General features: G+C 33.1%; 1 protein-coding gene across 1 annotated transcript; it reads left to right on the top strand.

Moving 5' to 3' along the window:
- Positions 1-352: 352 nt before the first annotated feature.
- Positions 353-45770, top strand: LOC127726237 (ankyrin repeat and KH domain-containing protein mask-like). The gene is made up of 8 exons (XM_052233544.1): positions 353-391; positions 9587-9770; positions 11735-12037; positions 31710-31773; positions 33726-33763; positions 34705-34782; positions 40275-40328; positions 42921-45770. Exons 1-8 carry the CDS (start codon positions 362-364, stop codon positions 45674-45676), a joined length of 3507 nt encoding a protein of 1168 aa, XP_052089504.1. The 5' UTR covers positions 353-361; the 3' UTR covers positions 45677-45770.
- The last annotated feature ends 26319 nt before the right edge of the window (positions 45771-72089 follow it).

Here is a 72089-nt window from a genome sequence, read left to right on the forward strand (position 1 = left end):
ATGTTATACTATTGTTTCAGAAAAGGGAGAAGGTTTGGTACCATTTAAACGTTTAATCCCGCTGCAAAAGTTTATGTAGTTCATACGTGTTTCTCATTTCTCGTTTTTATATAGATTAGACCGTTGGTTTTTCGTTTGAATAGTTTTACACTAGTAATTTTTGGGGGCCCTTTATAGCTTGCTGTTCGGTGTGAGCCAATGCTCCGTGTTGAAGGCCGTACCTTGACCTATAATGGTTTACTTTTATATATTGTAACTTGGATGGAGAGTTGTATCAGTGGCACTCATACCACATCTTCCTATATCTATCTATAGAATATATATATCATGTTTTTAATTTCAGGTAAAAGTACTCTAGATAATGACAATGTTTGAGTTTCATAGTTTTATGGTGAGTATTTTATAAATTTTAAGTAGAAAACGTGGAACACATTAAATGAGTAAGCAGAACTTGTTTAGATGCGCAAGGTTGTAAAGAGATTTGGCGCACGTATAACGCGTGTTCATTTTTTGTTTTAAATGTAAAAGAGCACCATGGGCATTCTGGGACATTTCTAATTGATTTTTAAGAATTTCCAAATTATTGAAATGAACAGCGCGTCTCTCCTTTACGTAACAAACGCAGACTACTATGTTCACCCTCGCTTGAATCATGTTGATCGATCACTTATTACCGTACGTGACCTGTTACCGTCTCTTGGCATTTACGCATGACCCCTTGCTGCGTATATACTACATGCTACTGTAGTGTTTATTTATTTTTTAGTTTAAGACTCGTTTCCCTTATTTACGCTGTATGTTTTAGAATAACACTATGTGTCATTCACATTCGGATTGGCTATTTGGATAATTAGTTAGTTGATATTATCACAACGGTGGTAACTGGTCCCACAACTATCAGGTCAAAATTAGTATACTAGGGAACCGCTTTTGCTAGTAATTGGTGCAAAGTTTAGGTTTATATATTGCTGTTCATCCAATATGGTAACAGAAAACACCCTATCGATATTTTGGATAAGAATATAAGAGCAAGTCTTTGAAGTTCTCAAATGAACTGGTATTCGACCAGTACAAATGTTTTTACTTTTCCTGTGGATCAATCCGTCAATATTCAGTTTGAAAATGACTCGATGTTCCTCCAACAAAACTGACCATAAACGGTTTATCTTCTTTCTTTGCATGCCCTTTTTAATATGTTGCACTCTCAAACATTTAATTTCTACTTCAGGAAACACTTGATATGCTCAATATAATATGCATCATATGTGCTTCACCCAATGAAGTATCAACTCGGGATTTTCGTAAGCGTGTCTAATATTTCATACAAATTCGTGAATTGAATTAAATAAAATATCAAAAATCGTAAAATCATATGCGAAAACACCCTTGATGCAGTATTCCCCGTGCTTCAGGTTTATGCTCCAATAATATACAGTGTGTGTCCGAGCGAGAACTTCTCTATGTTCATTACTCTAGGAATATTTATCTTAAACTCATATTTCACTGTTCATCCCCATTCTTCTATTTAGTCCGACGTCAGGCGCTACCCTGATATACCCTGTCTTTTGTTTTTGTGCTCTGTTTTTGGTGTTAACGTATTTGGTCGGGTACTTGATGACGGATAGCGTTTGACGTCTTTAGCCGAACAGTTTTATCTTTTTACTTGATTCAATTCGTGTGTATTGGTTCATATTCTGGACGCCAATCTTTGCTCCTTTCCATTGGAAATACGGATAATAAAAAAATGAAACTTAGAAATGGAAAAATACTTAATACCAAGCTCGTTTAAAGGGTATCTACACATCTCAATCTTCAAAATCGCTTATCTAAAAGTACTACAATCGCAAACATTTTTAATAATAAAAATCGTTACCCCTCTATCGATAAGTGTCATGCCAAAAAATGACTTACATGTCCTCGTCTTTCCACCAATAATACGGTAAGATACACGTTTAATGGTCGCACAATTTCCTTAAATTTTGAAACTGATATAAATTGAAAAACTAACAGTATTATCTATGTACTTACATGAACAAACCGGGATGCGGTATTCAGAACGTAGGTGAAACCGGACGCTATTTATCTAAACGCTCTTTTATCGTTTTAGAAGACCACATAAATTTAAAAGTATCATTTATCAACACCATAAGAAGCACATTCATCCTATTCAATATTTAACAGTTCAACCTTTAGAAATAGTAAATAAGCAGCCTGGGGAATCTCATTCAAAATTTGTACGATCACGGAAAATAATTGAATTGAATTGGATTAAAAAATTACAGACAGTGTATCCTCTCGGTCTTAATGATAATATCATGGGAATTGGTAATGTATCAAGAACCGATTCTGGTAACACTTTGGATATAGTTTCTAAAACTGTTTGTAAAAACCGTTCCACGGGCGTAGAATAAATCGCAATCAGAGAAAATTTCGTACCAACAATACAAATATTTCGGACCTAATTACTATTTCAAAAAACAACGGCAGACATCATCTGTTAACCAAGCTCTGTTCTTTACCTGTTAATAAATTACATCAAATTTAAGAGAATTGCAACATAATTCAATATTGCAGTCCTAAGTATGAAATCGTCCAAATTATAATTAAGTCTCCCAAACGAAGTTTGGGAAGACTTATTGGTATTGCTCAGTTCTTCTTCTTCTTCTTCTTCTTCTTCTTCTTCTTCTTCTTCTTCTTCCGCCGCTTTTAAATTTGAACTTGTCCGCACCCGTTCTCCAAAACCGCTTGTCAGATTAACTTAGGGTTTCACAATATGCTAGACTAACATGTCTAGTGGTGCAATCGGGGTTTTGTTTGTGCATTGGGGTTTATAAAGGGGTACTTTGAGGGGCAAAAAGAAAGGAGGGTTTTACTATAGAACCCTATGGGATTTTATTTTTTTAAATTTTCAAATGATTATAAATTGAAAACCGTTTGTGATAGACACAATCTTTTTAATTGAAAATGTTCTAAATATAAAGCACATTAAATGAAATACAGGGTTAGTCCCCAGGGGTCACCCTACCCCCTGCCATTTAAGAAAGTTCTAATATCTTTTAAATGGTCGAGATCCCCACCCCTAAACCATATATATTCTGGTTTGTCACGCTAAGATGGTTTGAATGATATACAGGGTTAGTCCCGAGGGGTCATCCCGACCCCCTGCCATTTGAAAAAGTTCTAATATCTTGTAAATGGTCAAGATCCCCACCCCTAAACCATATATATTCTGGTTTGTCATGGAAGATGGTTTGAATGATATACAGGGTTAGTCCCCAGGGGTCACCCCCACCCCCTGCTATTTAAGAAAGTTCTTATATCTTGTAAGTGGTCAAGATCCCCACCCCTTAACCATATATATTCTGGTTTGTCATTCCAAGATGGTATGAATGATATACAGGGTTAGTCCCCAGGGGTCACCCCCACCCCCTGCCATTTGAGAAAGTTCTAATATCTTGTAAATGGTTGAGATCCCCACCCCTAAACCATATATATTCCTGTTCATCATGTCTCGAACATTTGAATGACGTATATGGTCAGTCCCCAGGGGTTCCCCACCCCCAATGTTCTAATGTCTTGTAAATGGTTGAGATCCCCACCCCTTAACCATATATATTCCTGCTCGTCGTGTCTCGAACATTTGAATGATGTATAGGGTCAGTCCCCAAGGGTTCCCCCCACCCCCAATGTTCTAGTATCTTGTAAATGGTCGAGATCCCCACCCCTAAACCATATATATTCTGGTTTGTCATGCCAAGATGATTTGAATGATCTACAGGGTTAGTCCCCAGGCATCACTAATGCATATACTTTACTGGACCAAACCAATTTCCACTGGACTTTGTCCAATGTCAGGCGACACTGGGAATTACGAATTATGGGAGCTTCGTTTGGGAGACTTCGTAACAGCATCCTGTTACAATCATTTCTTGTTGCATATTGTTATTCTAAACTTTTTCTCAAAATTGATCACCCTGAAGATCATGAAAACGTTTCATTGAAATCAAATATGTCAATAAAGGTTTTGATTTTGTAAATATTGCGGGTATTTTTAATGATCATTCCGTCAAAGAACAAATTCCTGGCTATTTTGATAGTACTGAGCTCCCTCTAATTTGTTATGTTTACAAAAAATCTACCCAGACATATGTGTTTAATTATAGCGAAGTGTGTAAAGATGTTAATATCAGTGACAATACACCTACGTCATGAAATTGCCGTAATTCCAAATACATTTATAGCCCCAGTTCCCATGTTATAACAGAAGACCATAATATCGTCCATGACCAAGAGTTGAAATCATTCCTCCGTAAAGGACCTAAATATCGTCCCTCGTCAATTATTAATTGTAATGAGTGTCGTAACATCATCAACGACTCACTCCGTACTTACTGTACGAAATGGATATAACGAGAAAAAGCTGACAAAATTTTTTTTCTAATCCTTAGATTCTTTTTTTAATTCAGTAATGAACATAGTGGATATTCGTATTAAACATTTTAAAGAACATTTTAATCCTAACAACCATACTAACCCTATTTCTCGTACCAAACTTTCCAACTGACTCCATTTTCGGAAAATGACACCTGTAACAAACATAAACTTTTAGCTACCTCTTTACAAGCAGAACCGAATAACATGAAAGTTCCAACTATGTACTGGCTTCCGAAGCTGCACAAAACACCTTACAAATATAGATTTATTTCGTCTGCAAAACATTATTCCACTACTAAACTGTCTATTCTACTTACTAGTACACTTGGTACAATAAAAAACCTGGTTATTAGATGTTCAAATATCAAATGTTGAAAATAGTGGAATTAATTTCTTTTGGAGTGTTAAATATTCGTTGGAAGTACTTGATAAATTACATGCTCATATTGGTGATTTCGAATCTGTTCAAAGTTTTGATTTTTCTACCCTATATACCACTTTGCCTCATAATCTCAATAGGAAAAAATTCACACACCTAAGTAAATAGGCATTTAAAAAGTCAGAATGCGAATATTTATGATCAAACTCTTTTAGGTCATATTTTAGTAACAACAAACATAAGAACTATGTCAATTGGACCTGCTTTGATACGATAACTGCACTTGAATTTTTACTAGACATTTTTGTTCACTATGGCGATTTCGTCAAGTTATCGGAATTCCAATGGGGACTTACTGTGCACCACATAACACTTTTAGATATTTGGATGATATATGGGCTCTCAATAATGACGACTTCAGTATGTACACTAAAGAGATTTATCCTGCTGAACTGACTTTAAATAAAGATAATACTAACAATGAACACTGCCCTACATCATTAACGGGAAGCTTAATACCAAAATTTACGATAATAGAAATGATTTTTCATTTCCTATTGCTTATTATCCATTTTTAGATGGTGACGTTCCCTTGTCACCATCTTATGGTGTTTATATATCTCAACTTGTTATATGTAACAACATATTTGATTTTAAAGAAAAAAATCTCTGCATTACTGAAAAATTATTACACCAGGGTTTTCGATATCACAAACTTGTCAAAACATTTACTAAATTTTATCATCGGTACAAGGACATCATTCGTAAATATAAATCAACGTGCAGACATCTTATACGTTGAGGTATTTCACATCCAATCTTTTATGGTATTTCTATACAAAGCACACAAATGTCGTCATTCACCTCAAAAGCTAACCAAACCTTTAAACAGACTCATTCAGAAGGGATATAGTTACGATACTGTTGTCAGGTCGTTAAATATTGCATTTTTTAGAATTAATATTGATTCACTCATAGGGTCTTTGCATCGGAAATAAACACATTTATTCTAAAACAAGTTGTTGGCATGATACGGGTTATGTTCTTCTCGTATATTTTATGTCGGTATGATACTTAACTCCTAACGGGAGGAATTGTGCTTGATTTTCATATGATGAAGACACAATCTTTCAATCAGTTTAATTGAGGTCTGGATCTGGCATGTCAGTAACTGTTAGTAGTCCTTTGTTAATTGATGTATCATTGTCATTTTGCTTAGTTTTTTCTGTTACCTATTCTAATATCGGACTCGGACTTCTTTTAAACTGAGTTTTCCTGTTCGTATTGCTATGTGTTTGTTTCATCTACATTGGCTAGAGGTATAGGGGAGGGTTGAGATCTCACAAGACACGTTTTTGGGGAAATTAAAAAAGTTCAAATGTGACGTCACTTTTTTTGCCTTTATCTCTTTGGCTAACTCGGCTGTGAATTTTTATGTGCTGGTTTATGTTGTTTTATATATCCGTTTTTATTCTGTAGTTAGTCACCACTTCGGTGTTATCATGTATATATATTATATTACATAGTTCTCCTCTTATATTTGATGTGTTTCCATCAGTTTTAGTTTGTAACCCGGATTTGTTTTTTTTTCCAATCGATTAATGAATTTCGAACAGCGGTATACTACTGTTGCCTTTATATAGTCATTTTTATAAATGTACTGTTTGCAAAATTATGAATTATTCTGAATACTAAGGATTTTCTAATCCCAGACATATAACCTTAGCCGTATTTGGCACAATTTTATGGAACTTTCGGTCCTCAATGCTCTTCAACTTTGTACTTGTTTTGGCTTTCGTACTTATTTGATCTGAGCGTTACTGGTTAGTCTTGTCCGGACGAAACGCGCGTCTTGCGTATTAAATTTTAAACCTGTTACCTTTTGTTAGCTATTATTCGTATGTTTCTTTGTCCTATATGTTCTCCCATTTATTTGTATTGTAGTCCTGTCATGTAATGTTGTCATTTTAATGTTATATTTAACATTGTCATAAAAGCGGGAAGTTTGGCTAGCCACAAAACCAGGTGCAACCCACCATTTTTTTCTTAAAATGTCCTGTACCAAGTCAGAAAAATGGCCATTGTTATATTATAGTTCGTTTCTGTGTGTGTTACATTTTAATGTTGTGTTTCTGTTGTGTCGTAATTCTCCTCTTATATTTGATGTGTTTCCCTGAGTTTAAGTTTGTAACCCGGATTTGTTTTTTTCTCAATCGATTTATGAATTTCGAACAGCGGTATACTACTGTTGCCTTTATTTAACTCCGCCGCATTTATGCGCCTGTCCCGAGTCAGGAGCCTCTGTCCTTTGTTAGTTTTGTAGTATTTTTTTTAAATTTTGGTCCATTTATATGTTTCGGAGTTAAGTGTGACGTCCATTTTCGCTGAACTAGTACACATTTTGTTTAGCGGCCAGCTGAAGCCCGCCTCTGGTTGTGGGATTTTCTCGCTATGTTTAAGACCCTTTGGTGGCAATGGGCTTTTGTTTGTCCTTTGGTCGGTTGTCTCTTTGACACATTCTCATTTTATTATCCACTTTGTCACTGCTTTTGGTTCAGATAAATTCCGAAAAAAACATATGGACTATAAGGCCTAAGATGGGCCTAAAAATGTTTACAGATAAACATACCTTTGTAACGATCAAAACAAATAATAAACCCGAGAACTGTATAGCAAAATGTTTCTGTAATTCGTTAAAAACTTGTAGAACTTTTACATCACATCAGTATGATTTAAAATTGTTTCTTGTAATGAAATTTCAAAAACACGCTTTCAGAAACATTTAATCTTCAAAGACAAAATACAGGTTAAGCAGGTAACAAGCATATCATTACCAAATCTGATTTAACAGATACCAGGTTTATAAATGTGTACGCCATACGTGCGTTTCTTCTACAAAAGACTCAACAGTGACACTCGAATCAAAAACGTTAACAGGCCAAAATCAAGTAAGTAGAGCACTAAAAATAGTACTTACATTACATGTAGAACATACCAAACTTAAATTGGTAAAGGAGAACCAATCGGAAAACGACTAGATGCCAATACACACGAGAGTACCAAAAGCAATAATAATGGAATATAGAAAACAAGACGTTTAACAGAAGAGGGAAATAAGCAAACGCACTACCTCTTGAATAATGATATAAATATTAAAAACGACAATAAAGCAATAAAAAGTGATATAATTTTATCTGAAATTGTTTGTGTATCCTAGTTCCATAAGTTGCATTAAGTGTGAAATGACTGTTGCCGATAGTTAGATTAATTCAGCTAGGTCATAATTGGTAAACGATTGTTAAGTGGATTCTCTGTTGATTAAATACAAAAATATTAAGAACCTAAGGTGCTAACTACCTCAGGAAAATTTACATAGATAGATTGGCTCCTGTTAAACGTTTAAACTCGCTGCATTTGTTTACACCTGTCCTAAGTCAGAAACCTGTTGTTCAGTGTATGTTGTTTATTGATGTAGTTCATAAGTGTTTCTTGTTTCTCATGTTTTATATAGATTAGACCGTTGGTTTTCCTGTTTGAATTGTTTTACACTAGTCATTTTGGGGCCTTTAATAACTTGCGGTTCGGTGTGAGCCAAGGCTCCGTGATGAAGGTCGTACTTTGACTATAATTGTTTACTTTTTACACATTGTAACTTGGATGGAGAGTTGTCTCATTGGCACTCATACCATATCTTTTTATTTCTATTGGCTATTCGTTCTGGTCATAGTGCTCCTCAATTTTTCAAGTATGTATAAACCCTTGGCTTTCACTTTGTAGATCTGAACGTTTGAGATGAAGGTCTATCCAGAAAAGCGCTTTAGACGCACCGAATTAAAAAAAGTGACAGCATTTTCAATAACTGATAGAATTGACCAATTCAAAATATCGTTCGAGAAAGTCAGGGTATGAATCAAAATCTATTTAACTGTTTGCAGTTTCCGTTATTTTCTTTATTGATATTTTATTTGAATAGATAAAAAGTGGGAAATACAATTTTTATACTGAATGCAACGCATCAAATTCGAACCTTATTTTATTACCACTTCCTCCTTTTTCAGTCTCGAAATTAAAATTAGTCGCATAGGCATCAGAAAGCAAAGCACACACATCCAAATGTAATCAAACTGTACATGACAGAAATACAAAAGGAATTGCACAACTGCATCAATTTCGATAATTTACGTTAGAGGGTTAGTTATGGTTGAACTTTGCCATTAAAAGTGAAATTGTCAATTGCCTTAAAAACAAATATAGAATTTATGAACGTTAGGATCTCAAAAGAAAAGTTCGTAAAATTGCCAGTAGTATCTTATTTGTATTTTATAAGAAATCGTCAATAGTTTAACAACGTTTGGTCCGACTACTAGAACAAAAAAGATCTGGTTTTATCAATAGTTAATAAATAGAAAATATGGTCTGCCAAGTGTTGTGCGTCTTCTTGCACATATTATATTGTAGTAAAGTACATCATTTGTACAAGAGAGGCGGAAATTAATGGACAGAATAAATAATCTATGATAATCATATTGTGGTTAAACGAAAAATATTCGAATGGGATCAAATTTAGACTTTGATCTACCAAAATTCACACTAACTCATAAACTTGATAGAGAAAAAAAAACATTCTTTTAAATTTTTCACAATATCATAGGTATCATTAATGCTGCAATCAACCTACTTCCCGATACTTCGCTTTTAATATAATTCGCATAAAATTATCTTGTTTATACAAAGTCATTAAGTTGATAATTTATTTACTCTTTTATATTGTAGATTTGTCTATACGTATCTACGACTCATTCCTATCGTATACAATGTCCAGATATATCACAGAGATCATTAAGGGCATCAGGATATTGCACGAGCAGTTTTAAATCGAACTACACTTGTCTTTATGATACAAATAATTTTTCGTTTTTAGAACAGTGTATCGAGGATCCAGATTATGTTAAACCTGGTAAGACTTCCTTGAATTTAAGAATTTTGCAGATCCCTTTTATACTTTTATAGGGGCATTAGCTGTCAAAATCATGTTCACCGATTTGAGTCAAATTCTCAAATTCGACTTATAACATACTAAAACGAATATCCAAATTATAAAAAAGTCTGAAATAAACAATTGGTTCGATAACATGTATCAGCATTTCGTGTTTATTTTATTTTACAAGCCATCTAATTAAGCTTTGAGGTGACCCCAGAAACTGCCGACGGTCATATATACCCGATATAAAATTAATAAAGATATAATTAGATAGCGAACTTGTGCAATTGGATTTTTCTTAGTCTGTTTGAATTCACATTATTGGTCAAAAAAATATGTTAATCATCATTTTCACCTGTATAAGAATGAGTTTTAGTGGATCAACCACATGGTTTACCCTTGTTTCACTTTCAATGTTGACATTCTTTTCCTTTCGATAGCTCGATACGGCTTATTCATGCGTAACCCATCGCTAGCTAACGGATTAAATTGAAGGTCACATGAATACGGTTTCCATGAGGTCGAATTTTTCACTTGCAAGTGAATAATTCATCAACGATGTTTCGTATCTTATTTTGACAAAATTGAACCAAACTGGCTGCTAAAAGCGAATAATTAATTCAATATTTTACCTCATTATTGAACAAAAAAAAAAAAATATTTTATTATTGTTTATATCTCGTAGCTAATGCCCTTTTAATACGGAAATAATATAGGGTCCCTACATACAGGTATTGAAAAACTCATAATCGCTTACTGGAATTTTAAAATCATTTATCCTGATTGATGATTTAAGAAAAAAAATAAACATTCTGTTGTATAATCCATATAATATTATAAAGGGATATATGTCGCTGGTTATGACAGTTTTTATAAATGTAAATTGCAATTTTACATACAGTAACCCCTTTCACCGAAGACATCAATGGCGAGATATAAACTAATTATAATCTGAAAGACAAATACTAGCTTCACGTCTGATAGAATTTTCGTTTTTAAATAAAATGTTCCTTTTACTCAACTGAATAAATAATCAAAATGTGCAAAGTATTGTAAAATTGTAGTTTGTGCTATCTTATATGCATTTACAATTCAAATGCTAGTTAGTTATGGTGCATTATGATGTTACAGCCTCAAATTACAAACATGAAGCTGTTTTACTGTACTTTATGAAAGATTGAAAGACATCTAAAATGACAATTATGTGAAAAGACAAAAAAGTTGTTGCAAAGTTGGCGTATAATCTGACTCAATAGATGACATGAATGATGAATGAAAAGAGATATGAGAAAAACGATATTGAGGCCAACGACAAATAACTTCGAAGAGGCAAGATGCAAATTTCAACAAAACACAAATGTCGATGCACTATCTAAATACTTTAATTATCCCATGTCTACGAAAGTTGCCAAGAAATAAACAGAAACATAAAACATCAACATTAAAAAAGAGGCGAAAGATACGAAATGGACATTTAAACTCATAAGTCAAAAACAAACTGACAACGCCATGGCAAAAACGAAAAACGACCAAAATACAAACACCAGTATAATAAGGACAAACACAACACAGAAAACTAAATACTGAGCAACACGAACCCAACAAAACAGGACCCCAAATAATGATATGAACAAAAAAATCAAATTAAAAAAAAACAGTGCTACGAAGCGGAGTTAAACAAGTTTCGTAGCGCGAAACCTCTCCCTAACCCGGAAACAGCAACATTTAAACAACAGCAGAACAGAAGAACACACTGTAATATCTGTTGGAAAGATCTTCACTCAAAAAGTACAAATATAAGAGTACTATCAGCTCCTGCAACTAGTTCAAAATGTTTTCTAATCATATTTCCACATGAAATTCATAATATCAGCAAACATTGAGTAGATGTCGAACATACCCGAAATAAACAAGCAAATTAATTCTCAATTATTTTTTAGGTGAAAAATATGTAATAACTGGAAGTCTCCGAAATTTTGATTGTTCGAAAAAACGATATCAGCCTTTCTCGTTATGGTCTAATGTTAGTGGAGAGTGTTTATATCAAAAGTCGCTATGTAAAGAAGACGGTCAAGTGGTCTTTGATAATGGTTCGTCGACTATAGATCGAAAATGTCGTTGCGATTTTACTAAAGGATATAAATTTGTCAAGCGACCAGAACATATTTGTTTTTGTATACCATCAGAAGAAGATTGTTCTTGTAACATCATTAAATGTGATGTTGATAGAATTTTATCATCAGGTATGTTATACAGATATTTGTTACTGATGAATTAGTTTTCATTTCACAATAGAATTTACGTCACATTGTATGAGAAAATATCTCTCTTTTCCTGCAGAATATTGCTATTTTGTAATGTGGCTTGGAAAGTTGAACATGGAATAGTTATCACTCGTCATTTTCATTGTAGGCCTTAATATAAATGACAGAAAAAGTTTAAACTGTTTGATGTACTCTTAACTATTACTAGATTCTAGGTACTGACGTTGTTTATCATCTTAATTATGTGTTGTAGTGTTCTTTTATTTGTCTTTGTAAGTTATTAGTCTGTACTGTTTAGTCCAGTTTTGGTAATATCCTTTCGGCGTGGCTTGGTACTTATACATCCCGCCATTGTGTTATTGTGCTATTGTCAATTTTTGTATTCTTGTCTTTCATTTTTGCTTATGTGCTTTGTCTATATGCCATGTTGTTTTTCTTTGTTGACATATTTGTTTGTTTTCATAGTGATTATGATAATATCACAATATTAACTGCTGAATCCCTATTTTTGAATTTTGTACCTATCATTATATCGGTTTGTTTTGTTCACACAATATTGTCAATATAATGGAATTTTATGCGACTGCCATACAGGTGAAAGGTTTAAGTAGCTCTAAAACCAGGTTTAATCCACTAATTTCTACATACGGAAATGCCTGTACCAAGTCAGGAATATGACAGTTGTTTTCCATTCGTTTGATGAGCTCGAGCTTTTGATTTTTGACAGTTGCTAAGGGAATTTCCGTTTTGAATTTTCATTGAAGTTCTGTATTTTTGTTATTTTACTTTTTTCTTCAGCAAGGCAATGAGGAATATCGATTTCAATTATACATTCCTACTCCTATGTACAATTGCTGTCGTTCGTTGGTTGTTTAAAAGTCCCCATCACTCAGTTAACTGTTTACAGGCATCTGACTCGGGACAGGCACATAAAAAATATGACAGGATCAAACATGTTTGTGTGTTCTCAACCCTCCCCTAAACTGGGTAAGTATCTTATTTGTGGTGAGTTTTGATTTTAATGATTTTGGATGAATAAATAAGATAACAGAGTCATCTTATTTCATGAAATCTTGTTACAATTAGTTTATTGAAAATACAAGCCTCTCAAGGCAGTCGAGGAACGCCGTTGTAATTTTTCGTTGTTGGCATGGAAGATTGTTAGCAGACGATATCTTATTCTTCACATGTTTCTTTGCAGTCTTAGGTTAAGTGGAGGGTTGAGCGCTCACAAACATGTTTAACTCCGCCACATTCTTTATGTACCTGTTCCAAGTCAGGGGCCTGTAGTTCAGTGGTTGTCGTTGGGTCATGTCTGTCATATTTGTTTTCGTAAATTGTTTTGTTATAAACTAGACCGTTAGTTTTCTCAATTGAATTGTCTCATTTTTTTCATGTCGGGGCCTTTTGTAGCCGACTATACGGTTTCGATTTTTCTCATTGTTGAAGGCCTTACGATTGCCTATAATTGCATTAGTAGCAAGATTTCAGTTTGAAACGGTCATTTTTGGTCTGATCAAGTCTTAATCGACTGAATTTACCACAAAAGAAAAACGTTAAGACTTTTTCAGACGTTCAGACGTTGTTCGTATCTATAGTAGTCAGTCAGTTCAGTCATGTCAAGGCAAACACGATATATTGTTCTAGCGTTCGAAGTCCAATAAAACCAAATTATCTCAGAATAGAACCATTTAATTGTAAGGATACTCATTATTCAAATATAGAAAAAGAGGCCTGGGGCATTCAACATTGCAACCCAAATTCAATGAAGAGCCAAGATCTTCATCGACAACAAAAAAAAATATGTAAAGCTTTTCATTTTATGGATCACTTTAAAAAAAATGTGAGATACCGTTGGAAATAAATTTTTTGTGTTCTGATATGTTTAAATTTTACTACAGTTCACTCCCTGCACCTTTCGATGCCTATTATGAAGGGAAACATTCATAATGTATATACAAGGCAATTCTGAATGAATGAAACTACAAAGCGAAAACATTTTCTACTTTCATCAGCTATGAGACGGCTAGCGTTTTAGAAAAGCTTTCTGTATTATTAAGACATGAAAACATATTTGACGATTAAGCAATAACACACCATTAAAGACAACGACCCATCCTAGATCCTAGATTCATAATATAGTTTCACACAGTTGTATGACAATCATGATTAGGTCCAAGATTCACTTGTAATTGTCGCGATGGTCAGATACAGCTTTAGATTTCTAATATGTCGATATAAAAAAGAAGATGTGGTATGATTGCCAATGAGACAACTCTTCACAATAGTCCAAATGACACAGAAAATTAACTTCTATAGGTCACCGTACGGCCTTCAACAATGAGCAAATCCCATACCGCATAGTCAGCTATTAAATGTCAAATGTAAAACAATTCAAACGAGAAAAATGACGGCCTAATTTATGTACAAAAAAATGAACGAAAAACCAAATATGTAACACAGCAACAAACGACAACCACTGAATTACAGGCTCCTGACTTGGGACAGGCACATACATACAGAATGTGGCGGGGTTAAATATGTTAGCGGTGGCCCAACCCTCCCCCTAACCTGGGACAGTGGTGTAACAGTACAACATAAGAACGAACTATAAAAGTCAGTTGAAAAAAGGCTTAACTCATCAGATGGATACAAATAAAATTATTTCTAACAAACACACAGAGTGGACGTGGCGGGGTACTTGTACATCCCAACAACAAAAGTACACTAAGTACAGATATGAGAGTACTCGCAGTTACTGACAGCTAGTTCAAAGCCAATAACAACTAATAATAAAAAATCATGCATCTAAGACTAAGTATATACAAAATTAATAAAATGACTACTGAAAGAGTATAAAGCAATGTTCACCTTTCAAGACAATTTTGTTTATAATATGATATTTTGTTGTAAGTCTATAGTCATGAAGTCATGAAGTGTGTTAATTGTATATTGTAAGTCAGCACCTATTTTTCTCCTTATTTAAAAAATAATCTCCAATATTATATGTAACTTAACTTAACTTTACTTTCAATTTCAATTAAGACAACTGTAATACATGCTTATGTCAAGTTAAGAAAAAACTTTATTTCCTAACACCCTCCCTTCTTTGTTTTTGTTACATTCTTACCCTGGGTAACCAACCATACAATATTATAATTGTATGTTCAGTGAATATTCTTTCGTATAGGACTCATTCTGTTAACAGTTTTGATTAACGCATCTTTTACAGAAACTTGTGCCATTTATTTGACTTTGCCAACAAAAAAATAAAATTCACAAATCCGTTATTTTTGGATGTTTCGGGGGGGAGGGGGGGGGGGGGGGGGGGGGATAAATCCTACTTTGTAAAAAATCACTCTGATTCAAACAAAAAATTCACTGAAACTGACATTATCAAGATGCTTGATTTCTTGATTGACAACACATTTGTTACGTTTGGAGGACGTGTTTTTCAACAAACTATCGGCATTCCTATGGGAAACAACTGTGCCCCTCTTCTTGCTGATTTGTTCCTTTATTCTTATGAGGCTGACTTCATACAGGAACTTATTAGGAAGACAGAAAAGAAGTTAGCAATATCCTTTAACTTTACTTTCCGCTATACAGATGATGTTCTCTCACTAAATAATTCAAAATTTGGTGACTATGTTGAACGCATCTATCCCATCGAACTAGAGATAAAGGATACAAACGATACAGTTAAGTCTGTCTCATATTTTGACTTACATCTAGAAAGTGACAATAAGGGTCGGTTGAAAACAAAACTTTACGACAAAAGAGATGATTTCAGATTCCCAATTGTGAACTTTCCATTTCTATGTAGCAACATTCCAGCAGCGCCTGCATAAGGAGTATATATCTCCCAATTGATAAGATATTCCCTGGCTTGTATTTCCTATCATAGAGGGTTGCTGCTCACAAGGAAGCTATTAAACCAAAAGTTCCAAATGTTGAAGTTGAAATCATCCCTTCGTTAATTTTACGGACGCCATCACGAGTTGGTTGACCGTTATGGAATATCCGTTTCACAGATGATATCGGATATGTTCCTAATGTCGTAACTACAATCCCGTTCCCTTTTCACGAATGTGACCTACCGAATAAGACTATTTGCCGGGTTTGTAATAACATGAGCAACACGACCGGTGCCACATGTGGAGCAGGATCTGCTTACCCTTCCGGAGCACCTGAGATCACCCCCAGTTTTTGGTGGGGTTCGTGTTGCTTAGTCTTTAGTTTTCTATGTTATGTCTTGTGTACTATTGTTTGTCTGTTTGTCTTTTTCTATTTTAGCCATGACGTTGTCAGTTTATTTTCGATCTATGAGTTTGAATGTCCCTCTGGTATCTTTCGCCCCTCTTTTTTAAAGGGTTAAAGAACAAATATCGATTTGCATGGTTGTTAAGTTTCATGTTGTTGGTAAACAAATTTTATCCAGGCGGTACAGACACCCGCTGTTACTCTTTTTCTGTGTGTAAATATTTACGTTATATTTTGTTAATAAAGATAGGTACCGATACAATTGTGTGGTTCCGAAATTAGTTTTTTGAATACATATAGCATGTGTCTTGACATTATGTTGGTGAAACGGGGAAATTGCAGAAAGCTTATTTGTGGTAATGCTCGATTATTTTTATTTTCTTTTCGATATATGACAATAGCGTAAAAAAGTAACAAACAATTTGTTGTTGACGCTGTTGACTTTTCTGGGTTATGTTCAAACGTCCAGTTTTTCACCTACTAGTATACAACTGAAATACAATTAATCGACATATGTATCAAATTGGTACCCTCCCTCCCTCCCTCCGTCCGTCCGTCCGTCCCGTCCCGTCCCGTCCCGTCCCGTCCCGTCCCATCCATCCATCCATCAATTACCATTCCATCCCATCCCATCCCATCCCATCCCATCCCTCCAGACAGACAGACAGACAGGTCTTAGAGTTTATATTCCCTTAGCCGGGGATGTCACATTTTATACTCTTTCTGAAACCTGAATTGCACATATATTACGGATTACCCCTGCCTTAATGTTTTTCCAATACCAGATATTTGTTTAACATTCACCATGTAGTATAAATATTTTCCGAACACGCAAAGGATTGTGTAATTTGCTGTAAAAATAATTCTATCGTGTATGCAATAAATGTAATAACACTTTCAGACATTAACTAAGTATTTGATGTGCAAATCGCGTGATTTTAAATTAAAAACGTATTATTGACGGATACACGTCTTTATTTCCATCTGTGAGCCTCTGACGTTCTTTGAGTGTTCTGTATAGCTTAAGACTACGTCACATACGTTGTTGAGATTCAAATTGCGTTAAAAAAAACATCGTAAATACCTCGCCAGTTTCTTGAATATATACTGACATCTCTGTGTTGTTATCCAATCATAAAAATCCGTAACATACATACAAACATAATTGATAAAAAATAGTCGACTATATTTAATCAGTCAATGTTTCAATTTTCATTGGGTGGATGAATGGATGTTTTTTAACGCCCCGTTGCAAATAAAACGCATATTCGGAACGAGAATATGTTGATGTATTATGAATATGAAACTGTCTTGTACTAGAACGACACGTTTAGCCGGATTTTCAACGTGCTACTTTACAAGGTAACAGTCCGCATGAAGACATGTGATGCTACCCAGACGCATTTTAATGACTCCGGACCGGAGTGTGGAATTTGTGAAATGAAATGAATTATAACGACTGTAAACATATTAATTTCTGTCCTGTCAATTTTAATTATTTTCTAATCTTAAACTGGAATATGGTCTGTATAAAACAAGTATTCCGCTGTGTTAAAAGTACTAGACTATGTGTACATGGAAATATATGCTACTTCCTACAGAATATTTGTTTTTAGTCAAACATGTCATTATCGTATATTGAGTAAACTACTCAAATTGCTCCAAATTGCGATATCTTCGTGTAGTTTTACTTCTGTCGTCTGTAGTGTTTGAAAAAATATTATAAAATGTGTTCGAACCTTAAACTACACATACGGAGTTATGATACTTTGGCAGGTGTAATTGTAAAATAGCCATGTAATTGCCACGTTTCTTTGAATATTTTATGAATAATTCATTTTATTACCTGTTGAATACTGGCACGTGAAATCGAATCGTTAAAGACAAACATATCAAACAACGCCAAAATTACTGTAGGAAGAAAATGAAAGAAGAAATTTTAAGTTATTTTTTTCTAAGCTTACAAAACGTTTTTTGTCATATTTGGATACAATAAAAGAGAGGTATGGTTAAAAGTATATAAAGTATGTTAATAAAAAATGTAGATCAAATATGACCATGCCAGCACAAGTGACTGCTTTAAAGAATTTGAAACATCCCCTAGTTTTTGTATCATGTCAGTTTGTGAACTAAGTCTCATTCCTGTTACTATTTCTGGCTGCCGAATTCTGAAAGGAACAACATTTTGAATTTATCAAAGAAATCCCCCCCCCCCCCCAAAAAAAAAAAAACCAAAAAAAAACAACTGGAATTTCATAAAATATTTTAATTCTTGATAATTTCGTAAATTCTTATTTCTAGATAAACAGAAAACAGATTGAAATGAGATTGGCAATACATTTTAAGTAAGACTAATATAGATATATTTCATTTAAAATAAAATATCTTTTACAGTAATTAAGATATCTCATATATTAAATAAGATATCTCATTCATTAAATAAGATATCTTAATTATTAAATAAGGTATCTCATTTATTAAATAAGATATCTTAATTATTAAATAAGATATCATAATTATTAAATGAGATATCTTATATATATATTAAATAAGATATCTTATATATTAAATAAGATATCTAATTTATCAAATAAGATATCTTAATCATTAAATAAGATATCTTATATATATATTAAATAAGATATCTGATATATTAAATAAGATATCTAATATATATCTCATATATTAAATAAGAATCTACAAAACAATAAACAATTATGATTAACTCTTTTTGATATTAAAATGTTCTTTGCTGGTAGTAAACTGTTTTTTTCATATCATTGCCATTTTTCCTGCTTGAAGCACTTAAACCAATTTCATTCATATTGATAGGGAGCAAGGAATTGCTTTGTTTTTTTTTCGTTTATTGTGAAATGATCATTTACAACCTCCGTGGAAATGCACATACCCCCCCCCCCCCCCCCCATTTTTAGTAATTTGTATGTCAACAACAAGCACTTCCATTTAATACAGCCGTGAATAAATGTTTGCCAATAAAATTTAAGGCTTAATTGGATATATTATTGTCTAGTGAGTGGTGAAGGACACTTAATTTGTTATTCTACTCGGAGGTGTGCCTACACTGCCAGAATCTATAATACAGATACAGATACAAATTAACAATCTGATTTGCTGTTGATTTTATGATTGGTCAATCTTTTTTCCAACATAAAGGGATACTTTATTTCAAGTCTTAAAAGGATAGGAAGATATCTTATTTAGTTATTAAGATATCTTATTTAGTTTAAAAGATATCGTATTAAGTTTATAAGATATTTTTATAAGAAATTAAATAAAAGATATCTTATATAGTTTATAAGATATCTTATAAACTTAATAAGATATCTTTTAAACTAAATAAGATATCTTATATGTTAAATAAGATATTTTTTTAACCAGTTTAATAAGATATCTTATTTAATTATCAAGATATCTCAATTCATTTATAAGATATCTTATTTAATTATAAAGACATCTGATTTAACTTAATAAGATATCTTGAAAGTGAATAAATATAAAAACGGCTTGCCATATATAAGATATATAGGTACTGACCTTAGAATTATGTTATATTGTTTTAATGAAAAGCTCTATCCGATGGTATGTTATTAATAGTTTCAACACTGTCTTGTCACGGTCTAAGTGCAGTTTCAGAAGCTTAGCACAATCAGAGACATGTCTCTGGTGCACTGATGTGGTCTTGGTGTTCAGACACACAACTCTTTAAAGTAAATTATAGGGTTTGATTATATTTCAAAAGCTAAGAAAATAGACACTTTTTAAAAAAAAAATAACTCGCACGGCAATGATTATTTATTGCCCAGAAGTATTATTTCGTTTTTTGGAGAAAGTATCGAAAGATATCGAAATTAACGAAATGAATAATCTGGCATAACAGATACTTATATTCGGCGTTGATCGTTCCTGATGAAGGTAAATAAAGAAAAGTGCTTCGGATGCATGAAAGTTATAACGTGTTGTTATCCTTTTTAGCTCACCTGTCCTGAAAGGCCAAGTGAGATTTTCTCATCACTTGGCGTTCGTCGTCCGTCGTCGTCGTCGTCGTCCGTCGTCCGTTAACTTTTACAAAAATCTTCTTCTCTGAAACTACTGGGCCAAATTTAACCACACTTGGCCACAATCATTATTGGGGCATCTAGTTTAAGAAATGTGTCCGGCGACCCCACCTGCCAACCAACATGACCGCCATGGCTAAAAATAGAACATAGGGGTAAAATGCAGTTTTTAACTGGATTTTCGAAAATTTCAAGGAGAAATCGGTTATTGATTTGGGGATGTACGGCGGGCGGGCGGGCGGCTGCCAAACCGTTCATTGACATGAAACCGCTTTGAAGAATTTTTTTAAAAATTTAGATATGTTGTTTCCTGTGACTAAATGAAGGTCAAGTTCAATTTTCATGATTTTAGCTTTTCTCGTTGTTGAGTAATTTCCCTTTCCAATAGTCAAAAGTGGTACTTATTATGTGATTGAGTTATTTCCCTTTGAACAGAAATGGTTAATTATATATATAAAGTTTGATTACACTTACAGATAAGTTTTATAGATTTTTAAAAGACATTGTATGAATGATAAATGACATTTTTGATTTTTTTTTTCTTTTCTTTGGTAAATTGTTTGAAGAATTTTGTGGTAGGTTTGTTTGTTAATCTGTATAAACTAATTTTCTGAATGCTATATATATATTTTTTTTTATGAAGTGAACTCCTTTAAAAACTAAGCTTATATTGTCTATTAATAAACATATATTTAGATTCTGATTTTGGTTTAATTTCATCAAAAGTTGAATTCTTGGGGTTCTTTGATATGCTGATTCTAACAATGTTTTAGTGGTTGAATCATATCTAATTTTATTGATTATAATTTGAAAATAGATATCTAATTTTAGAGAACTATGTGTTTATAATTTATTCAGTTTGTCATTTTGAGTTATTTCCCTTTGAACAGAAAATTATATGGATAAAATTAAACTGTGTTTCATTTCAACATAAATCAAATATATATAGGGTTCTTTCAAATGCTGAATCTAAACCTGTATTCAAATATGAGATTTTTGGGCCCAGTTTTCAAGTTGGTCTAAATCAGGGTCCAATATTAAACTTTGTTTGATTCAACAAAAATTTATGGGGTTCTTTGAAATGCTGAAACTTGCCATGTATTTAGAGATTTTGGATTGTGGGCTCCTTTATCAAATTGGTCCACATTGAGGTCCAAAGGGTCCTAAATTAAACTTTTGTTTGATTTCATCAAAAATTGAATTCTTGGGGTTCTTTGATATGCTGATTCTAACAATGCACTTACATTTTGGATATTGGACAATAATAGGTAAATGTCCAATTTCAAATTTTTCAGTTCTTTGACCACATTCATTTTGTGTCACAAACCTATGCTGTGTCAAATATCCAATCACAATCCAAATTCAGAGCTGTTTTAAGCTTAAATGTAGTGTCCATACTTGCTCAACTGTTCAGGGTTCGACCTCTGCAGGAAATCCGGTTTGCTGTCACTCTGACAGCCTCTTGTTGGTTTATATCTCTGCAACTAAAGCTTTTACAGCAAGAACGACGGGTAAAAATGTTCATTAGGTTTAGATTTATCTGCCCTGAAATTTTCAGACAAATCAGACAACCCGTTGTTGGGTTGCTGCCCCTGAATTAATAATTTTAAGGAAATTTTGCAGTTTTTGGTTATTATCTTGAATATTATTATAGATGGAGATAAACTGTAAACAGCAATAATGTTCAGCAAAGTAAAATCTACAAATAAGACAACATGACCAAAATTGTCAACTGACCCCTTAAGGAGTTATTGCCCTTGATAGTCAGTATTTAACAATTTTCGTAAATTTTTGTAAAAAACTTGGTCACAGTCATAATTAGGGTTTCTAGTTAAAAAGATGTGTCATATGACCCCGCTTGCCAACCAACATGGCCGCCATAGCTAAAAATAGAACATAGGGGTAAAATGCAAGTTGTGTCTATTATCTTGAAAACTGCTATGAATAGAGAAAATCTAACAGGGGCAAAAATGTTTAGAATGTTGAGATCTACCTAAAGTCTCTTTAAGTCAAAACAGTCATTTGACTTCTTATATATATAGGAGTTATTGCCCTTTTTTTAATTTTTGCATATCATTTTGAAAACAATTACAGATATTTAGAAACTTAAATAAGCAAAAATTATCAGTTCAACAAGATCTCCAAAAAAGTCATATTATTGAGTTATTGCCCTTTTATGACGATTTCTACCAAATTCTGCTGTTTTAAGCTGATATCTTAAAAAGTATGATAGATAGAAAGAAACTGTAATAGGAATAAATGATCAGCAAGACAAGATCTACAAATTAATTAGTATTGAAATGTCAACAGAGTATTTTTGAAGTTTCACTTGAAATGTGTGTTTTAACCTTGAAAACTTTAAATGATAAATGGGTTGAAAGCAGTTAAAATAAACGAAAGATTAGAATTTGATCCACACAGATTCCTTTTAAAAAAAGTGTTATTGTTGCATTGTTTCATGCATCAATTGTAAACAAAAATATCAGGTGAGCGACACAGGCTCCTTGGAGCCATTAGCTTGTTGTTGTTACGTTTAGAAATTGCAATAACTTCTTTTCAATGACGAAACACAGTTTCCATACACATTTGATTCAGGAAAAGGACTGCATTTTTTAAGAGGTTAACTGCGCCATTTTGTCTTTAAGTGTAGAACAAACATGTTTTGTGATAATCGATTGCACAGTAAAGCGAGTCCTCCAAACTACACAATATCCAATTATTGTAAATCTGTTATAATACGGTAACTGTTACAACCCTTATTTAGAATACATGTATAAATTCTTTATCATAAAATACAGGCGTCATAAACTAAACGTGAAAATGAAAAAAAAAATGTAATATACAGCTAATAAGGAGATAAATACATAAATTAACACAGATAAGAAAAATAAAACCAGAAACAGATGTAGAAGAATAATTTATGTCCTCAACAAAACAAAGTAACAAAACTTTTACATATATTAATTCCCTAATATCTTAAAAAAACTAACAGAAATAAAAATTCCAACAAATGATTTTACGTTAAATTAATCAAAAGTTACGTTTTTAATACATGATTCAATCAGGTAGCTTTATTGACTTTTCACCACAAAAATTCTATGACAGCAGTGAAACTCTGGACCATTATGATGTTTTGAAGATATATATATCTACAGATATGATCAAAGTATATGTATCAAATTTGAAGATTTTTACCAGGTCTCATCATATGTTGACTAGTCACTCAAACAAAGTTTTGTTCAGGTGGCTAACAGGAATTATTACAAAATTGCCAGTGGTTACAACACATAAATATTAATGATCACAAAGTCTTCCTATTGGTCCAGCTATTTTATAGACTGTCTAATGAAACTTTCAGAACTATGATATGTCTGTGTAACTGTTACTACAAAGAGAGAGTTACATATACATTGTATTGTTGCACACTAAGAAGAACACCCAGTCATCAGAACCTTTTTGCAACAAGTTATATAAAGATAGTTCAAATTCATAATGATGATACGTTGTGCAGAAAAAAGAAATATGTTAGTATGTATACTTGACAATCCAAGAGCAAAGTTAAATTGTACTAAAGAGAATTATTAATCTAAAGGCAGCAGTTTTTTTTTTATTATGGATTTAAATTTTCTTATTTACTTAATATATTTTTGTCAGTGTTTTTTACATCTTAGAAGTGGAGAATATAAAATATTATAAGAATACAGATAAAATATTTGCATAAAATGTATTGTACCCCGTAAAATTATTGTAAAATTTGTTGGTTTATCTATATTAGTGCATAATACTGGAGTCTGCTCATTTGAGATTGCATTAAGAGACATTTTAAAGCAACTGAACATGAATTATAGTTTAGTAGGACTAAAGAATTCCTGCATCTCTTTATTTCAAATAAACCATGCATGAAAAGAGAAATATAAAAAATGGACAACATCTATCCAGAAGCATTGTTTTAAAACTATGTAAAATGGTTTTATTTAAATTTTCACAATTTTTTTTTATAAATGAATGAGAATCTCTCAGTCTGATGTTGCATTTCTCAAATTGGGGTTTGTCTGTTCCACCAAGCATCATGGGTTTGGTCTATTGTTGGCGACTGCTAGTCTTTTTCTAGATATTTTGTATGTGCTGTTATGTTTGGAATGTTGTCTCCTGGACATTTATTCCATATTACAGTATTATTCATCTTGCAGTTCATGTGTAGTATTGACTCTTTATGTTCATGTGCATATCTAGTTCGAGCCATACAATATTTTTGGTAGATACATTTGTTTTTTCATTTTTTGTATTTCTTCTATACATTTTTTTCAATAGGAAAATGTTGGGCAAGATGATATAATCTCCTGTTTAACAAGGTCATATTTGTCCTGCAAAAAATTGGCCATTTTTTCCGTCAAAATTTACAACGCCACCCACGCAAACATAAATATTTTTTTAGAACCGCATAGTTTGGATGTCATCCACACATATTTTGGTAGGAAGAAGGCATACAAGGGAGAGAGGGTACTTGGAGGTGTTATAAGTTTTATACAATAACATATTATTTTGGACAAAAATTGCAAAGAATTGGCCAGTCCACCTTATAAAGGACATATTTTTTGCAAGGAACGAGATTCGAGTTAAGCAATATCTTCAGGTGGTGCAACCGGTTGCCACCAACCAGTTCATGTTTCAGTGTTGGGTGGAGATTTGGTCTGGGATCTTAGTTCAGGCCATAAATTATTATTGGTCATGTTGGTAACTTTATATTTCGTAAACAATTCTTTTTTCAACAGGCAACGGTTTGGCAAGCTGATATACTTTCCTGTGTACCAAGGTCAGATTTTTCAGCAAAATAAGGCTTATTTTTGTTATAGAAATATGTCTGCATCCATATAAACAGAGAGATAATTTCGTGATGGGGTGTTTCGTGGTCTTAACCTTCCGCTAGTTTACAGACACATTTAACCTTTATTTCCGTGATTACTTCCATTATTTATTTCAAAACCACACTGGCTTTCTAATAAAGTCAATTCTTTACCTTTAAATGTATCAATGAGATCTTTCAGACCGTTGTTCTCCATAGAATAGCAGGATCGGGAAGATAACTCTGACTTCCAAGAAAAAACTCTTCCTGCTTCCGGCTCATCGCGTTTGACAAGAACACAAACGGACGCTTAAAAGTAGTGGTCTGCCAACTTTATTTACAAGGACGACATTTGCAGAAGAATCTCCCTTCATAATAAGGGGTACACTATGTATTACCTATCATTCAAATCCCTCCCTCCCCACCAACAAAAATGAATTTTAATCGGGACCACCACCTCCAGAATACAATTATGTTGATATCCCCCCACCTATGAAAAAAAAAAAAAAAATATCGTCGGCGTTCCACCCCTACTAAGTAAATTTTACTGGAATAGCCCTAAGAAAACTAAAAAGATATATATATATTGCATCAATACTAGGCCAACTACATAAGCATTTTTTGTAATATAATAAACAATAAAATTACACCACCCTAGATTGTTTCTAGTATTAATAAATCAGTTTTTGTGCAGAGTGACACCTGCTGATCCAACTAAAAAAGCTATTGTGGCATATGACAACCTAATACATAGTGGCTTTAAACCATACACCACTGTATGACACCATTATTCTGATGAAAATGTACCTGCATAAGTTGAAACCATTCATCAATGTATGGAGAAGTTTACAGACGTTAACTACTATAGATCACTGTACATCATGCGACAATGAGCAAACCCCATACCGCATAGTAAGCATTAAAAGGCCCGGAAATGACAAATGTAAAAAAAAATCCAACAAATAAACTAGCTGCCTGTTCTATGTGCAAAACAATAATGAAAACAAATATGATATACACCAATAAACCATTGAATTAATGGCTCTTGGAAATCACTTACAGAATGTGGCGGAGTAAAACATGTTTGCTGGCGCAAAAGTCCTTCCCTAACCCAGAGCAGTGTAAAAGCATTTACTCGGACATTGCATTTTTAAAAGTAAATACAAATGTAGTTAATAACTTTTGAAAACAAATGTACAATGTGTACTGGTTGAGAAAAGTGTGTAAAGGAAAACAGTACAATACAAAAAAAGTTTGATACTTGAGATATAACAATCTGTGATAAACAATTAAACCAACTCTTCCACAATTTTCATTTTTACTTTTGCTTTTATTTTTGATTAACTGCCTATAGCGTTCACAGTTTATATCGATTTTGTAAGAATTATATTCTGCATTTTATGGATCGTTTATATTCATTTTTATTCTGGCTTGTTTGATATTAAGTACTCCCAGTTCTTTTCTGGCCAGGATTAAAAGAGTAAAAGATTAATGACATTTTTTGTTTTTGAACCTGACTTTATACACATGAAATATATCAAACGAGCCGGATTTGGCGAGCTGATATTCGAGCAGGAGAAGTCAGTATCAACACATAAAATGGCATAATTATTTTAATCGGCAGTTTGTTTTAAAAAATGTTCCTATTGACAGAATATGGAAACATGAATCGGCAACAAAAAAAATCTTGTTCACGTACAAATGCGACTGTATTAATAAGGTCGCGTGCACTAAAAAGAGATATTGACCAGTGTATGTAATGTGGAAATCCTATAATGTCATTTTTACTGTATCCGTGATGAATTTCTGATGTAGAATGATAAATAAACAGACGACAAATTCAAGATTTTTGAATAATATAAGCAATAATGTATAATGTGTACTGTTTTTATAAATTCATGTTATAGGTATGAGATGCGGACGGGTTTTCATCGCGCCTAAATATTAAGAATAGTTCACGAACAGAGCGTGCAAGAGATTTAAAAGTAGCAGTTAAGTTTCATTTGCAGAAAAATGTACCTTTTAACATAATTATTAATGTTGTTTAACTTAAAACAGGTTTTGTTATTCAGCTTGTTGATATTGAATCAAACTCCACTATGCGGTTTTCGTTATGCGATTCATGTTTACTGTCGAATAATGATACTAAACTTTCATTTTCACTATAGGGCGATTCATTTCTATTATATATGCGATGCATTTTCACAGAAGGAAATTAATTCATTTTCATTATATAAAGTCTTAATTCAGCCGACTCTCTAACAAAATTTATGAGGTCAGAAGGATTAATTATATATGCATACTTAGTGAGTGAAAGTCTGAGGTAATATATCAATAAATTCCTTAAACATGGTATTTATTGCTAATATAGTCAATTCTGTTTTCTCAAATAATTTGTCCTGATCTATATGTAGGATAAAATTTATTCTTTCCTATGACACGTCATCATTAAATACATATATCTTGGACAGTTAAGCCAATCCACGTCACCGGAAAAGCAAAGTTTCTGTTTCGGTCTAAATCTACATCGCATACTAATAAATTAAACGTAATGAGAGCTAATTTCCTAATGCTTGTAGTTAAAAGGTGTGGTTGGCCTTGATTGTGTAAATGTTGCCTAAGCATTGTAATTAAGATTGAGCAAACGTTTATACAAACAAAGCAAGCAAGCCAACCAAACCTTCAAACTACAAGCGTTAGGAAAATAGCTCTAATGGATGCATTTGAGATAACAAAGAGCATTCACAAAACGATCTTCATTTCACGATTGAATGAGTGGAAACGTTTTCAACTTGCACAAACAATTGACGCTTGGATGACTGGATAATTGATATTTATCATGCCATTGTGTATAAATCTTATACAGTAAAGAAAGTTCGAGCAGTCGAGTCACCTTAAATATGCTTGAATTTCATATAAGTCGGTGTTACAAATAAGCCAATACGCAATTGTTAGAATACAAAGAAATATTGAAAACAGTTTATTTTTACATGTTTAAATGGTTCTATACCACGGGGTATAAGCGCCGTACAGTTGATATTCCGGACGTTAATAGCTACATCGCGAAGCAATGTTGGTAGATATACCGTTCTTATATTTACACCAAATACTAATTGACTAACTGTTCAGTTAAGTATTCAATGTTTATGAAAACAAAGTTTACTGCTCCTGGCAGCATTGTATATCATTTATATTACATGAACACCATGTGACTATTTTAAATAGACAGGTCTGTGAATTACTTTTAAACATCGCGAAACAAACACTATGTGTAACTCAAACTTGATTAAACTACAAATAGAGCATAGTTGGTTGGCTCTTTCACTAAATGCGACCGTGTATTTTGTGCTTTATTGTTGTTAAAATACATAATATGAATGAGAAAACCCGTTGTTTTCATTTTATTTGAAGACATTTACTTGAAAAACTGACCTCAGAATTTTGACACTGTACGATTCATTCTCTTTGTAGTTTGTTTTCTTTCTTTAGTACCGTTCGTTGTACATTCTTGCACTGTTCGTTGTGCAAAAGCCTATCAATACGGTAGAAATATGTATGACACGGCGTGACAAATGTGCAAAGCTTTTTTAAGCGAGTTATAAAACTTTTCAAAGAAAATTCGTCGTAGAAAAACGTTATATTCATGGATGTTCTGCCCCAGTTAATTTTCGGATCCATGACAAGCTAATAGCAAACTCACCAACAATATTTGAATATTCATGATATGAACGTGGTTATACCCGTGTATATTCAAGTAAGCATCTACGACTAGCTTGCATTTCAAATTGTAAATATCATCAATATTAAAGTCTTTTAAAAACTATTTTCAGTTGTTGTATGTCGAATAATCATAAAAAACGACAATGAAAATTCATCGCGCTTCCAAAAATTCCACATCAGAAATGATTGCACTTACAGTGATAATTCATCGCATCTATAGTTAAAATGAATCGCATTCAGTAATCAATATTATGGATTCTGCTGCTTAAATAACACTTTTTTGGACTTTAATCCTGTTATTATACATTAAAAAAGTTATATTCTAATGAAATTCTGTTAAAACATACATTCAAATCTATTATTTTGTATTTTCAAAAAGTAAACAAACGCAGTTTTTCCCATCATCCTTTATTCTACAATAGACATACTCGCATACAACAGTGAAAATGAACTAACTGGATTCGCACTTTATATACACGGTTGACGGAGATGGAATACATTACGTCATCGTCTGCTAATTCCGAGCATCACGTTCCTTCTGCGATCTTACAGAATATTAGGCAGTAGAATCAAAGGTGAAATGTACAAATTGAGAGTAATTTCTTTACCCGCCCCTCGAAAAAATCAATCTGTCGTCCCCGTCCCATAACATTCTTGTTTGAAGCCCTGTGATAAGAAGTCAAGGTAATTTAGAGTTGACTTCTTTTCGACTGCAGCTCAACAACATAAAAAAAAAATATATATCCGTAGGTCTGATTACGTTCTATACAAAATTTCAGGTTCTTAAAACATAATAAATACTACTAAGAGCTGCCAGCGATGCCAAATTCATTAAATGACGCAAACCATAAAGATTAAACCAAAAAAGCAAAAATTTACGTGCCGTCATCATTTCCGCTTTGTCTGCAAGTATTATGGTCTGCTCAGTAAAAAGTATACCCTAAAGGGTGGGGGATTACTTCAGTTTTCCGTTAAAAATTGGTACAGAAGTGCGGCTTGAATGTGACCCCCCCCCCCCCCCCCATTCATATATTAATGCATAAAATCTTGAGCCTACTCATATATGGGGGTGGTTCTGAGCACGAAAACACCTGAAATCAGATGCGGATTGACCTTACACTGAAACACTTTGTGATACACATTCCCTTGACGCAATTTAACAACAGATTTTTACACGTCAAGAGCTTTTCCTTCCGGGAACCGCAGCAATTCAACATGAAAAGGCTGGAAAGTGACCCCCCCCCCCCCCCCATTCATATTAATGCATACAATTTTCAGCCCACTCATATATAGGGGTTGTTCTGAGCACGGAAACACTTGAAATCAGGTGCGGATCCAGGATTTGAGGGGGGCGCAAAAAATATTGTTCCACCTAGAGGAGCGTGGTGCGAAATCCATTTGGGTAAAAATGCCAAAATTAAACCAGGGTTCTAATAGAATGGTGCAAACAAGATATTTCATCAACAAAAAAACATGTGATCAAGACTGGTAAATTAGCAACAAATGATCAAGTTAAGATATCCTATGATTAGATCACAAACGCCAATAGTTTCTGTCGGGAAGACTATTCTTTTGGGTGTCATATTGAGTGGTGGTATTTCGTCTGTGACACGCTTCAAAAAGATTTAAGATCTTAATATCGCCTTACACCAAAACTATATATCTTCAAATTATGAACCAAAGTATATTTCGCGGGTCTTTTCTAGTATTCATTATTTAAGAGACACGCTGTTATTCGTATGTTTTTTTTTTATTAGATATCATGATTATGATATGAAAATAAATACATTAATTAATTCATTCTAAATGTCTTTAAATAATATAGGGTATCTAAAAAAAAAGGCGGCAAATGATAATTGTTACGTTGCATGAAATATTTTATATGTTATGATAGAAAATACATGTTTTCTGAAAAAAGATTTATACATATAAGTAAAGCTTAGATATTACAAAATCTCGGTCAAAAAGGATAACAAAACATGAAACTCACAATTTGAATATTCATCCACACCAAGATGTTTACTAATGTTTAAAAGGAGAGTCGAAAGATACCAAAAGGGATATTCATACTTACCAGTCGAAATCAAACTGTTAATGCCATAACAAAAAACGACGAAACCACAAACAGCAGTCCACAAAAAACACAACATAGAAAACTAAACACCGAGCAACACGAACCCCGCCGAAAATGGTGGAAGGGGACATTCAAATTATAACACCAGCCGAAGGACACACATGAACTTCAATCCTTTCCACATGAAAATTATTTCCTTTTATTGATACAACTTTTTCTAAATACATTTACAATTTTAAGGATGTTCGCTCCTCTTGTTTTTGAAAATTTGCCAGATATTCGGAATCCTCTGGTTTTATGGTTTTATCGATGTAGTGCCATTAAAAAATTTCCCCACTAGCCCCTAATTTTCTTTTCATAATATTATTACACATAGTTTAAAAAGCCGTATTTGGAAATGCTATAAAATCATTGTTATTTTTTCATAATTTTTAAAAGAAGAAGGGTACCAATGCTAAATGTATGAAAAGTCTAGAGAGAATTATTTCCCGCCAAATTTTCAAAGGCGAATATATCGAAAATAACCACACGAACCCTTAATTTTTTTCTGCTTTTTTAGTTCCTTTATTTATATACTATCAATTTACAACAGTCTTTTAAAAAGCTTGTTATTTTGAAACAGAGTAGCGAACATCCTTAATTACATGTCATTTACCATTTCATGTTATTTCTTAGATTATGAATGTGTCGAGGAATCACAACATGGAAATTCGACATGTCCTCCAATAGAAAATAAAAGGTATATCTATTACAAAAATGTCTGTACAAAGTCAGGAATATGACAATTGTTATCCATTCGTTTGATGTGTTTGAGCTTTTGTTTTTGCCATTTGATTAGGGAGTTTCCGTTTTGATTGTTCCTCGGAATTCGGTATTTGTTTTTTTTTACTTTTAACCAGGTCAGCCTAACTAAGTTTTATGGCTTAATCGACCATGTCATAATATCTTAATCCCCTTTCAATCCAAAAGGTATTTGATATGAAACTTACATGTCAAAAGAATAAAATCATACCATTTGAACAATAAATACCCGATGATTTTTTTTCCTGTGTGATATGATAATAATATTGTTGCACAGGAGCATCATATCTAGCAATAAGTGAACAAAATATTAGATGGAAGAACTCATACGCTTTAGAACGGATATGTAGTTCCTGTTCCATTGTTGCATCCGTCATTAATCTTTCGTTCTTATAAAACCCATCAAATATACCAGTCGTAAAATTTGGTACGCGAGATTCGAGTATTGTCTACAAAATACTCATCAGTGGCGCTCTAATCAAATCAGTTGGAAGTCAAAATCAAATTCGTATTTGAAAAGCATTAAAACCAAACAAATCCGTATAGATGTGCCAAATATGGTTAAGATACTGTAAGGCAACCTTTATTTAGTGTATATGAACAAGTTCGCCACATGATTCATTTAATGTTCACTTAATGTTCATCATTTAATAACCAAAGTTCTTTTTAGTTGATAGGGTGTGTTTAAACTGCACCAAATATACCAGGTCTATAATTGCAAACGCCAGACGTTTCATCTACACAAAACACGTTAGTGTCACTCAAAAGAAAACAGTTGAATGGCATTGAAAACCAAAATTTCTTCAAAGTTATGCGAGAATATATTTAAATTTGTTTTAAGCTATAAGCCACTAGGAGTTATACACTATTGATTTTACCCTATAGTCTTTGTTAAATTTGCCACAAAATTGTGCAGAATTTGTCTTTGTTTCACACTGACAAATGATAGGAATAAGTGAAAAACAACAGCCATATTAAGGACTCGGTACAAGCTTATATCTTTGTTTCAAATAATGAAATACTTGGCATGAGTAACGTTCTGTCCTTTCCAGTACCACAGGGAGAATTTCACATAACATTTCATTGCATATAAGATAATAAATAGGAGTAATATCACCCCATTGTTTTTCCCTTCTTAGTCTTTGTTAAATTGGCATTTTACAAAATTGTGCATAATTCATTTTTGTTTCAAATAAAGAAATAATTGGCATGTTTACATTTTTATCCTGTCTAGCACTACAATTAAATTTCACAAACCATGTCATTGCATACAGTATAATAAGCATCACTGGAAGTAAACCTAACACATATTCACCCCTTTTTTCCTGTGTACAACCATGTCACTTCTAATTTCCATTTTTTTTAATAGAAATTCCAAATGAAAAAAATAATGATGTTCTGTAACACCAAAGATATATAATAAAGACAGAGAAATTTTGTTCTGCAATGAAATACAGGGTTATTTTGCTACTGTCAAATTCAAGGCAATAATTTTTTCGATCCTTTTTGTACGAAACCGGATGTAACGTACTATGATTTTGTGGTATTACACACTATGATATTTGCTAATCTTTAAATCTCCCTGTGTTAAAACAGGTCGTGCATTTATATCATAGAGTATCAGAGATCTTCCCCAACCATCATATTAATGCTGTCATTTGATCATAAAAGCAGTCGGGTTAAAGTTAAGATCACTTATATCATTAGTAAAACTATATCTACCTTGCCTTTCATTCATAAACGGGTTTGTTTTTAGCGTTTTTATTTAATTTTTGTGTCGTTACGTTTACATGAATTCCGCGTGTGCTCTTATTCTTAATAAACAATTGCTGTTGAAACCATAATTATAATTATTTCATTTTTGTTTATACTTGACTTGTTTATTTATAGCAACAGTTCGCAGTCTCAAAAAATTAAGAGATATAGAGGTAAATATACATACACGTCTCTCTCTCTCTCTCTCTCTCTCTCTCTCTCTCTCTCTCTCTCTTTGTGTGTGCGTGTGTGTGTACTGGTGTTCACTAATTGGTATGGTTTATTTCCTTATCCTCAACCATACACATACATATTTCATAGGCATGCTAGGCACAATGAGAACCAGCTTAATCAGAGTGTTGCAAACAACTAATTAACAATTAAATTTTATGATTTTATAGATATAAGAAGATGTAGTATGAGTGCCAATGAGACAACTCTCCATCCAAGTCACAATTTATAAAAGTAAACCATTATAGGTCAAAGTACGGTCTTCAACACGGAGCCTTAGCTCACACCGCTCAGCAAGCTATAAAGGGCCTCAAAATATACTAGTGTAAAACCATTCAAACGGGAAACCAACGGTCTAATCTATATAAAAAATGAGAAACGAGAAACACTTATGAACTACATCAACAAACGACAACTACTGAACGTCAGATTCCTGACTTAGTACAGGTGCAAACAATTGCAGCGGGTTTAAACGTTTTAATGGTACCAAACCTTCACCCTTATCTGAAACAATAGTGTAACATCACAACATAGAAAGACACACTTTAAAATATCGATTGAAATGGCTTAACTCAATCAAAAGACATACAATGTATTAACACAAGTGAACATACACTGAACGAATAAATTTGATCTATGATACAATGTAAATACAAAATCAATAAAAATAAGGGATGAATAATATAAGTAACAGTATGGCTGTATTTTAACAAAACAAAAATATCATCGTTATAATACCCATACCGGCGCACTGGCTTCTAATAGAATAGTCCCCTTAGACCGATAGTACATCGGCATTAAACGTGTTTTAAACCTGCAATCAGTTTTGAATCGATGTGTTGAGAGCAAATTATTTTTTGTTTTATTTTTTTATTTTTTTCAGAGCAACAGAGAAGGGAACAACTGAGTAACGGTGTGATTGTTAGTATTGGCGTGATTGTTCTGATTATGTTATATGCAGGTAATTCAGATAACCATATTATCGAAAATAATGCCAAAGGTCTAGTTGCTACGCTTAACTATTTTTTTTCAATCTTGATTCAATGTTTCTTTCAATCATAAAGAAAACTATACACAAATAATAGATAAAAACAATAAGGTGACCTCTTCTAACCATTTTTAAAACTTTCAGGAGCTGCTTCGTCAATTTTCTGTTTCTAATATGAAAAAAAGTCAAAGCAAAACAGGCATTCTCCCTCTCTCCAAATAAAAAATGGAAGACAAATCAACCCCAAATTTCGACACAGCAAATAACATATTAGATAGGTAAGATAAAACCTATCATGATATTACTTTTGAAAATTCATATGTTGTGTTTCAAGCAAAAACAAATATCCATTTGATGAAACTGCGTAGCCGGCAACCAATCCAGCCCATAATTTGAAGGTAGAGAAATGCAAGCTGAATGTTGAAGAAAAAAAATCAGCATAAAAAACTACCTTAGAGGTAGTTGTGAAGGCTCGGAATACGTAAATATATCAAATAAAAACAATGTTGATGCCATCATGATGCGTTATTTCAAATTTCAAGTTATAATAGCCTGCAGTACAAAATATTAAAAAAACTTACCTATAACTCGCTCCATTAGTAATTCATACTTTTGACTCAGTTTTTGGTTGTTTACTTGATTTGTCTCTTTTAAATCGATTGACGAGATTTGAACACCAATAAACTACTGTCACCCTAATAATAAAATAAAATGTTGCTATACATGGACATTTAAATAAGATATCTAATGTCTTTACCAAATTCATTTAATTAAGTTATTTTAAGTTTGTTTTATATTTCATCTTTCAATTCGTACACATCACATTTACACACCATTCAAGCAATATGTATAAACCAAAAACACCTCTGATCATAAGCTGATTAATACCAGAACTTCATCAACATAGTGTCCATCATGAAAAAGTGTCCATCTAAATATAAAATTCCCGTCAAAAAATGAAAACTAATCAATACCACCAAATCCTAATTGAAACACCTGATTAAATCAAATCTACGCGAATTTAAAATTAATACCATGCAATAATCTTCAGGTAATATATATAATACTGCCGTAGTTATAACTATAGCTAAGTGGGTAAATCGGGCTACTATAAGCTAACAATAACAAAGGTGCCTAGCATGAGTGGATCTCTATTCAAACTCAATAATCAATACGTCACACGTAAGTGACGTTACATTGACTGCTTTAGTACGAACCTTTGCATTGATATGAAATGCTGCAGTAGCGGTTTGATTTTCCGTAAGATCAGCGGAATTGCCATCCTCCATAATATTGAGTTCATGAAAAATTTCTTGTTGTAATTTAGTTAATTGCCAACTAGTTGAACCATGTTGTCTTGTTAGAATTATGCGTATGTCTACCGGTAACTTTTTCAATATGATACGGACAAATAATGAGCCATAGGTACCCTCTGTCTTACCAATGGGTTCTAACCCACGTACATATGTTTCAATTTTGTTGTAATAATTGCGTAAGCTCTGTATAGTATTCTTGGGTGACGGTATTTCAAGTAATGCATTCATGTACTTTTGCGTGTTTTTTGTGAACTTGTCCATACCTTTATTGTAGCAACGAAACTGCTCTTTCGTAGTTTGAGTTTGTAAGTGCAAAGCCATTTTCGGTTTGGAAAGCTTCATCGTGTAACAATGACTTCAAGTAATTGAATCTCTGGACGTTACTCAATGCTGGGTTTGTATGTACTGCTGTTTCATACGAGTCCCAAAAGGACTGCCATTGTAGAATGTCACCATCGAAAGTTGGTAAATCGAGTTTAGGGAGCTTATTGTACATTCTAGCAATTGAAGACTATGAGCGAAAATCTGAACGGAAATGTGTGATGTGCTGATTTTCTGTGATCTGTGGACTACTAGTACTAGGATATGATGACGGAACGTCGCTTCTAGAGTTTATAAAGCTTGTGGCATTTATATTTAGCGTTGATGTTTGTACAGTGATACATTTGGCTATTTGACTTTTTTTTGTTTCTAAATTAAATGAATACTCATCTAAATCAACAATTTCTGTTTCAATGTCCTCTTGATTCAAATACTGTATAATGTCTTCATCTAATTTCCTCTACAATTCTTGTTTCCTTTTCAAAAGGTCTAAAATGTTTAAAAGTTCATCGGAATCCACCAGTTCTGTCCCGCTCTCCCGAATTTCGTCGAATTTCTTGAATATTCTTAAAACGGCACATCTTTGTCCTGCACGTATAGATGTCAGCTTCAAAAACATCCTAGTAACCTGGCACCAATATCTTTTAATAGGTAAATCGGGCTAACAATAACAAAGGCGTCTCTATTCAAAATCTATAATTAATACGTCACACTTAAGTGACGTTACAATGAATAGCGGCAGCAAGAAAGTTTCGTTTGTGCGTTACTTCCAACAATAACTATATCTTCTAAAATAATGAGGTTAAATTAAAAATATAGAAATATTCATTATGTACATAAAATACGTATATCGTAATATAACTTATTGTGTATCACAAGAACTTAATTTAACCAATGTTTACTGACTGAATTGGTTCATTGTCAAAACATTTCCATTAATTTCAAATTTCTGTATTCACGTCTGAAAATTTACCACAAAAGTCTTGAGGCCTTTTAGGTAGTCTTTCCATCTTAACAAAGTTCGTCAAATTCATAAGAGAAATAAATCAGATAAAGAAAGGTTTATGAATCCAGTTTTTGAGTCGGACGTTACATCAGATGCACCAATATGGCAAAGCCTTTAATCCAAAATGACATGATAGCTGTTGATTTGCAACATTGAGATGTTAGAACAACATACGAGCTGATTGAATAACGCAAAATGCAATTTAAAACAACGGGTAATGACAGTCTTATGAACACACAGGAGTTATACCACATAAGTAGTTTTGCCATTTTTAGCTCACCTGGCCCAAAGAGCCAAGTGAGCTCTTCTCATCACTTGGCGTCCGTCGTCTGTTAACTTTTACAAAAATCTTCTGCTCTGAAACTCCTGGGCCAAATTTAACCAAACTTCCCTACATCATCATTGGGGTATCTAGTTAAAAAAATGTGTCCGATGACCCCGCTTGCCAACCAAAATGGCCGACATGGCTAGAAATAGATCATTGGGGTAAAATACAGGTTTTGTCTATAATTTTGAAACCGATATGAATAGGGAAAATCTGTCAGACGACTTCTTATGAGAGTTATTGACCTATATCTTAGAAATTAAAATAGATAGATAGAAACTTAAATAAGCAAAAATGATCAGCAAGACAAGATTTATAATTATGACAATCGGACGAAATCGTCCAACAACTCCTTATGAAGTTATTGCACTTTAATGACGATTTTTACCATTTTTTGGCGTTTTGCCTTATATAATCAAAAAATTTATAGGCATGATCTACTAACAAGGCATTTTTTTCCGATAGCAAGTTAGTAGCATGTCACTCTTAGGAATGATTGTCCTTAAATGAAGATTTTTTTTACACTCTTTAGTGTTTTGAGCAAAAACTAAAGAAGATAGATAAACACTAATCTGATTAAATGTTCAGCAATACAAGATCAACAAAACAGAGATTTTTGTCATGAATTCTATTCTCGTCTACATTGTTTGAGAGTGTTCTTTGTTGAATATGCACATAGACCAAGGTGAGCGACACATGCTCTTTAGAGCCTCTAGTTTGGTATACAAATAGTGTTTTCTTACAATGTCGTCACACGGAAAAAGCAGTTTTTGTTCAGTCAAGAGCACACATGTCTGTCGACGGACTCAACGGAATTCATTGCGAAGGGCAACATATGACAAAGGAATTTTTACAGCGATCCTTAAGCACTGCTTTTTATCTATGTGCTAAACTAATCGTAAATGTACATATCAAGAACAGTCGGAACAGAGGTGTTAGAATGTATACACGATAATCGATGATCCGAAAAACCGATTACTTAGGTTGTCTGAAAATCACTATTTAATTCTGAAGAAAGACGGGGATTTTTACATGTTCAATAGGTTCTGATAGATCTCTTTGAAGAAAGGGTTTCATTTTTAAATGCATATTTAATGATGTTGAATCGATCTGCAAAGGCTAGTGGAATGCAATTGATAAGCAAAAATCCTTAAGACATTGCTACACAAGAAGTACCCATCCTTTATTGAAATATGAATCGAAGAGAATGTGCCGCCATCTTTAATATTTGTGTAATTCATATACCGGTATATTATTGCAAAGATCAAAACAAAACAAGCTATTTATTAAAATACAATGAAAATGCATTAGCTGAAAATATCGGATAGATAGCGAGAGCAACGTATTTGGTACAAACGTACAGCGTTTTCGGTTTTGATTGTTCTTGAACTTTGTATTCGATTTGTTTCGAGTACCACTGATTAGTCTTATACAGACGAAACGTGCGCCTGGCGTACCAAATTATAAGCCTTGGTTTCGTTGATGAGTTTAACTGTCACCGGGAAGGCTCAAATAAAACAACATTAGGAGATTTTGAAATACTTGAGGACCTATATGTCCAAACAAGATTTTAACAGAAAAGCCAATACCATTTTAAATCAACTTTGCCAGAATGAGCTGGAATACCAGTTTTGCAATAGTTCTTTAATTTATCAATTGAAAAATAGCCATGAGCAGCGGTGTCTATCCTTTTAATATTGGAATATCGGCCTCTGTTTATTGTAATTTTTCTGAACACAATACTCTCAAACTTAGTATATTGTGTGAAACGTCTTCTATTTCAATATTGTCATGATGGAAACTCAGTTAAATCTTTTTTCAGCACAAGTTCGCAACCAGATCACATCCACTTAAAGCTTTTGAAATAAACTAAATGATTCCTTCAAAATAAGTGTATGAATAGGGCTTTAATAAGACTGAAATTTCTTAATAAATTCATTCATGTGGAACAGGATTTGCTAACCGTTTCGGAGCACCTGAGATCACCCACGTTTTTTGGTGGGGTTCGTGTTGCTCAGTCTTTAGTTTTGTATGTTGTGTTTTGTGAATATAAGTTGTCTTTGATCTTTTCGTTTATTACCATGGCGTTGTCAGTTTATTTTCGACTTATTAGTTTGAATGTCCCTTTGGTATCTTTCGGCTTTCTTGTACAGTCTTTTCAGATTGGATCAGACAAAAATGTTCATTTTGGAATAAAATTTAATGACTAGTTTGACTTGAAATCTCTACGGATTTGACACCAGTTGTTTGCTGTTTATGTCGTTTCGTCCAATCTTTTTGCAAAATGAGAAGTTGTTTGTGTTTTCTTTTTTGGCCGAACAAACGATATTGAATGGCCTGAAAACGTTTGAACATTTTTTTACGATCAAAGGATAAAACTTTACGAAAATTTCACAAAAAGGGAAGGCATCTCTTTAAAAGTAAACGATTATTCATTTTTCCCCTTTAGAAACCAGCTTCAATTACGGTCTACATATATTATACTTTTTGTTTTCAGTGATGGTTTTCATCGTTCTCTGGACAAAACGAAAACAAAGTGAACGTGAGAAAGGTAAACTGATATGTAATAAATATTTAAGTTTTAGTTGCAGATCTTTGATAGTCTCTGTTTAATTTATTCATATTCTTTTAGGCTCAGGAAATATGGAGCGTGACATATTATAAAGACAACTGATTGTTGTTAAAGACCGTATGTTGACCTTGAGATTTCGTTTGCTTTTTTGTGTATTTAGGTTGTCGTCTTATTTAGATGTACTCCACATTTATATTTCTCACTGATAATGTAGCGCGTCTGTTAAATCATATGAAAACTACCAACTCTCAATTATTATTAATATTGTTGACATTGCCCAAATCCACGTCTCTCTGTATTTTTTGTGATGTTAATGTTGAACTCTATTTTAAATTACAGTCATCGATATTGGAGAATGAAACGACAGAATGTGTTTTCGGTTTACCAATATTAATTCGATCAATGCGATCAATAATTGCTTAGTTATTTATTAAACACTTATTTAAGAGTAAAGGGGTTTCTCTTACTGATTTTAAATGTACGTTCTATTATGTATAATGTATCTTTTATTATTCCATTGATTTCAAGGTTAAGACTAAAATTGGTAGTAAAATCTTAAATAAAATTAGTAATCTCCCATGTAGCCGTTTGTCTACTCCAAATTAGGAACCTAGCTATTAAACCAAGAGTTCCAAATGGTAAAGTTGAAATCATCCCTTCGTAAATATTACGGACGCCATCACGAGTTGGTTGACCGCTATGGAATATCCGTTTCCAAATGATAGCTGATATGTTCCTAATGTCGTAACTACAATCCCGTACCCTTTCCAAGAATGTGATCTACCGAATTAGACTTGTTATCGGGTTTGTACTAACATGAGCAACACGACGGGTGCCACATGTGGAGCAGGATCTGCTTACCCGTCCGGAGTACCTGAGATCACCCCCAGATTTGTTGGGCTTCGTATTGCTTAGTCTTTAGTTTTCTATGTTGTGTTTTGTGTACTATTGTTTGTCTGTTTGTCTTTTTCTTTATTAGCCATGGTGTTGTCAGTTTATGAATCGAAGCAATGAATGGGAGAGATGCATAACTGTTATTTATGAAAACTTTATATAAAAGATATATAGATAAGATGTGTATATGTTTGTATAACAGTTAGTTATAAATACGTTACAACACTTCTTTCACAGTCTCCCCTTAGACAATAATAATTATTAGCAAACAAGTTCCTGTGGCACGAGATATACAAGATTAAAAATTATACAGAGCTGAACTTCAAGTAAGCAAATTCTGCAAATTCCTTACTACAGATATAGAGTGAATAGTTTTATTCATTATACAAATAGATATTAAACAAGTACTCAAGTACCATTTAAACTGAGATTATCAGTTACAACATGACAATCTAGAGTATTTATACTATAACAACTGTATCGTTTGAAAATAGTGATTAGTTATATGTGTTGTATAAAGTAGGTGTGTTAGATTAATCTTCGGAGGTCATCTCAATAGTTAATTAGATGGCGTCTTGACTAAAATACACACAGAATTCTGATATATATATTACCGAGTCCATGCATTGTTAATAGTTTAATTAAGACTTATTGTAATTTGAATATACGTTTTAGTATGTTATAAATCAAATGTGAGAATTTGAGTCAAATCGGTGAACACGAATTTGACAGCTAATATCCCTTTTAATCAAAAGTAATTTTTTAAAATTTTATAACAGCAAATTTGTATTAAACAATGTCCGTATGTTCATGCCAAAACCGAACTTCTAGTTAAGGATAACAATAATAAAAACCGCAATCATATTAATTTGATTTTATTTACAGTATATTTATTTTATATTTTTTATACTTAAAACGTTTTATATAACGTTTATTCAGGGGATGCATGCATAGTAGGAGACGCTTACCCTGTCGACAAATTTGGTTGCACTCCTTTTTGATTGCGATTCCCTCAGTTTTTATTTGTTACCTTGAACGGTCTCTTCTTATTCGATTTGCGAGATTGTAATATCGGTAAACTACTGTCACCTACATTTATCTATTGTAAAATTGTATGTTTCATCTGTTATTTTGTTCTTTGAATTTTCTATTCTGAACCTACGACAAATATGTAACGTTATTTTCATGAGCAAATAAGAAACAAAAAATACAGAACTCCGAGGAAAATTCAAAACGGAAAGTCCCTTTTCAAATGGCAAATCAAAAGCTCAAACATAATCAAACGAATGGATAACAACTGTAATATTCCGAACTTGGTACAGGCCTTTTTTTATGTAGAAAATGGTGGATTAAACCTAGCTAAACCTCTCACTTGAATGACATTAAATTCTAAAATAAAATTTTATTATATTGACAACAATGTGTAAACAATACAAACAGACATAATAGGTAAAAATATCAAAAAAGGGGTATATGAGTCAACATTGTGTTATAATCTTAATCACTATAAAAACAAACAAATATGTCAAAAAAGAAAAAACAAAAAGGCATATAGACAAAGCACATAACCAAAAAACAAAAATTAGCCATAACACAATAAACTCCCATTTATCGGTATAACTTATTACACATGTAAGTAAAAATAAGTACAAGTTATGTTTCATTTTTTTTTTGTAGATAACCGGTTGAAAAAATACATCGTGTTCAGTGCTGAATGGAATGAACTTACAAAAGCAACCTACAAAAACAACCTGTCGAAAGTAAAAAAAGAACTTCTCAAAGACGTTAATAATAGCGATATGGCGATATCAATGAAAATAGCATGTATAGCAGGATATACTTCAATTGTAAAAGTAGTCTTACCTCAATTTATACTCAAAAACCTTACCACTTTAGACGACGAAGGTAATACACCTCTATTGTATGCAAGTATAGCTGGTAAGCTCAGCATTGTCAAATTATTTTTGAAAAATGTTAATGATAGTAGTAATAAAGGCCAGACGCCTTTGATGAATGCATGTAGATATGGCTTTATTGAGATTGTGGATCTTCTTCTTACCTACGGGGCTGAAGTTAATGTACAAAATGAAATGGGCGAATCTCCTTTGAGTCTTGCTTGCCAACATGACCGTGGTAATGTTGAGGTTGTCAAAATACTTCTTACCTACGGGGCTAAAGTTAATGTACAAAATGGAAAGGGTGAAACCCCATTAATTTTAGCTTGCCAATCTGACCGAATTAATGTCATTAACAAACTTATTGAGGCTGAAGCTGATGTGACTATATGTAACAATGCTGGTGAAAGTGCGTTAATGTACGCATGTGGAAATGGTACTTTAAATGCGGTACGGATTCTTAATCGTACTAAATGTAGTGTTAATGATGTTGATACAGCAAAACGTTCTACGTTATTACATGCCTGCAGTTCACTTTCTCCTACTTATCTATACAAAACACTAAATATTAAGAAGAAACTAGTAGCCATACTTTCAGGAACAAGCAAATCAGTTTGGTCTAAACGACGTTCTGTTGTTACAAGATTCCTAATAAACAATAATGCTAACGTGAATATGGCGGATGAACGAGGAGTGACACCATTGATGCTTGCATGTCGGGCCAAGTGTGAAATAAGTGTCGATCTTCTTTTGACAAATAAGGCCGAAATTAATGTAACTGATAACATAAATAGTTCAAATGCTCTTTTGTGGGCAATGCAAGGAAACCCTGATATCCATATGATAAATATAATTAAAATGTTAATACGAAAGGACGCTGATGTTAACATTATCGATGCAGAAAAGAATACTTCTCTTATAAATGCATGTTATAAAATTATTGATGTTAATAGAAGTGAAGAGTTCCTGGCAATGATAAATGCTAGTAGAGATTATTGTGTACAAATTGTTGATTTATTACTAAGAAACGGTGTTGACGTTAATGCAAAAAACAAATCTGATGAAACCTCTTTAATTGTGGCTTGCAAAGGTGACCATGTGGATATAATTGAGAGACTCATTCATGCAGGAGCTGACTTAAAAAGAGACGCTTTCAATGCATTCTGTGCCGCATGTGAATACGGTTCTTTTGAATCGGTCAAGATTTTATATCAATTCAAGACATTAGATATAATAGATTCAAGCGACCGTTCCTTGTTATTTCACGCATGTAGTGCACTTCATTTTAAGTCAGTTTGTTCCCCTCAATGTACTTCGCTTATTGGTTTCATTATTGGTAAATATGGTGACGTGAATAGAGCTGATAACCGCGGCACCACACCGTTAATGCTTGCATGCCAAAACAATTGTCCGAAAGCCGTGGAGGAATTGTTAGCAAATGCAGCCTCCATAAATGCAGCTGACAAAATTGATGGTTCAACAGCTCTAGCTTGGGCAATGCGGTGTAAATCAGAGAATGATATAATAGCAGTAATCAAAATTTTGGTAAACCAACACGCTGATGCTCACAAAAGTAATGACCAAGGATTTTCACCTGTAATGCTTGCATGTGAATCAAATGAGAAAAAAATAATACAGGTGTTTCTTGACAATGTGCAAGATGAAGACAAATGGAAACCTCTGCGCGTGGCATGTAAAAATAGTTTGAAATTTCTATACGAGCAGGAAAAAAACCCGAAAGAGCAAACATGTCCCGTGAAACCATTGACCGTTGATATCATGATAACTATAATAGCCGATTTAGTCAAATATAAGCGTATAGAAATTCAACGAGTACTCGAAGCAGTCAATTCCCAAAACGACACTGACTATTTCGAAAACGAGAACAAGGATGACGAGTCTGACAGAAATGCGATTAATGATAACAACAGCTCTGACAATAAATTGTCACCATTATGGAAAGCGTTCGAAATTAACAATATGAATTTAGTACGATTGTTAATCGAGGGTAATGTTGACATAAACAAATGTAATGGTAGTAATGTCACACTATTAATGAAAGCATGTGAGTTAGATGAGTCATATATCGACATATTGAAATTGCTAATTAAGAAAACTAATGACATCAACGCACGCAACAAAGAAGGCCAAACTGCACTTTTTATAACGTGTAACAAAAGAAATCCTAGCTTCAAAATTGTTCAATCTCTATTTGAAGATCAGTCTCTTGAAACTCCAAATTGTACAATTGGTAACAATTTCAATCGAACACCTTTGACGACACTTTTTCGCAATTTTGATGAAAAGAACAACAATTTTACTGACATTATTATCTATCTTATTAATCATTTCCCTGTGGGATACGATATTGACCATAAACTCTCTGAAGACAAAACGTATTTGTCGTATGCTTGCAAATATGCAAGTTATAAAATAGTACACTGTCTTTTACAAAAAGGAGCAAAATTAAATGATTATTGTATAGAGATCGCTAAACAACGAGGTGATACGAAGATAATTGGTTTGTTACGGTCTTAAACTGTCAAATTTGAATAGCTACTTTTATTTTGAAGTGCACGATGATACAACATCAACAATATAAAGTTATTAAAATATAAACGTGTGCAGCTTATTGTTTGTCTATTATGTTTATTTATTTCTATTCCGTTAGATTTGGATTTTCCCTTTTCTGTTTCCATCATTAGAAACTGTGAAACAAGTTTGAAGTCTTTGTGTAAGTACTGCACGGATATTTCTTTGTCGGTACATGTATCAATGGTGGGGTTCTATAGTCATGTATAAGTCCGATACTTGTAGAGTTTGTATCTAGGAGCTCATAGTCATTTTTAAGTACAACACATTCTGCATAGTATGTCCGACGTACAAAGACTTAAATCAGTATTGCATAAAATTATTCACAGTGATCAAAACGGGTATGTAAAAAACAGATATATTGGGTTTAATATTAGACAAATCCAAGATATTATAGACTATTCAGAAAAATTCAACGTTGACGGGGCAATTCTTTTTTTTAGATTTTTCAAAGGCATTTTACTCGTTAGAATGGGAATTTATGTATATTGTTCATTAAAGAAATTTGGCTTTCAGAAATCTTTACTGAAGTGGATAAATACTTTCTATACATATATAAAGGGATGTATATTAAATAATAGGTGGATTTGAAGACCCTTCAGCATTGAGCGCGGGATCCGTCAAGCGTGTCCCGCGAGTTCTATAATTTTCGTTATTGCTGTTGAAGTTTTAGCCTGTAGATTAAGACAAGATAAAAAATTTAAAGGTTTTCAAATCAAACTAGATAATAAAACCCATACTCTAAAGTTAAGCCAGCTTGCAGATGACACCACTTTATTTTTAAATTCAAAACAAGAAGTCTCATTAACTTTGAACATTATATAAATTTTCGGATCACTTTCAGGCATTAAGCTTAATCGAAATAAAACAGAGGGGATATGGCTCGGAAATTTAAAGTCCTGTTAAGATAAAGTTGAAAACATTAAGTGGACACAAGAACCGATAAAAGTATTAGGGATATATTTCGGACTTAATAAAAATGAGTGTAAAAAATTAAACTTGCAAAGACAATACGAAAAATCGGAAAAAATAATTAAAGATTGGAATAAAAGAAAATTAACTATGTTAGGTAAAATAACTCTTGTTAAATCACTAATCCTACCAAATATAACCTATGTTGCATCAGTAACAGAAATTGATAAAGAATATCTCGCAAAATTTAAAAAAATAATATATAGTTTTATATGGAATTATAAACCAGAAAAAGTTAAAAGAGCTATAATAAGTAAAAATTATCTTGCTGGCGGACTTAAAGTGATAGACATAGATAAATATATAGAATCCATAAATATTAATTGGGTAAAAAGACTCATTGATAATGAAAACTCATCACCCAATTGGAAAGTCTTACCAAAATTTTACTTAGACAAGTTTGGACAAGAATTCCTTATATTTAAAATGGACTTTAACAATATTAATTTGATTAATAAACTAAAATATATTGTTCCAGAATTTTACTTAAAAATAATCATGGATAAACTCAAAATCTGAAAAAGAATCAGATCGACTAACATATAAGCATATCAGACAGCAACTAATATGGGGCAATAAGCATATCAAATTAAATGGTAAATGTCTTATTTTCAAAAATTGGATTAACAGCAAAATTTTATTTGTAAATGACATAATTGATGATAAAGGAAAAATTAATCAAAATAAGGTTTTAAATAAACTGTCTTGCCATGCTAATTGGTTTTCGGAATATACTAAATTGATGAAAGCAATACCAAAACAGTGGTTACAAGAGCTCATAAAAGAAGAGTCAATTAAAACAAAAGTCGCTACCGACTCCGAATTTAAATTCAAAGATAGAGATGGAAAAATGGTACCAATAAAAACATTTTCCTCGAAAGATATCTACATCTCGCTTTTAAATAGATATTGAGAGAAAGCAATAGGATTTCAAAAATGGGACAGAATTCTAAATTTAGATAACAACACAAGGAAAAGAGAACAAATGTTGTACTTTATCTTTAACTATATCCAAGATAATAAACTGAGAATGTTAAGATGGAAATTTCTACATTACATTTTATCAACCAAACAATTACTTTTCTCTTGGAAAATAACTAAAACTCCTTTATGTAATATATGTTATGTCATTGAAGATTATGAACATTACTTTCTGACATGCAAATATCTAAAATCATTTTGGAATCAAATAAAACTAATACTAGACAAACTTAAAATAAGACATCATATAATATCACTTGCATCACTTTTGTATGGATACAAGATAAACGATACAAATTATTACAATATCAACGATATTCTAACAACCATACTTTTTACTATATATAAAGTATATTATATATCCGAGCAGAAAACAAAACAAATTAATATGTTTGAAATTTTTAAAAATGAACTTCTCCAACATTACGAAATATTGACAGATAAACAAGGCAAATATAAAAACTTCTACAATTTGGTTGCAGAAAAAATTAATTTATCTTTTTAACTAAGATTTATAATATATCATAGTAACTATAAGTATGTCCGACGTAAGTTCTGACTAAGGCCATAATGCTACTGGTGATGATCATCATGATACAGATTTGACTACCAATGGGGCTTCTTCACTTTTAACGTCAGCTTTAAACAATGCTTTAGAAAAACAGAAGGAATCGTTCATTAGCCATTTTGAAGCTCGGTTAGGCAAAAGTACGAAAGCAGCCGGTGTCGACCACTATAAATTACATTCAAGAGCGAAGGAATCACGATTCAGCAAACGTTTTGATAAACTTTCCGGCATTGAAAGCTGTTTATAATTTGGTAACATTATTGAAGTTGGTAATATTATTTCCCAGGAAAAAGAAATAATTTTTAAGCGAAATTAGATCCTCAAAATAGCCGGTAAACACGGTTGGGACAGGGTAAAGGAATATTTGGACAGTCCGTTGGCAGAAAATAAAGAAGATGCTACTGATTTCCGTACTGCTATTTCTAGGGCTACTAAAAAAATCAAAACCGTACGACAAACCCGATACTGGAATTAGAGGTTCCAGTCGAGAAAAAATTTAATTCCAGAAGTTTTTTTGTGGCCAAAGAAATATACAAGTGCTTCATTGCAATCAACCGGACACTTCATTTGGAACTGTCCTAAAAAAGTATCCCTACAGCCACATTTGGTGATCAAAACACAATAAATCAAAGTAACTCTCAGATCTCTAGGGTTTAAATTAGTGTACAATCTATTACACATTGTCATAACCTGAGAGATTTTTAATTCAAATTTGAGTAATTTAATCAATTTACTTATAAGATAAATTATTATTATTTACAAAGTAAATTTACAGCAAAAATGCATTCATCATTTTGGTAAAATGTGCTAAAAATGATTTTATAAGGATGCTAATATTGGTTATAGAATTCCAGTTCTTTGTAATCCACCTTCTGTTTTTAAAAGTAATAGATCAGCTTTACAACACTCAGAGTTTTCTGTAAATTCCATAATAGAAATAAATAGTCCATTTGTGGTTAATTCACTTACTGTTTTGATGAATAGTTTAGGCAAAGAAAGGTTGGTTTAAGATTTTAGACATATTAATACATTTGTTGAAAAAATAGAGTTATATTTGAAGGGGTGAAAGAAGCTATAACTTTGTATTTGATAACCTACAAGTACATATAGAAATTTTCAGTAATATTGGTAACGTGGCCGTTATAGGTGATCTAAACGGTGGTGTAGGCCAAGAACCCGATAACATAACAGGTGATGTTATAGACAAACAATTACAAGACAACATTTCTTTCATTAACTATGTAAATGATGATGTATTTTTAAACAGACACTCGGAAGATATCAAACCACCAAATAATTTTGGCCAACGCATCCTGCAGTTATGTAAAAACTCTGGGCTATGTATTTGTAATGGAAGATTTGGTAAAGAAATTCAGAAAACAACGTTTAACAATAAGAATGGGTGTAGTGCAATAGACTATATGTTAATTTCACAAAATATTATGTTCAATATTATTAATAGTTTTTCTGTTGGATCATTTAATCATTTTTCTTGTCATGCACCACTTGAAGTTGATTTTAATCTTACTGATAATATTGTTAAAAAAGACCAGTGTAATTGTTCTAACCATGTTTGTGATATTTTTAAATGGAACAAGGGGTGCGAAGATCAAATCAGAGACAGTTTATTGTTGAACACTCAACAGTTTGAACACTTACTCACAAATATAGACCAAATTAGCGATATTGATTGTTGCGTGGAAGAATTGAATAAACTTTTGAAAGATATTTGAACAATACACAAAGTCAGAAGTAAAATACAAAAACATTGTGACTCCTGCCCTACAAGTAGAAAAACACGTGACCAAAAAGATGATAAACCATGATGTACAGATTAATGTTAAAGTTTAAATAGAGACTATATAGGGGCTATGATGAATTTTAATAGATACCGGTCGAATGAAAATAGACTACATTTTAATTTAGCCAAACAAAGATACAAACGATTGGCAAATCAACTGAAAAGACAGTATAAAAATCAACAGGGGAATATGTTATCTAAATTACGAAAAAATAACCCTAAACGATTTTACAGGAAATTCAAAAAGCGCAAAAAACTTGTTACCCATACGCTTACTGTGGAAGAATTTGAAAAACATTTTAAAAACCTGATTTCAAAAGATGTCACTACAGAGGATCAGCATAGTGATTCTACCCCAGAGGCTGTATACGAAGAATAAGACTCTCCTTTCACAGATTTGGAACTTGACATTTCTATAAAGCCTTTAAAACGTGAGAAATCCACTGGGTATGACAATATTATGAAGGAATATATATTAACGAGCAGAAACATTATCAAACCAGTATTGTGTAAACTGTGTAACCGTATATTGAGTGCTGGCGATTTTCCAGAAATATGGGTTAACAACATTATAATACCAGTTTACAAAAAAGGACCAGTAAACGACCCAGGCAACTATCGTGGTATTTCTCTCGTATCACATGTGGGTAAACTGTTCACATCAATTATTAACCCCAGGCTTACCAAATGGAGAGAAAAACATAATATAATAACCGATGCACAGTTTGGATTTTAACCATGTTATGGAGCAACTGATGCCAGCTTCGCACTCCATTCACTAATTTCTAAGTCTTTGCGTAGTGGAAAACGATTCTATTGCTGTTTCGTAGACTATAAAAAAGCATTTTATAGTGTATCCCATTTCAAATTGTGGTTAAGATTAAACAGATGTGGTATAAGTGGAAACTTATTAACTGTTATTAAATCTATGTATGCCAAATTCAAATGTTGTGTTTAACTGGAAGGACATTTTTCAAATTTCTTCCAAAGTAATGTTGGATTGATGCAAGGAGAATCATTATCTCCTGTTTTATATTCTTTGTATATTAATGACATTGAAACATAGCTTATAAGTCCAGGTTGTCAGTCATATGAGTTAAAGATACTTAATTTATATTTACTTATGTATGCAGATAATACAGTTTTATTTAGTGAAACTATTGATGATTTACAAAAGATGACAGACAGTGTAAACATATATTCTAGGGAGTATGATTTGGATATAAACTTGTCTAAAACCAAAATTGTTGTGTTTAGAAATAGAGGCCTCGTTAAAGCGACTGAAAAATGGAACTTAAATGGTGTTGATATTGAATTATGTGATGAATTTACATATCTTGGCATACTTTTTAAATACAATGGTAACTTTGTATATACACAGAAAATGTAGCAAACCAGGGTAGAAAAGCATTATTTAGCTTATATAGTAAATATTGAGAAAGTTCACTTAAGCTTTTTAAAACGTATATTGAAAGTTAAAAAAACTATTGTTAATTATATGGTATATAGTGAATTAGGTAGATACCCGATGTACATAGAGAGATATTGCAGAATGCTAAGATATTGGTGTAAATTATTGAAAACAAATAACTGTATTTTACATTCTTGCTACCAAGAAATGTTAGAAAGATCGATATTAAAACCTCGTGACAAACAAAATTGGGCATATGAAATAAGACACATATTATTTCGTTATGGTTGTCAAGATGTATGGTTACACCAAAATGATATTAATGTTGGTCTGTTTTTGCTAGAAATTGTTAATATAATGAAAGGTAGTTTTGTCAGTGAAATGAATGCTTTTTTCAATGAGTCATCAAAGTGTAATTTTTGTAGATATATAAACGATCCAGGTACTTTACAATTTTACCTACAAAAACCTTTAAACTATGTGTTTAAGCCATATATAAGTAGATGTAGATTGTCTGCACACTGCCTTAACATTGAAACCGGTAGATTTTGTAATATTGAAAGAAAAAACAGATTATGTAATATGTGTGATAAAAATATGATCGAAGATGAATACCGTTATATTTTAGTATGTGACAAATATTTTGATATAAGGAAAACATATATAAAACCATGTTATTGGAAAAAACCATCTTGTTATAAATTTATACAATTATTGTCTGTTCGTAACATTAAAGAGCTTACCAATCTAGGTAAATACCTTTATTTAGCTTATAAGATTCGTTATTCATAATATAATGCTCATATTTCATTATTTACATTATTTGTTGTCATTCTCCGCCGATGATACAAACTGTTTGTAATTATAAAACATGTATGTAATTATTCACTGATGCTATCATATTTGTATATGTAAATTCTATAAGCTGTATTGCTTATGAATAAAAGACTATTATTGTAAATTCTAACGATTTTTCGTTTAAATTTGATATGAAGTCTGGTTATTGCTATATAGACATTCACTCTGGCCATCAAAAGTGCTTGGAAATATAGCGAAACATTAAGACATTTTACTTTTACAGTTTTGCCTTTAGGACTTTTCAGTCCGTCATATATTAACTAAGGCAGAATGCGTTTTAGTTAATTATTGGAGATCATTAGGATTTCCTATGGTTGTTTATTTAAACGATATTATGGGAAATGCAGAAAATTTTGACATTTGTCCCAAATATATAAAAAAAGTCGATTTTTTTTTACTGCTTTATGGTTTTATTGTTAATACATAAAAGAATATATGGGAACCAGTACAAGTGATTTGATTTACGAGATTGTACTTTAGAAATATCAAATAAGAAATTACAAACATTGACAGAGGCTATTTCAAATTAAGTTGAAGGTAAAACATATTTTACTTATAGAATAGGTTTATTTCTCCTCTAAAAACCCTTTGCTAACACCAAAAGACAAGAAAACAATTGAAAAGATTTTTTTAAAAGGTGCATCGTATAATACACGCATTATAAGCAAATAAGGAACGAATAAGTAACAGGGTATTAGCCCAGCGCAAAAACGGTAACATGCGCGCTTTAAGAGTAAGTTCACCTCTACGAACCACGAACTAACACCAGAGTCAAAAAAAAAAAACGCGTTAAAAGGGTAATTTCACCTCGATAAACCAAGAACTATTACCAGAGATAAGAAAATAAAGCATTAAAAGGGGGAACATATTAAAAAATCGAATAAGTAACGAATAGGTAACGAATAAGAAATAAGCAACGAATAAGGAATAAGGAATAAGTAACGAATAAGGAATAAGGAATAAGTAAGGAATAAGGAATAAGTAACCAACTTGACGACCCTACATCATAACCATGGTAAAAATAAGGAAGATATAGAAAGAAAACTAAAACATGATGCCGACACTATAAATAAATGGTGTTTCAACAACAAAATGGTAATAATCCTTTAAAACAACTTCTAGGCTGGTTGGAATGAATCAAAACAGCTCTTTGATAGGTCATAAACTAAATATATCAATACAAGATAACCGAATAACATCTGTTGAAACATAAAAGCTTCTAGGCATATATATTGACAAAAATTTAGACTGGAAATTTCAAATTGGTCATGTATGTAAAAGCATAAGTACACGTATTGCACTGTTATCCTGAATTAAGAAATATCTAGATATTAGTAGTAGAAAATTATTTTATAATGCATATATTCTGCCCATATTTGATTTTTGTTGCTCAGTATGGGGAAATTGTTATGCAGATGGAGTTCAAAGAATTGTTAAGATGCAGGAAATAGCTGCCAGAATTATACTTGACGCACCAATACCTACTGTAACTTTATTTAAAGAGCTGAAATGGTTAAATTTCAAATCTAGGATTTCTTATCATAATTGTATATTCTGCAAATAATAATCTAGCTGTAGTGAGGCCTAATACAAACTCGATGAAAAAATCATTCACATACAGCTCCTCAATACTTTGTTTGTTTTCGATCTATGAGTTTGACTGTCCCTCTGGTATCTTTCGTCCCTCTTTTGGAATAAACTACCAAATGAAATAAAACTATGTGAAAATCTAGGTACTTTTAAAAGAAAATGTGTAAATTTTTTTTTAACTATAAATGATATGTAACAACTCTCTAACTCTATCATGTCTTTTAAATGATGGTGTATAACGTATTATTCGTTTTTTTTTATTTTTCATTTTCTAAAGACAATCTTATATATATAGCATGGAAGTTTAGTTATATGTTAAAAAATTGTAATATCTGAATTATTTGTTCTGTATGCTTTTTGTGAGGGCCTCAAGGTAGATTATTGAATGCTAATTGAGTCACCCTCTTTAAATAAAGTCTATATTATTATTATTATTATTATTATTATTATTATTATTATTATTATTATCATTAAGTTCTTTTATATAATATATATCTGATGCATTTCGTTTTCATATCAGAAATATCTCAAGTTAATCATTCGTCTTTAGAAGAAAGCGATTATATGAAATTGTTTGAACGATGATTTATTTCATATACATGTTGAATAATTATAATCACAACAATATTCTAATCAGGGATCATTATATTAGTCAGTGGCGGGTAAGGGGATGGGAGGTTCCGTGGGGTGGAAACCCCCTATTTGTTTGACAACTTATGTTTTTGTATGGGGCATATGGTTGGAACCCCCTTTCTATTTGACTTGAAAGTGTTGGAATCCCCTTTTAAAAACGGCTGGATTTGCACCTGATTAGTGGATAATATTAACAAGCTCGAACATACAAAAAATAGCATGAAAAATATACATAGACGGGTGTATGAAAACACAGATTTCGGAATAAATACTTCACTTTGAACACCATAATCCATAATTGAGTATTACTTATAATCTTTGTAAAATCTAAGCATGGGGGAAAATAAGGGCGAAATGTTTGATCTTTCAATTTTAATCATGGTGCTGTCTGTTATAGTATCTCAATAATTGTATATGTAAAACTTTTGGACTATGTTTAATTCTTGTGCTGGCTTTATCGCTTCAAAAAGATCATTATATAGGCATTCATATAATAAAGTAACTAGACAAATTTTCTTGAACACATGTTCAATGCAATATTCAGTTAAAAAATGTAGATGGTGACGTTCCCTTGTCACCATCTTATGGTAAAATTGAGAATGGAAATGGGGAATGTGTCAAAGAGACAACAACCCGACCATAGAGTAGACAACAGCCGAAGGCCACCAATGGGTCTTCAATGCAGCGAAAAACTCCCGCACCCGATGGCGTCCTTCAGCTGGCCCCTAAACAAATATGTATACTAGTTCAGTGATAATGGACGTCATACTAAACTCTAAATTATACACAGGAAACTAAAATTAAAAATGATACAAGACTAACAAAGGCCAGAGGCTCCTGACTTGGGACAGGCGCAAAAATGCGGCGGGGTTAAACATGTTTTTTGAGATCTCCCCCCTCCCCCCTATACCTCTAGCCAATGTAGAAAAAACAAACGCACAACAGTTTATATATCCCAACTTGTTCGATTCGCTCGTGTTTGTAACATCAGACATCTTATACGTTCAGGTATTTCACATCCAATCGTTTATGGTAATATTCTTTACAAACCACAAAAATGTCGGCATTCACCTCAAAAGCTAACCAAACATTTAAACAGACTTATTCAGATGGAATATAGTTACGATACTATTGTCAGGTCATTAAAGATGTTTTAACACATGACATGAGTAAAATCTCTTTGTTCTTACTGTGCTTTAATCTGGATAATGCACAGCAAAGGTGTGCATAAACTACCTCAGATATACTGCACAGTTCAAAAGTACTCTTACCTTTAGGGGCGGACCCTGGATTTATGGGGGGGGGGGGGGGGGGGGGGGGGGGTGAATAAGCTGCAGATCAATCAGATTTTGTTTAGATGCGACATGTCTTCAAAAATTAATACAGTAGAAAAAAAGGGGAGGGGAAGGGGACGTTAAAGATTGAAAAGTGAAATATTTTTTTCTGTTTACTCGGTTACTTAATCTTTTTAATTTAGGTACATCTCCACATGGGAAGGTCAACAATTCATATGTATTACATATGGATAGTCGACCTTCCAATGGATAAAAACAAGTGCCTGTGTACATCTCTCATCGGTCCATCCTACGTTGTTCGGGTTAATTAGGGTCACTCGAACCGTGCAGATTAAATGATATATACCGACATGCTTGGTCAATAACTATAACATATCTTGGAATGAATATTGATTCACTTAGGGTCTTTGCATCGGAAATAAACACATTTATTCTAAAACCAAATTTGGACATGATACGGGTTATGTTCTTCTGAGGTCTGGAGCTGGCATGTCATTTACTGCTTTTAGTCCTTTGTCCTTTGTCAATTTATGTATCATTGTCATTTTGCTAAGTTTCTTTTGTAACCTATTCTGACATCGGACTCGGACTTCTTTTAAACTGAGTTTACTGTGCGTATTGCTGTGTGTGTGTTTTTTTTTTTACATTGGCTAGAGGTTAAGGGGGAGGGAGATCTCACTTAACATGTTTAACCCCGCCGCATTTTTGCGCCTGTCTCAAGTCAGGAGCCTCTGGCCTTTGTTTGTTTTGTATGATTTTTAATTTTAGTTCATTTATATGTTTTGGAGTTTAGTGTGACGTCCATTTTCACTGAACAGGTACACATTTTTATTTAGGGGCCAGCTGAAACCCGCCTCCGGGTGCGGGATTTTCTCGCTGTGTTGAAGACCCACTGGTGGCCAGTTTTCTACTCTATGGTAGGGTTGTTGTCTCTTTGACACAGTCTCCATTTCCATTCTCAATTTATTTCATTTTAAAATTTAAAAAATTATTTGAGTTATCCGTCTTTATATGGGATATGCATTTACAATCGGAATAACAATTGTGTGAATGTATATAGTGTACGTCTGTCTTTGTAATGGTTTGTATGTCTGTTATGGGGTCCTGCTATTAGGTTAATGAGGCCTTGCTCACATAGAGAACCATCATTCGGTATGCTATTCTTTCTCAGAACACAATACAAACGAGTAGGATAAGTTGTTAAAGGGCTCCTTCTTAGGCTCCAACATTTTGTTCAAAACATTATTTGTGCATTATATGACTTTTTTTGTCATTATACTTTAGTTTATTTCATTAATTCTTTTTTGTGTCTAAATGATTGGTGCATATGATACTTTTGACAATTAATGCTTAGATTTGGCTAAACTTGTTATCCTACATATTCATATCCAAAAGTTATAGCTTACCTGATTACATTATATAGATATAGGAAGATGTGGTATGAGTGCCAATGAGACAACCCTCCATCCAAGTAACAATTTATAAAAGTAAACCATTATAGGTCAAGGTACGGCCTTCAACACGGAGCCTTGGCTCACACCGAACAGCAAGCTATAAAGGGCCCCAAAAATTACTAGTGTAAAACCATTCAAACGGGAAAACCAGCGGTCTAATCTATATAAAAACGAAAAATGAGAAACACGTATGAACTACATAAACAGACGACAACTACTGTACCTCAGATTCCTGACTTACGACAGGTGCAAACATTTGCAGTGGGATTAAACGTTTTAATGGTACCAAACCTTCTCCCTTTTCTGAAACAATAGTATAACATCACAACGTAGAAAGACATACTATAAAATATCAATTGGAAAGGCTTAACTCAATCAAAAAACGCAAATAAACACACAATGAACGAATAAATTTGATCTGTGATACCAGAGACATGATACCTGAATGCAAATACATAGTTAATAAAAATTATAAGGGATAAATAATTAAGGTCAAAAGTAATTAACAGGTTTAAACAAAGTTAAAGTATGATACCACTGTGAAATGTTAAACAATATTTAGAAAATCATCACTTTTGAAAAAACCTGCGTCAAATTATACATCGGTGAATGAAAATAATTTTGTTGTTAAGTATACTTCTTCTTCTGTGTGTATAAAATCTAACGTTTAGGAATAAAAAGACATTTCTTTAATATCAATAAAACTAATCTAACACTCGGTACATATGGGGTGAATATCAACAATAAAACTATACAACTAGTGCTAGATAAAACTTCCAGTACAGGTGCAAGAACAGTATTTAAGGAGAACTGAAATAATTTCGATGTTCATAGTACGAAGAAGTGAAAATTTGTAGTAATTCCAAATAATCAAAGCTGGTATATAGACAAGATCCATGTTAACATCAAATAACAAAAAAGCATTACAAATAGTATCAACAGGTCAAATCAGCAAGAAAGTACGATTTGAAAGTACTAGCAGTTACTGACAGCTAGTTAAAAGCCAAAACAATTAATAATAAAAAATCATGCATCAGAGACTAAAATCAACTAAAACACATTCCAGGGATTTAGTATTTTAACGTCATGAACAGTCAAAGAAGACATGACTTGTGCAATGCCAAAAATAAATGTATCGACAGGTAGTAGGATAGTTAGAAGTGACTTCTTTATAGATAAAAATGAACGTGTGTGTGTCTCTTTACATCCCGTTTGAAAAGAAATACAAATTTAGTTATGTTTTAATTTGCTAATGACAAAATCGATATTAAGGCCAATGTAAACTATATTCAGAGATCTAATTTCAACGTTGGTACGATAACCCTTACTAATAAGTTTGTTTAAAGGTTCGATGAGTTAACACGGATCACATAGTGATTTCCGCGCTTTAAGTACAATATTACCGTTAAATTTAGGATGTGAAATACCATTTTTAACAAGTTTTCTACAGGTACAGCCAAATTTACTAATCAAATCTTTGTATCTATGAAAGAATTTAGTAAAAGTTTTAAGTAATTTATGGTAACGAAATCCCTGACTTAATAATTTACCAGTGATGCATTGATTACGTTCGTTAAAATCTATGACATCACTACACACACGGGCATACCGAACGAGTTGGGATATATAAACATCGTATGATGGAGCCAAAGGCACATTGCCCTCTAAAAAAGGAAAATTAACAATAGGGAATGAAAAATCGTCTCTTTTGTCGTAAATTTTAGTAGGGAGTTTCCCTTTAGAAATTGAAATGTCTAAATCTAGAAAAGTACAACTGCTGAGATTCATAGCAATACAGGAATAAATCTGCTATTAAAGGGGCGCAGTTAGTGCCCATAGGAATACCTACTACCTGACGATACACTTTATCGCCGAAACGTACATATATGTTATCTAGGAGAAAATTTAAAGCTTCAATCATATCCTCACATTTCCAGTAAGTGTATCTAGCATATATACTTTCCTTTTTCGTTACAGAAAAAGGCTTTAAACGAGTTACAGCAAATAAATTTACAATGAGATTTTTCGAAAGACCATTTTATTAAATAAGAAAACTTTTTCTTTATTAGATTGTGTGGAAGTGTAGTGTAGAGAGTAGAAAAATCATAATTGTCAACAGAATTAAAAGGAACATCAAAAGCATGTATTTTATCTAAAACCTCTAAAAAATTTTAACACTCCAAAAATAATTAATACCATTATTGTCATAAGCTTTATTACAAAAGTTAATAACCAGTTCTTTGATAGTAGTAAGGGAGGTAGTTAGAAGCACTGATAGATTAGTAGTAGAACACTTACTAGATGAGGTGATGAAACGGAATTTAACTGGTTTTTTTGTGTAATTTCGGTAACCACTACATGGTAGGGACTTTCAAATGTTCGGAAGAGGCTTTAAGCTTGGTAGTGGCAGTGATATGCTTGTTAACGATTTGACTCTCTGTGGTGCGTACGGACCTGAATGCAGAGGAATTGATAATTTCTGGTTTTAGAACTTCCGTGTAGTATATGCGTCACACCACCACTACATTATTGGCTGCCTTGTCTGCCGGTACGAACACAAACCGCTCTGCGAGTACTTGGAGTTTATTTTTTATTCTAGAAATGGGAATATCATGGACCCTATTATTAATTTCAGAATTAATTTCAAAATGAGATATTCGAATATTAACAGTATTCATAATTTTATTTAAATAACTGTCTAGAGATTTTTTTATCAAATTTTTCACTTTTGCACCAATTTTTACAATAGGCAGATAATAAGTCTTTAATGACCTGACGACACTGTTTCCAATCTATTATAGATGGAGGACGGTATTTCGGTCCTTTCTTTAGAAATGTTTTGACCTCACGGTCTTCGACGATGTTGAGGTCTCCTATAATAACATGACCATAGGGAACATATCTAAAACTAGATGTTTCACAGTCTCAAGTGGAAGGAACATTATTTTCTATATTGACGTCTGATGTAACTGACGTATAATTAAAAATCAAACTTCTGCTTGATTATTTATAAGAATACGAAATAATGGGTGGTTCTATATTATCAAAATATGGAGGTATTTGGCTATAGACGGAAGAGTCATTGAATATGCTAGATAAGTTAATAAAATCAATACCTCTATTTATATATTTTAATTTAAGAAAATGTCGTTTATGATTTTCAGGTTTATCGATACTAGGAAACAGCCTGTGATGACAAAAGGCTGTAATAATACGGGTGTATTCATAAAACGGGCTAAAAAAAGAAATTTTATCACACTCCAGAAAAATAGCATATAATTTACTTTTTGGTATCTGACCAAGTTTGCATAATACTTATTTTTTATTATAGATAACAGATCAGCAAGTGTATAATTTATACGATGTTTAATACGTTGATTACGGTTTTTGCGTTTGCCATGAGACCTATTATTTCTAAGTCGTTTATCAACAATATTAATGATATCGATAGAAGTTTAAGATATGTTCCCCTGTCCTAATATTTTGTCATTGAGACCGAGAGGATAAGCTGTTTGAAGACTTTTTATCCAAAATAATTCGCGAACTTCACGTGATTTTTCAAATTGCTTGTGTGTCTGCAGAAAATAATATACATATAAATCAGGCACTAGACGTTCTATCAATAATAATAAAATATGGACAATTGACTTGTAAGAAAAAAGTGCCAATGTTTATAAAAAGACCACTTTTTTTATATACATTGGACACTATTTTCTTCCTATTGTCCATACTTATCATTATTGATAGAACGTCTACTGCCTGTGCATAATAACAAGGTTTTGATACAAAATTATACCACATTTAAAAGTGAAGAAACTATACTATAAAGGAAGCAAACCTAATGTCAAGGTACATAATATTTTTAAATTGTCTTTATCTAAAACTTTAGATAGCAATTTTATTGCCCCTTATTGCATTCTTGATATTACTATTTGAAAATATTAATGGGTAAGCATTCAAAAATTTAAAAGAGTAAGTTCAATAAGGTGCATTATTGGCCAAGATTCCGCTAAAGCCGATGCTAGGGGACACCTTAAACTTGCATTGGGTTGAGAGTTTTTTCTGTCCCGTATTGAAGGCGTAAATGTGACTTTGAGATGAAGAACAACAATAAAAGGGCTGTAACTTTGCTTTTTGCGTTTTTTGCTGTGCATGTACTGATTTTGCATCTTAGATGCATACCCCATTTTTTTTGGTTTTTCTATTCCATTGTTTGAAGATAAAAAAAATGTTTTATGTTTAAAGCATTAATATTTACAACCAAAATCTGTTAAAAGGTAGAGATTTCGATGAAATTTGACAACATCGTGTAGATTTTTATAAACTTGAAGGCGAGGAAACATATAGCAGGCTTCTACAAACTGAATAATCAAATCTGATATGTAAAATGTTACATTTAATAATTCAAGAAAAGATTGTTCCTTGACGACGCATGTGCTCTATGTTTCCAGTCCAAAAAAACAATGGAAATTTACCAGTTTGTCTTAAATATCGTGGAAAATCAATCTGTTTGCTTTTTTTTACGTCATGAAAAGAACGTCATTTCGGGGCCTTTTATTGCTGACTATGCGGTATGGGCTTTGCTCATTGTTGAAGACTGTACGGTGACCTATAGTTGTTAATTTCAGTGTCATTTGGTCTCTTGTGGGGAGTTTTCTCATTGACAATTGTACCACATCTTCTTATTTTTATAGTAAATACGTATTTCAACGAAAAGTATAGTTTCTATCTTGTCAATATTTTAACTATGAATCATTGTAATATTGGGCAAAACATTCTAATTTGAAACTTAAGCTAGAAATAAGGGCCATATTAAGGCCTTATCGAACCTATTCTTGTGGTGGCCGCTACAAAAACATCTGATTTTAACAAATTTTTTAGCTGAATTTTTCAATGAAATATATTTTTAGGAACATATGTTTTCTTAATTTATTCAAATATTAACCTTGTATTATAAAGACAAGACTCTAAGCACACATTGGTGGGGTCATAAACAAACAATCGGAAATAAAACGGTCGCTTAGTCACACATGTATACCTTAGTTATGGAGTTAAATTTAATTTAAATAACTAAGTACAGATAATTTTCTATAGAGAAATAATAGGATGTGTCTGATTTTTCTGAATCCATTTATTTTGTATAATTGGTAGCCTACATATTCATTATTTTTAAAGTCAGTTTTCAATGTCTTCATTCCAAAGGGAAAAATGCTATATATAAGCAACAGCAGACGAAAATTACAATTATATTATTATATTGACCTGGAAATAAGTACAAGATTTGTGTGCATCGTATCTGAAAATATGTTTAAATTCTTCCCAACTGCTTTTATATCAATTATATATTTTCTGTAACTTGATATGACAATTTACTTTTCGACTTAGCAACAGACATAATACTAAGCAAAATACATATGTTATTTTTTTTAAATAATTTCAATATATCTATTCCGAAACCTCGGACCCCTTTTTCTATCCAGAAATTTAATAAAAATTTAAATTGAATATTAAAAGATATTCTAATACTTTAAAGATATGTACAATTTATTAAAAAATGAGCAAATTGCACTGCCTAGCAACAGGGACCATCTTTGAAATTGAGAATGGAACTGGAGAATGTGTCAAAGAGACAACAAGACGACCAAAAGGCAGAAAACAACCGAAGGCCCTCAATGGGTCTTCAACACAGCGAGAAAATCCTGCACCCGGAGGCGGGCTTCAGTTGGCCCCTAAACAAAATGAATAGTTCAGTGAAAATGGACGTCACACTGAACTCCAAAACATATACTTCTAGCTATTGTAGAATAAACAAATGGTTTACTTTTATAAATTTTGACTTGGATGGAGAGTTGTCTCATTGGCACTCATACCACATCTTCTTATATCTATACACAGCAATACGCACAGTAAAATTCAGTTTAAAAGAAGTCCGAATCTTCTTCTTGGTTCTGATATTACAGATAAGCCGCTGAAAATTTCATGTTGGGACGGAAATCGAACATAAGTCCAATATTCACCGAACTTAGCTTAAAACTTTGGACAGAACAGTTTGGTTTAATGCATGATATTCCTTAATTACCATTTTGGACACGCTATCTTGCCCGTGATAATTTGGCACTGGTCAGATAAAATTGTGTAAATTATCAAATAATTCTTTTAGTTAAATGTGTACAGTTTAACTCAATTATTTTCTCCCTCGTTTCACTCCTCCGAAAATAAAGTTTTTTTCTTAACTAGATTTCGTAGAAAAAAAACAAACACAATATAGGGTTGTGCGTTCGCTACAAGATAGCCTTTAATTATAACATATTTAACATAAATATATACGATCAGCCATACATAAATGCATCAAATTTCACCATACACAAGAAGATGCGAAACGAGAAAGTTACATATAAGATGGTTATATGGGGAAGGAGAGTGGGGAATAGTATACCAAACTAACTTTGTCCTTACTATCTTGTAACGACCATCGCATTGGTCAAGCATGCCTTAAATTTTCTTTATATACTGACCGCCGAAATCGTCCGTGCAGAAAGGAATTCAATGGGTATTACCCTATCTCATTTAAATATTGAAAGACCGTTATGTAAAACATATATAGGACCGGAAAGAAATGTAAAGCATACATGTTTCTCGTAATTCGTAAACTGTTTTGTTATAAATTAGGCCGTTAGTTTTCTCAATTGAATTGTTTCATATCTTCATGGCAGAGCCTTTTATAGCCGACCATACGGTATGGGTTTTTCTCATTGTTGGAGGCCTTACGGTTGCCTATAATTGCTTACATCTACTTCATTTGAACTTTGGTGGGTAGTTGTCTTATTGGCAATCATACCCACATCTCCTTATTTTTATATACTCTAAACTTCTGCTTACATTAGTTGGGGACTACACATAAGTTGTGGATCAGTCATAGTCAGAAGTAGATGTTATGCTACTTCCTAATAATGGGAAGTTGACTAAAAGACAACAGCAATTATCCCATTCATATATCCTAGTAACATTTCTTCATCGGTATCAATTTCAGGAAAAAGATGTACATGGTGGTATGAGCCAGACCTCACAGTAATTGCTTAACAGTGAAGTTGTCGTAATTCAATTAAATTGTTTTTATGATAACTCATAAAGACGCAACTTTAAATCATCATACAAAAGGATTTGGGTATGATATAAGGCCATTGTTTGGTCCTCTGAATTCGAAAATCAAAAATTGTCATAAATCAGTCAAATAACCACCTTTAAATGTTCACATTAGCATAATTAGACCATCTTACTTTCAATAAAAAGTATTTATATTTTTATATTTTGTCTTACATAGCTACATTAGGGCTGCAAACACCTTGCATTTTGTTCAAAACTGTAAACACTGGCCACAAAAGCTTGTCATTAATATTCAGTCAGATATTAGAGGACGACCATTTGATATTCGAGGGGAGAGAAGGGGTTTTTTTTTTGAAGATTAACTAATGATTTTTATCTTTTTCTACATGTATGAGTCAATTACTCATACGCTATTGTGTGATGCCTAATCAGATTGATTATACTTATCAACGTATTTCGTAGGAGTAACACGACGGGTGTTGCATGTGGAGCATGATCAGCTTACCCTTCCAGGGCATCTGATATCGCACCTGTTTTTGGTTGGGTTTGTGTTGCTCAGTCTTAAGAGTTTTCAATGTTGAGTTTTGTATACTGTTGTTTGTATTGTTTTTTGCCATGGTATTGTCAGTTCATTTTCGACTTATGAGTTTTGTTATCCCTTTTTCGTATCTTTCGTCTCTCTTTTGTTACTATTGCTTATTTTTTCCGTGTTTTCGACGCAGGAAAATTTATTTTCGCTTTTGTATACAAATGTTTACTGAATTTTGTGTGGCAGACTATTCACTATCATTCTGACTATTGGAAGTTTGATTATTTAAGCTCTTACAAGATAAAAAAAAAACTAGAGGCTCCCAAGAGCCTGTGTCGCTCACCTGATTCTACTTTGGTTTTGGAAACCATGTAAAAATAGATTAAAATCATAACAGATACCCTTGATAATGATTGAGGCTAAATTTGGTTTAATATTGGCCCCGTAATTTAATCAAAAGCAGAAGACTTTTGTAAAGATTACAGAAATTACCAATAAATTCATTGAAATTGTAGAAAATGACTTTATAAGGACAATGACAAATCAGCTACAAAGTCTCAACACTTGGTCAGCACCTCAAAAGAAACATTCATACCATGTTTGGTTTCAATCCATTAAGCGGTTTTCTAGAAGAAGACATTTGTATATATTTCCCATAGGGTCATTTGTTAAACTACGTCCCCCGTTGGCAGCCACCTTGGTTGATAGATCGGCTTCAAAGTAACAACACTTGGTCAGCACGTCAAAAAGGAACATTCATGCCATGTTTGGCGTTCCATTCAGTGGTTCTTCAAAAGAAGACTTTTGTATGTATTTCACAAAGGGTCCTTTGTTAAATTAAGTTCCCCGCTGGCAACCATCTTGGATAGTTGATTGGCTACAAAGTAACAACACTTGGCCAGCACTTCATTAGGAACATCCATGCCATGTTTGGTTTCATTCCATTCAGTGGTTCTCTAAAAGAAAACATTTGTATGTATTTCCCATAGGGTCCTATGTTAAACTAAGTCCCCGCTGGCGGCCATCTTGGATGATTGATGCCTACAAAGTTACAACACTTGGTCAGCACCTCATAAGGAACATTTATGCAATGTTTTATTTCATTCCATTTAGTGGTTCTATAAAAGAAGACATTTGTATGTATTTCCCATAGGGTCCTATGTTAAAATAAGTCCCTCTCTGGCGGTCATCTTGGATGATGGATCGGCTTCAAAGTAACAACACTTGGTCAGCACCTCATAAGGAACATTCATGCTATGTATGGTTTCATTCCATTCAGTGGTTCTCTAAAAGAAGACATTTGTATGTATTGTCCATAGGGTCCTATATTAACCGAAGTCCCCCGCTGGCAGCCATCTTGGTTGATGGATCGGCTTCAAAGTAACAACACTTGGTTAGCACCTCGTAAGGAACATTCTTGCCATATTTGGTTTCATTCCATTCAGTGGTTCTCTAGAAGAAGTGTAAAAAGTTAACGACGACGACGGACGACGACGACGACGGACGACGGACGCCAAGTGATGAGAAAAGCTCACTTCGGGCCAGATGAGCTAAAAAGAAAAGAAAGAATACAGAGATGTGCCAATGATGCAAATTGTCAATTAACTTTTATTTAGTTGTATATTAATGGTTTGGTATTTTCACCTTTTTACATTTTCTGCTGTTATTCTTGGACCATTTCATTATAATTGTAATTTATTTGGAGATACATCTCTGCATCACATTGTCCTGCAAACTTTATGTGCATTTTCAACATTGAAGACATTGAAGACATAATATTATTCAAGACCTCTATTTTGTTGATTTTGTATTGCTGATATTTTTTTTCTATTTTTATTTTCGCTTTGTCTAATATAGTTCGCACAAAATACAAGATATGGGTAAAAATCTTCATTCAAAGGATAATATCTATAAGTAGGGAACTTACAAGCTTGCCTTTGATGAAATATTATTCGATATTGTTTTGCTGATCATTTTGTAGATATTGTACTGCTGAACAGTTTTGCTATAAGAAATTTCTCTTAAAACCCTGCTTTGTTGTACACCAACACACTCAGCTCGATCTTTTAACATGCTACTTTACAGTCCCCTTGAAAATGTGTTAACCTACCCGGACACATTATTCTGACTCCAAGCCGACCAGTCTTTGCTAGTTCGACTCTGTTGGGCTTCAAACACTGATAACCTCCTTCACCGCGGCGACCACTGAGGCAAACCCACTACCACAAGACTGCCGATGCGATCCCAGAATCACAAGACCACAGAGGCGAACCCACTACCACAAGACCACCGAGGCGAACCCACTACCATAAGACCACCGAGTCGAACACACTATCACAAGACCACCGAGGCGAACCAACTACCACAAGATTACCGAGGCGAACCCACTACCACAAAACCATTGAGGCGAACCCACTACCACAAAACTACCGAGGCGAACCCACTAACACAAGACCACCGAGGCGAACCCACTACCACAAGACCACGGAAGTTAACCCACTACCACAAGACCTCTAAGGCGAACCAACTACCACCAGATCACCGAGGCGAACCCATTACCACCAGACCACCGAGGCGAACCCACGTGCACTACCATAAGACCATCGAGGCGAACCCACAACCACAAGACCAAAAAGGCGAGCACACTACCACAAGACCACCGACGCGAACCCACTACTATAAGATCTTCGAGTCGAACACACTATAACAAGACCACCTAGTCGAACACACTATAACAAGACCACCAAGGCGAACTCATTACCACAAAACCACCGAGGCGAACCCACTACCACAAAACCATCGAGGCGAACCCACTACCACAAGACCACGGAGGCAAACCCACTACCACAAGACCACTGTCGCGAACCCACTTCCACAAGATCACTGAGGCAAACCCACAACCACAAGATCACCGAGGCGAACCCACTACTACAAGACCACCGAGGCGAACCCACTACCAAAAGACCACCGAGGCAAACCCACTACCACAATACCACCGAGGCAAACCCACTACCACAAGACCACCGAGGCAAACCCACTACCACAAGACCACCGAGGCGAAACCACAACTACAAGACCACCGAGGCAAACCCACTACCACAAGACCATCGAGGCGAAACCACTACTACAACACCACCGAGTCAAACCCACTACCACAATACCACAGAGGCGAACCTACTACCACAAGACCACCGAGGCGAACCCACTACCACCAGATCACCGAGGCGAACCCACTACCACAATACATCCGAGGCGAACCCACTACTACAAGACCACCGAGGCAAACCCACTACCACAAGACCACCGAGGCGAACCCACTACCACAATACCACAGAGGCGAACCCACTATCACAAGACCACCGAAGCGAACCCACTACCATAAGACCACCGAGTCGAACACTCTATCACAAGACCACCGAGGCGAACACACAATCACAAAACCACCGAGGCAAACCCCTTACCACAATATTACCGAGGCGAACCCACTACCACAAAACTACCGAGGCGAACCCACTACCACAGGATTACCGAGGCGAACCCACTACCAAAAAACCATCCAGTCGAACCTACTACCACAAGACCACCGAGTCTAACACACTATCACAAGATTACCGAAGGGAACCCACTATCACAAGATTACCGAGGCGAACCTACTACCAAAAAACCATCCAGTCGAACCCACAATCACAAGACCACCGAGTCGAACACACTATCACAAGATTACCGAGGCGAACCCACTACCACAAGACCACTGAGATGAACCCACTACCACAAGATCAGCGAGGCGAACCCACTATCACAAGACCACTGAGGCGAACCCATTACCACCAGACCACCGAGGCGGTTTAAAGGAGGCTTGAATATACCATGATGCATGCCAATAGAATGTCTTAGTGACCCATTTTGTACTTTTGCTTGTAATTGGTAAAAATAAAATACGGACTGAATTTTACTATTGCAAGTTGACCATGAAATATTAAATAACTGCAAAACAATTACAGCATTTTAAGACTGATATAAAACCCATATGATGAGAATGAATACTAAACTTGACAGCAAAGATGCACAAAGAAGAATTAAGACTAAGAAAGTTATAAAAAGATGCTGAGTATGCATGACAAGACTGGAAAGTTTCTCAGAATGAAAGAAACATTCTTAAAGTGTAAATATTTTTATCAGTGTTTTTATCACTGACTGCATATATAACTGTTAGACAATGCTGTTAAAATTGATGAAAAAATGCAACCCTATCTAGTCACTGAGAAGTGCTACAATGTTTATATAAAAGCAGCACATAACCAGTAACAAGAAAGGCTGTTAACTTGTAAATTTTTAGACAGCATTAATTTCAGAAGTTAAAATGTTAACAGATTTCTGAAGAAAATAGAAACTACATGAGCGAAGAGAAGACTGCACTTCCATTAGACCAGTACAAGCCCTTACAAAGAAATTAACATTCTCTCACTCTTTCACTCCCTCTCAAACTTAATTCTTTACATACAACTCTCAACATTAACCTCATCTCTCAATTCTTCCTTTTTCTCCCTATAGAACATACATCTTTACATACCACTTTCATTAATTACCCTCAACCTCTCAATTCTCCCTATTTCTCCCTTATCCATACCAACCTTAACCACCTATTTTAGCCTACTCTATGTGTTAGATACCCCTATGTAAAGTTTGTTAGTTGATGAAAAGATTTTTAATCCTGAAGTACCGTGCATGGAAGAATAAAAATTTCAATACAAAACCTTTTTACATCTAACATGGATCTTTTTTAATGTTGAGCCAATTTTGAAGTTGTAGTTTTTATTTTAATATTAAATGGTTATATCATTTCCTTCAATCTAAGGTAACAGCCAAAGTTACAATAAGCCAAAATGTTTGATGTAAATTTTATAAAGAGAATTGATCCTTGGATAACCATCATGCAGCCAAAAGGTGTATTTAAGTGACAGGTATAAAATATTTTAAAACAATTAAAAAAAAAATCATAAATAGAAAAAGGTAAAAGTCCTAAAGTAAAAATTGCCAAAAGTTTTAAAAATGTCAAATGGTACAGAAGTACCGGTCTGGTTGTACTAGCCAGCTGACTTGTGGGTTATCTGGACTTTAAGGTGCTAGTAACTTCCCATACGTGTATACAAGTATCCAATGCTTACTGATAAATGTTATGTTTTTCATGTCCTTCACTGAAAATAATTTATAAAATATAACTATTACAAAAAATTAAGTTCACCAGTTTGTATTTTGTTTATTATGTGACCATGACCTTTCATATGTTGACTCAAAATTATTGGGATACAAATTTAAGTGTCCAACGAAATATAACTAGCGTCTGTCAAGACATGGAAAGATGCCAATGTAGATGGATACCAACATATCTGTAGACCCTACATAATACATCAAACAGAAGCACCCTCACTATGTACTACTGTATTGTATTGTTTTTAACCTTATATCAAAGTTAAGTTTCTAGTTAGGTTCTGCACTGTTTCTTCTCTATTGAGTGCTGTAAAATCAGAAATCAGTAGAGGTTTTTTCACCATAGGATATTATGCCAAATGCAGTATATAATTTTAACAAATATTCACCAAAGACCATTTTCATTATTTAAGCCTTAAAAATTATAGGTCACTGTAAGGGTTTGAAAAATGAGAAAAATGAAACCTGCAAAATAGATTATAAAACAAAATATGAAACAATTCAAATGAAACCAATGACCTTATTTATTTACAAAACAACAAACAAAAAAACAAATATGACATACAGCAACAAATGACAACCATTGAATAACAGGCTCCAGGCTTGTTTCCATTTTCAGTCAGTTACCTTAAAATCAACAAAGATCACAATACTCTGAAATATTATTACGACTCCAAGCCAACCAGTCTTTGTCCTTGCTACTAAATGATGAGTACTTAACAGATAATCAGCAAATACCACTTTCAGTTCTAAGTGGTCTGACCCAGCCAGGGATCCAAACTCAAAACAAAACTTCGGCCAAGATAACTGAAACAAACTTATACCTTCAAAGAGGGACTAACTAAGAGTTTTGATTTTTTAAAGGAAACAGAAACAATTTCAAATTATTGATATTTATTGAAAAGTGACGAGATAAATGTAGCAACTTACTTATAGTACTACCTGATACATAAGAACATGACAAGATTGAAAAACATGCACCCTGCATTAAAAAAACCCTAATATATGGGAAATAGCATGGGTGTGTAATTGTTACAGAAATTTAACTTTACAATCGTTATGAACAAACAAACAGGGAAATTAGTTCATGTAATTCTACTTGAAAATAGTAAAACATAATTATATTTTACATTTTTTTTTACTATTAAATGCACAATTCAAACAATTTTAGCATTCCATCAAATATACCTATCCTTTAAATGCATTATAAAATACTATTTGACATTTCCTTTAAACTATTGATATATTCTTTAAGAGAAATCACCAACTAAAATCAAGAGGAGTGACATTCAATTTCATGGACAGGGTTTTAAACATTTTTTTACAGCTAAGTAAAAAATTATGAAGTCACCTGATTTACCATTAAATAAAAAACAAGTTAAATCCCATTTTTTACCAACAAAGAGGCGTCTCCTATTTGTATAAGACTTATCATGTGGGGGACTGAATCAAACTTAAAGACCCATTAATCTGAAGTCATTATATTTGGGAGGACACAAAAATAGAAAGGGGGCAATTATAATATCAGATGCATTTTTGTAGATGGTGATGATAGAAATATAATTTGAAATCCCCATGTCAGACCAAACCACTTAATGCATTATCTAGACCTCTGTTTACAAGCTTATTTTTTTTACAGAGCTCTAAATAATACTTTCATATTACATTATATACATCTGATATAACATATCTAACAAAAAATATTGTTAGTAGCAGGGTAATTATACATCCCCACAACAAAAAGATACTTAGTACAGATATGAGAGTACTCACAGTACACAAAAAAGTCATGGTATGTTCAAAAGAATTCCTCTTAAAATTGCTTCAAACCTTTGAATTTAGACTCTGTCTTAATGTTTAATTTTGTTGACAGTTGTTTTTTTTAGATGGAAGCTACAAACCATAATTAAAACTAAACAATACTTTTTAAAAAGGGAAATAACTCTAATTTTTTC

The sequence above is a fragment of the Mytilus californianus genome, unplaced genomic scaffold, assembly GCF_021869535.1.
Source record: "Mytilus californianus isolate M0D057914Y unplaced genomic scaffold, xbMytCali1.0.p SCAF_17, whole genome shotgun sequence".
In the NCBI taxonomy this organism is placed as follows: domain Eukaryota; kingdom Metazoa; phylum Mollusca; class Bivalvia; order Mytilida; family Mytilidae; genus Mytilus; species Mytilus californianus.

Excerpts from the sequence above, each read along its gene's own strand:
- LOC127726237 (XM_052233544.1), top strand. The coding sequence starts at position 362 with ATGACAATGTTTGAGTTTCATAGTTTTATG. Across the intron at positions 392-9,586 it reads TTGAGTTTCATAGTTTTATG|ATTTGTCTATACGTATCTAC; the intron begins GTGAGTATTTTA and ends TTTATATTGTAG. Across the intron at positions 31,774-33,725 it reads CCTCCAATAGAAAATAAAAG|CAACAGTTCGCAGTCTCAAA; the intron begins GTATATCTATTA and ends GTTTATTTATAG.